Below are 71241 nucleotides of genomic sequence, written 5' to 3'. Positions count from 1 at the left end.
CATTCATCACATTCTTCTTGGCCATATCACATCACATAGCATACCCTGCAAAAACAAGTTAGACGTCCTCTAATTGTTGTTGCATGTTTTACGTGGCTGCTATGGGTTTCTAGCAAGAACGTTTCTTACCTACGCAAGACCACAACGTGATATGCCAATTGCTATTTACCCTTCATAAGGACCCTTTTCATCGAATCCGTTCCGACTAAAGTGGGAGAGACTGGCACCCGCTAGCCACCTTATGCACCAAGTGCATGTCAATCGGTGGAACCTGTCTCACGTAAGAGTACGTGTAAGGTCGGTCCGGGCCGCTTCATCCCACAATACCGTCGAAACAAGATTGGACTAGTAACGGTAAGCATATTGAACAACATCAACGCCCACAACTACTTTGTGTTCTACTCGTGCAAAGAATCTACGCAATAGAGCTAGCTCATGATGCCACTGTTGGGGAACGTAGCAGAAATTCAAAATTTTCCTACGTGTCACCAAGATCTATCTATGGAGAGACCAGCAACGAGTAGAAAGAGAGTGCATCTACATACCCTTGTAGATCGCTAAGCAGAAGCGTTCAAGTGAACGGGGTTGATGGAGTCGTACTCGTCGTGATTCAAATCACCGATGATCCTAGTGCCGAACGGACGGCACCTCCGTGTTCAACACACGTACAGCCCGGTGACGTCTCCCACGCCTTGATCCAGCAAGGAGAGAGGGAGAGGATGAGGAAGACTCCATCCAACAGCAGCACAACGGCGTGGTGGTGGTGGAGGAGCGTGGCAATCTAGCAGGGCTTCGCCAAGCACCATGGGAGAGGAGGAGTAGGGAGAGAGGTAGGGCTGTGCCAGAACTTCGTGTATAGCTCCCATGCGCCTCCCCACTATATATAGGGGTGGAGGGGCTGGTTTCTTGCCCTCCAAGTCCATTGGGGCGTTGGCCAAGGTGGGAGGAAAGAAATCTCATTATTTCCTTCCCCACCGATTGTTATCCCCCCTTTTTAGGGATCTTGATCTTATCCCTTCGGGATATGATCTTATTCCTTCTAAGGGGGGATCTTGGTGCGCCTTGACCAGGGGTGTGGGGCCTTGCCCCCACTACCCACGTCCATGTGGGTCCCCCATGCAGGTGGGCCCCACTCCGGAACCTTCTAGAACCTTCCCGGTACAATACCGAAAAATCCCGAACATTTTCCGGTGGCCAAAATAGGACTTCCCATATATAAATCTTTACCTCCGGACCATTCTGGAACTCCTCGTGACGTCCGGGATCTCATCCGGGACTCCGAACAACATTAGGTAACCACATACAAACTTCCTTTATAACCCTAGCGTCATCGAACCTTAAGTGTGTAGACCCTACGGGTTCGGGAGACATGTAGACATGGCCGAGACGTTCTCCGGTCAATAACCAACAGCGGGATCTGGATACCCATGATGGCTCCCACATGTTCCACGATGATCTCATCGGATGAACCACGATGTCAAGGACTTAATCAATCCCGTATTCAATTCCCTTTGTCTATCGGTATGTTACTTGCCCGAGATTCGATCGTCGGTATCCAATACCTTGTTCAATCTCGTTACCGGCAAGTCACTTTACTCGTTCCGTAACACATCATCCCGTGATCAACTCCTTGGTCACATTGCGCATATGATGATGTCCTACCGAGTGGGCCCAGAGATACCTCTCCGTTTACACGGAGTGACAAATCCCAGTCTCGATCCGCATAAAACAATAGATACTTTCGGAGATACCTGTAGTGCACCTTTATAGTCACCCAGTTACGTTGTGATGTTTGATACACCCAAAGCACTCCTACGGTATCCAGGAGTTACACGCTCTCATGGTCGAAGGAATAGATACTTGACATTGGCAAAGCTCTAGCAAATGAACTACACGATCTTTTGTGCTAGTCTTAGGATTGGGTCTTGTCCATCACATCATTCTCCTAATGATGTGATCCCGTTATCAACGACATCCAATGTCCATAGCCAGGAAACCATGACTATCTGTTGATCACAACGAGCTAGTCAACTAGAGGCTCACTAGGGACATATTGTGGTCTATGTATTCACACGTGTATTACGATTTCCGGATAATACAATTATAGCATGAATAAAAGACAATTATCATGAACAAGGAAATATAATAATAATACTTTTATTATTGCCTCTAGGGCATATTTCCAACAATTTAGACGTCACCTACCCGAGTTTCTGAATGAATGTTGAAGTTTTGTTTGTTGATCTGATAATATGCTAGCCTAGCATCGAACATATTAAAAAATACCACTGAAATTAATGTATTGTGTAATCATTTACATATGTTTGCCTATTCTCTTGTTAGGTGGCATCAACTAAAGCAAGGCTTGGTTTATAAAATGGATGCAAAGCAATTAACATGTTGAATTTTACATGGGAGGAGGGGGTGCACTATATCCTCCATATGACTTTATTCTCCAGTTGCTATGTATATTCCTGTTTCCTTAGGCAAGAAATGTATATTCACAGAACTCCTTAATTTGAAAACCATCATGTTGTTATATCTTGACACTTGTGCTTGTGATATAATTCTTGTGTATTCTAAAGTTAAAACACACACAGTACAAACGTCGATGTTTACAAACAGGTACACACACTCATCCTTATGAATGCATGCATGCACACTCTACCCATATGAGCACCTCCAAGATACTGAGCCAGTTGGTCTTGAGATTATCGACAAAAACATCGCCCACATGACAATCGTCACTGTTTTCAAATGTATGTGACAATGAGAGAATATTAACGTGAGGTGTTTATTGAATTCATGCTCCAGCCAACTCATCAAAAAATCTGAACTGATGAAGCGAGATGGACAATATATTTCAACTAAATGTAATGCACTATCACGTTTAGGCTTATTTAGTGCTTAGATGTGTGATCGATGTAGAACGTAGGATCTTCTATTTTAATACTGCGTTGGTGGGGTCTTGAACACAAAAGACCTCTTGGCTTGTATACCATATTGATTCATGCTTCAGCCAACTTATTCAAAAGTTTGAACTAATGAAGAGAGATGGGCAATATATTTCAACTAAATGTAATGTACTATCATCCGTTGATGGAAAGGATATGAACAATGAAAGAGAAGAGAGATGACTATGTGATAGCAAGGTCGGAGGTGAGGTCCAAGGTTTGTCAGAAAATAGGAGGCAGCTAGGGAGAATTAACATTTTTTTTATTTTTTTGCGGGAGAATGTACATGATGTCACATCTTGTTGCGATGGTGAATATGGAGGAAATGGAAAGGAACGAGATATGAAATGTTACCTTATGTCTTCCCACAATCTTGGTATATATCTAAAAGTATATATTACCTGTATATGTAGAAAAGTTGAGGGACAACATCTTCGTGGAGAAGATAAAAGATGGCCACAACTTATGCTCTTGGACTCATCTATATTTCTCTTGTGCCCGTAGCAACGCACGGGCATTCTACTAGTCAAATCATATTTTCCACTTATGGATGGCATGGTGGGTAATTTATAGCAACTTTGAGGGTATTTTTATTTTTATTGACGAACGATGAGAAGCATTCCGTGCTTTTTTATTATTAGGAAGAGATTATTCTCCTTTAACAAACAGACCTTGGCCCAGTCTTTCTTTAGCATTACACATGGTTAAGTGGAGGTGGGTCACACAAAGCCCTTTTTCTTGGCTGGGCCATAAGGATCTGGGCAGCGCTGATTCATGTTTTTGTCTCAAGAAAAAAAGCAGGAAACTCGGTTTTTTACTCCAAAAAAGATATTTATTTTAGATCCCGAAAAGATAAAATTAGAGATCAATTCTTGCAGAAAATCCATGTCGAAAGAATCTTGCAGAAAAGCCACGTAACAAAAATACTAATGGTTGGTGTACTTGTCTTCGCTGTTTTTTTATCAAAAATACTAATTCATGTATTTCTAACAAGGTTGATTCCATTTTATAAATTAACAATTGGTTATTCTATCAGCTTTATTTTTGTTGTGGTCTGTTTTTTGATGTCCTATTTTGGTCTGAATAGGCTGATTGTAGCTGTTACATTTTTATGTCTTGCCATAAAAAAAACACCTTGTCCTCCACCAGCGTGTGTGATTAAAGTTTGACACACGGCGAGAAACCCTAACCTTACCGCTCCAAGGAACTGGCAGGAATTTACGCTGGAGCTCCATCTAATCCGTCCCAATGGATGAAGTTGAGGAGGATCGGAGCTTGGAACATTGAGTCGAAGGGGCCCCGCCATCCGTCCAAACGCCACCACTACGAGACTAAAACCCTACCTATCTACTAGCGGGAGTCGAGACAACATAATTAATTCTCCTCCCCGCCACCGGCCGGTGGATCGGCAGGCGGAGCGGAGGCGAATCCGCAGGCTCGCCAACCGAGATCGAGGGGAGGAAGGCTTTTCCAAGTCACCTTGGGAGGGAGGAAAGAAAAGCCTTAGCTTGCACAAATCTCTTAATGTAAGCTCAAGAATGGGACTGTTCACAATTCACAAGGCAATCTCAATTACTCACGAAAACCGCGATCCCCGCCAATGTGTCGCCGCGTTTTGGCGACACGAGGGAAACCACACCATCTCCGCCTAGGCACCACCTCACTCTCATCTCGCCACCACCTGAGGATACTGTTGGTGAAGTGGACACGACATTCGGTAGGCTGGTGGCGGGGGATCTCGTTGTGTGGCACGGTGCCAGATCTGGGGTGCTCCATGGTGACCCGATGGTGGCTTCTTCGTCAGATGTGGGGGTTGTTCCAGGTCGTCGGTGGGGGTGTCGCTCATAGGTGGCACAGTGGTGCAGCGCCAGAGCAGCAGCGCAGTGGGCACACGACTTGCGGCTTGTGGGCTTGATCTGTGCCCATGCGAGCCTACAAGCTGGTGCTTGAGGTGTATGGTGTGGAGCTCGGTCAAGGCACCGCCAGTAGGATCTAGCGCGTGGAAGAACAATGGGGTGTGGCGGCCATAGGGCGTGCAGGTATATTGGCGCGATTGTGCCCGATCTTCCTAGTGGCGGCTCATCACAAGTTTCCTGTTGCGGTGCGAGGCATGGTGAGTTCTCATGTCAAAGGGCGCAGTATTGGGGTGTGGAGGGCGCGGTGGTGGCTGCACATCGGTGATTTTTTCTCCATGGTGTTGTGGCGGCTCGATCAGTGTGCTCTTGTGGCAGCCATGGTCTTTCGTTGCCGGCGGTCTCCGCCGGCTATGGTCAGACCCCTTCTACGGGGCTTCGTGGGGTGGCGGGGCAAAGGCTCTGGGCGAAAGCCTTGCTTCCCAATGGGGATTGGTTACTGGCGACAATGGCATGGTGGTGCTTTTTTCCTTGGGAGTTGTCGCGAAGTGCCCTCCTCTCCACTAGGTCGTGGTGGTCGTTGCTTGGGTTGCGGTGGTGGCAATTGGTGTGGCCGGACCCCTTCCCAGGTTCCGGTGGGGAGTCGTGGGTGGTTTCCCGGCGAAAGCTTTATTGATCGGGGGGTTGATGCCGGCGATGATAACGCCTACGGGCGTCGTGTTTGCTTCTTAATAGGCATCTTCGGAGATCCCGCTCACTTCTCTCTATGTAGCGGGCGAGTAGGCAGTGGAGGTTGAGTTGGCCGACCATGGCTTTGTTGTTTCCTTTTTACCTTTTTGCGCTCGTGGTCAGGTTTTTTGCTTGATTTTCCTTATAAGTCGTGCTAATTCTATTCATTTTTTTATGAAATTGCATGAACACCCTCCCCTCTTGACAAGGTTCTGTCAAAAAAATCTCAGCTGCTCGATCACAACTTCAGTTGAGTTTAGTTCAAACCTTGAGACAACGAGGACCATCTATTTGAACCAAGCAGAGAGTACAATTCAAGCATAGCTCGTCAGCTGGTCACGAACAATGCACGGATCTACGTGACTTTCCTTGCTGCCTACTACCTCTAAAACATCTTATATTTTGAGACGGAGGTAGTAGTTGGTGAATAATCAAATGGCAACGCCGTCTGCGTGCACAAGTTATTTAATTAACCAATAAATCTTGTGTGACTTGTGCTAGCTCCATTAACCTACCTACCCAGCCAAGTCATACATACGTACAACACATGCATCTTCTTATACCTGCTTAAAGAAATTCAGTAAGCAAAAACTAGTTTACCAACCTCGGCCAGGTGTTGAACCAGCTGGCAATATCACGTAGTCCCTCCGCCTTAATATACAGAGCGTCGTTTCATCTGCCAAAACAACATTTTGATCAACAATTACTTTGTTCATTCACGCTTTCCATGATACAAACTATATAATATTATCGCTGGATTTGTGTTTTCTGTTTCTTCAGACAAAGGACCGATTATCGAATTTACGGCACAACCGACGCATATCATGTCATTGTCATTGATTTTTCTCATGACTTTTAGCAGCATTTGGATGAGCCAAAAAAACGTAAATACACACCAAGTACTTCAAAATGGGAGCAATGGATACATTCTCCTCCCACCAATCACCACACCAGCCCATCTGTTGCACAGCTCACCTGACCAGTCATCACCTCCTGGCCACACGTAAGATCTTACTCAGTCCAACGTGTTCACACATTAACATATAAGACCCCACTAGTCCGATTGATTAACTACCTTTTTAATACCAAACTATTTTCTCCCATTCTCATCCCAACCATATGTACCAACCGAATTTGTTTTCATTATACTAAAGACGGCAATTAGTGTAGAATCATCAGACACAATCAGTAACCAAATCGTGAGTATTTAACCAAAAACTACCACATTTGCCGGAAACGTGACAGAAAACTACCACTCTACGTTTTTGTGCGAAAAACTACCAAATTTGGACTAAACCGTGGCAAAAAACTACCAACTCGGGAAATCGCTCGTTTCGCCCGCGCTAACCCCGTTTCTGACCGGTTGGGCCCGCGAATCAGTCGCCACGCTGGCGAACGGACGGCCGCCGTGCGTTGACGGCCGTTAACGGCCCGTCCGCTGTCGGAACGGCGCCTGTCGGTGGGCCAATAAGTGAGAGCGAGCTCAGCCGCTCATTCTCCTCCTCCTCGCTCGCTCTCACTCGTCCTCACTCCATCCTCTCCCTCTCCCTCTCCCTGGTCCTCTGACCTAGGTCAGCCTATCGCCGTCGCCGCCGCGGCCATTGCTGCCGGTCGAAGGTGAGGATGCCATCCTGGTATGACGAGGACAGCTCGGACGAGGACATCAACATGGTTTCATTGGATCAGCAGCTATTTGTAAGTGCATAATGGTGGAACAGAGTTAGGGTTAGGGTTAGTTCATCCAAATTGGAGATTCCAATTTGCTTTTGGTTTGATTCGAAGTTTCTTTTGCAGGAAACCCCTGACACTGTGGTGGAACCATCTTTCTGTGGTTCTTACACTGAATCGGAGCCGACGTGCATGATGCATCATCAGAGGCCGAAGAAGATGGTGGCTTTTGAAGGTTCTTTGACTGGCAGGCGTTTCCTGGGTTGTCCTATGCAGCAGGTATTAAATCTTGAACGCTAACTTGTTTTGCTGGTGGAGATGTGTGATGTGTTTTGCTGCTGGAGATGTGAGATGTGTGGTGCAGCATGTGGTGCAGAGATGTGTGCTGCAGCATGTGGAAGCTATATATGAAAGTAGATCTTTAGTTAACTGAATTCAATACATGACTGAACCTGATAACACCTACAAGCAGATATCTTTAGTGTATTATGAACCTGAGAATATAGTTGTTAACTGAAAAAGAACAGAGTAGGTGTTAACTGAAAAAGAACAGTGTAGGTGTTAACTGAAAAAGAACAGAGTTAAATGAATTTATATCTACTGCTAAATGTAGTTGTTAACTGAATTTATCTCTGTTGCTAAATGTAGCTGTTAACTGAATTTATCTCTGATGCTAAGTCAGGTGCATATTGATGTAAAAAAGGGTTTCAGTTAAATGAAATGACTTTATGACTTTTGGTTTCTGTACTAAGTTTGTTACTAAGTGCTTTGTGCTTAATTATAAATAATTGCTTCTGTAGGATGAAGGTGTGAACTGTGGGGTTGTGGAGTGGGTGGATGGTCCTTGGCCAGAGATTCTACAAAGGTGCCTAACCAGGATTTGGGACATGTATCATGAGCAGAACTTGGGCAGGGTGAATGACAAACAAGCCCATGAGAAAGAGGTGGCCAAGCTACAGAAGGAAATTGATTTCCTGTCAAACAACTACAACCAGTTGGTGGAAGATGTATCCAACCTATTTGACTACCAAGATGGCAAGATGTCTCATGACATGGACTATACCAGTCAGGCAATCAATGAACTAGCTGAGAAGAAGAAACAACTTGAGGATCAGGCAAAGATTGAGTTAAGTATGGAAAAGCTGAAGCTTGCCAAGGAGCAAAGGTGCATTCTTCAAAGCCAAGCAGAGATCATTCAGAACATGAGGAAGGCCATGAAGGAAGTGGAGGGGGACAGGGACCTACTTAAGCAAGAGAAGAAGAAGTTAGAGTATCTTATTGCTGATCTGCTCAATGCTGGGCATGACAGCAAAGCTAAGCTGGAGAGGATCAAGGCAATTATGAATGAGTGAAGTGGTTGGTTTGTGGGTTAAGTAATTAGTAGGCCTATATATATAGCTGGCCTTGGAATGTCATGCATGTTAGGTGTATATTTTGGGAAAGTTTCATGTGCTTTCAGAATGGTATGAGGGAGGGAGGTATTGCTATGGTTTAAGAACTACTTGGTTTTATCTATGATGTAATGACTATTATGTTAAGACCTACTATGCTAAGTACTCATGCTAAGTTAAGTAAGTAAGAATGTTTTATCTATGATGAGGTTGTTTTACTCTGCTTATATCATGTGTGATAACTGACAGTAGTGACATAGTTGGAAGTAGCAAGTAACATATATAGCAATTAGCTTAGATAGTCTGACAAATAACTTAACATAGATAGTCTGACATAGATAGATAGTAGTGCCATTCATAGTCTGACATAGATAGCAACTACTATTAGATAGTGCCTGACATAAAGATGAACTACTAGTAGATAGTGCCTAACGAAACTGAACCTAGGAACTTACTGCACTTAAGAAAGTTCAGGACTGACGAAACTGAATATTAGTGCAGCAGTTCACTCCTCCTTCTTCAGCATCTTCAGGCGGTGCGAGCGGCGCACCGCAGTCACGGCCGCCCTCTTCTTCTTGCCCGGCGCCGACTCCAGCACATCATCCTCACCGCCATCTTGTTCTTGCTTCACGACGACGCCGTCTGGGAGATCGTCCACCTCTGGCAGCACATCCACGTGGATTGGGCGGTTCCTATCCCCCTCCACGGCGTCGAGGACGGGAGCCAGCATCTGCAGTTCAGGCTCGTCGTCGGAGAGGACAACTACCTCATCCACCTCGTCGTCAGAGTCATCAGAGGGCTCGTCACTGGACTCGTCGTCAGTGGACTCGTCGTCAGAAGACTCGCCCTCAGAGTCGTCAGAGGGCCCAAGGACCCATGGATTGCGCCACTCCCAGTAGGCGTTGTTGATTGGGGCTGGGACAGCGAGGACGGCTTCGGTGACGTCGTCCGCGGCGGCCGGTGGCATGGTGGATGAGCGGTACATCCACCATCTGGCGCGCTGCCTGGGGTCGGGGGAGCGCTGCACCTCGCGCATCGCCCAGAGCAGAATGGTCGGCGCCGGGATGGTGCGGCCGGCAGGGAAGGCGCGCTGCTTTTCAGCAGCCGTCATCACCTTCACGAGGCCGCGGGCGTGGTTCCTGAGCATCGCGATACTGGGGAACCAGCGCGCGATCTCCCTGTACTGCGCCCGGATCTCCTTGTTGTTGCCGGCGAGAGCTTCGATTGCGAGCTGCCATTCCATGGCGACGGCGGTGGCGGTGGTTGTCGGCGGTGATTTCGACAGGAGAGAGGGGGAAGTGGTGTGGGCGGTGCGAGCGACGAGTGGGCGAGTGAGCAGAGGGCGTGGTGGGTGGACACGTAATAAAGTAGTAGAATCTGAAACGACTGGTTTTAATCAACGCACGCTCACCACGCTGCCGGCTGCTACGCACGCTGAAAAGAGGACGTGGCTAACAACATATAATAAGTTTGGCCGATACTAGTCAAACAAATCACCAGCACTAGCCCATTGGTATTGAACGCATAGTTACAACCAATTGGTCCTGGGTTCGAGCCCCAGGCCAGACTTTTTTTGTGCAGATTTTTTTTCGTACAATGAATTTGGCAATAAGTTCTGTACTGTAGAAATGGCAAAGTAAAACAAAAAAAATCAAAACAAATCAGTAGCACTTAGCCCATTTGTATTGGGCACAAATAAGTTCACATGTCACATTGTCCAGAAATTAGTAGCACAACACACATTTAGTAGCAGAACACAAACTTAGTAGCAGAACACAAATAAGTAGCATACACTCAATAGTTTCCACTAGCATTGAAATAGGATGCAAACTTGCTAGGAGGTTTCCTCTTCCTCTTGCCTGCCAATATCCCTAGTTCTCCAGTGGATGTTCTTGGTGCATTGAATGTTCTTGTAGATGCTGATCCTCTTGTTCTTGCAGCTCTTGTTGATGCAGATCCTGTTGCAGGTGCTGGTGAAGACCTGGCTGCTCCTGCTGAAACTGTTGATGTTGAACCTCTCTTATTTGCTTTAGGAGGTGGAGCTGATGATGCTGGCATCTGTGTAGTTTGGTGTTGAGGTGGTGGTTGTGGAGGTGGATGTGTAGCACTAGAACTAAAAATTTCTCTATTCTCCTGCATGAAAAAATTAAATCAGTTAGTAAATATACCAGAACTAAAAAAAGTAAACAAAGAATGCATCATTTTTGAATGACCTGGTGTAAGTTCTTTCTCATCTCAAGACTAGGTTTTAGAGCTTTCCCACAATTAGTATATCTGTGGCCTTGTAGACCACAATTGTTGCATGTAATTGTTCCCATCCTGCTTGTGTCCTTTGGAGCAGGCACCTCAAACTGCCCCTTTCTCCTAGCTGTCTGTTTTTTGCCTGCTTTTTCTTTGAACACTGGGGGCTCAATATCAGGAGTATGGGTGTCAGGCCAGAATTCAGGACCAGGGACAGGGTACACTATGTCTTTGTATGCTTCAATATATAGTGCTTTTTTGAAAAATCCATGCACATAGTCCTCTGGGTGCATGTGAATCTTGCTCATTGCTGCTATTGCATGACTGCATGTCACACCTGTCATGTCCCACCTCCTGCAGTCACATGAGTGAGTAGCTAGGTTCACACAGTACTGATTTTCCTTACTATTAACTTGCCAAATGTCAGGACCTGCCTTGTATGCATCACAAAATTTGGCATACTTCTTATTCTCCTCTAATTTCTCTGAATAGTTGGGTGTGATCATCCACCTGCTGTTCTCTGTTTTTTCCCTAGTCTTCTGCCTTTTGATCATCTGCTTAGTCCTAATTCCTTCAAACATAGTCCTAATTGGTTTGCCCCTAACATCAAGGATCATTTTGTTGAAAACCTCACTAAGGTTGTTCACAACAAGATCAGTTTTGCAATTGTAATCCATTGCAGACCTACACCAAGTCTCCTTTGGAATTTTTTAAGCCACTTCCAGGCATCCTCACACTCTGCTTTAAGCTCTGCCATTGCCAATTCATGGCCATGTTTGGTGAATGAGTAGCTAGCCTGATCTACTAGCTTCTTTAGTTCTGCTCCTCTGAAACCAGCTGACTGAAAATTTGCATATATGTGCCTGAGGCAGTATCTCTGAGGGGAATCAGGGAACACCTCATTTATAGCCTTAAGAAGACCCTGATTGTAAATTTATAACCATGGTCATGAACAAAAGGAAATAAAGCTACTAATAACAATATATATCTGAACTAGTGGCTAAGATAGGGTGCATACCTTTTGCCTGTCAGAAATAATGGTGTAGGTTCCAAATTTGCTACCACTTCCAATGCAACATCTTAGCTGGGTTAGGAACCATGTCCAACTATCTGAATCTTCCTTATCAACCACACCAAAGGCTATGGGGTAGATGTTGTTATTGCCATCTCTTCCTGTGGCTGCAAGTATTTGCTGTCCAATGGTTAGCTTGATGAAGCAACCATCAAGCCCTGCATCCATACCCAAATTAGCTACCATATATTTACAACAAGATATTTTGAACAAATTGCAGTTATAGATTTACCTATAAAGGGCCTGCAACCATTAAGAAATCTTTGCTTTGATGCATGCAAGCAGTAGAACATGTACTTAAATCTAGGTGTTGGGGCAGGGTTTTCTGGGTCCTCAAATGTTGTAACTACACACCTGCTACCAGGGTTTGTGTCAAGAACTGCTTGTAGGTAGTCCCTCAGTCTATAGTACTGCTCCTTCTGGTCACCTTGTACAACCTTAATAGCCTTCCTCCTTGCCCTATAGGCCACACTCTTTGATACATCAACTGAAAACTTGACTTTGCTGTTTTTAATAAGTGAATCCACAGGTGCTCTAGGATCTGCTCTAAGAGAAGGCTCAACTGCTTTGGAAAGCCACTTAGTAGTAACCTTTGTGTTCTCTGCTGATGCTGGACAAATGTGCTCCATGTTACATTTCTTAATGCAAAATGTTCTTTCATGAGCTATCCTAGAGGCACACATGTAAAATTCACATCCATGCTTTCTTTGTGAACACCAAACAATAATTCTTGTTGGAGTGTTCCTGTGGTAGTGAAAAGACCTCAAAGTCCTTATATGAAAATTTCTTAATGCTTCTCTGAACTGGTAAACACTATCAAAACACAAGTTCTTGCACAAGAGTAAATGTGAATTGGGAATTGAGGGGTCAAAATATAGCCTTTCCTTCATCTTTTTCTTACTACTCTTTGTGTTTGGCTTCTTCATGAGGTATGGTAGTTCAACATCATCTACTTCTTCATCATCACTTATGCCTGCATCACCAGCAAAACAAAACTCATCTGCTTCAGGAAACCAATCTTCAAAACGTTTTTTCTTTACCTCTTTGTGACATCTGCTAGTTGGACCAGGATTCTTCACATGTTTGACAATAGCAGTAGTTTGCAATGTTGTATCCTCTTCAGAGACACACACTATTTCCATTGGTTGAACAGCTTCAGCACTCCCATCTGAATGAACTGAATCCTCAGAACAAAATTCAGACACTTCAGTGTCTCCTTCAAAGTGGTTCAAATCTGCCTCTCTTTGAATCCTGCTCCTCTCAAGCTGAGCCTTTCTATCATCTATCTGATTCTGAAGCTCAGATTGCTCCTCAACCTTTTTCACACAACAGCTCTCTTGAGTGTTCATGTAATTCTCATTAGCCTGTGTACTAATTCCAGGTTCAACATTTCTCACAACCCTTACGTTGACTAGCTTGACATGATGAAAAAAGTCCAACATTTCATGAACACTAGCTTCATTACCTAAATACTTTACTCTGTCAGATCCAATTTCCTCCTCCTTCACATAGTACATGTAATCACTGTCCCCATACCCTTCACTAGCAATGAGTGATTGTAGAGTAAGCAAAGAAATATCTGACTCAAATATACCCCTTTTCACAGGGTTTCTTCCTTCTAAATGAAACCATATATCCCACTTCTGGTCAGCCAAACTGCACAAATAAGTGCTCATGAATTGAATTGAAATTGACTGAGCTATACAGTTTACTGACTCCAGTTTACTACACATGTCCAACTAACAGAAACAAACACATCTTACTAATTTGCAATGTTGAAGCAGCTAACCAAAAGCCCAGCAGATGATACTTGCATACCTGCGACCCATTGGCGATGACTGGGAGAGCGGTGCCTCCGGCTGCTGCGAGCCGGCCTGCATCGAGAAACTGGTGCTCCCCAACCAATTATCGACTGAGCCGCTGGCCATCGGTGGAGGCGCGGGCGAGGCAGCAGCGTCCAAACTTGTCTCGCCGCCAGCGTCGCCGCCGCCAACGTCGCCGCCGCCAGCGCCGCCGCCCTCCGGAATCAACGAGGACATGGCGGCCGCCACCTAGGTCAGAGAGAGGGAGAGGAGGGAGAGAGTGAATCGAGAGGGGAACGGATCAGATTTGACCCGCACCGCACCGACAGGCGCCGTTCCGACAGCGGACGGGCCGTTAACGGCCATCTACGCGCGGCGGGCGACCGTTAGCCAACGTGGCGCCTGATTCGCGGGCCCAACCGGTCAGATTCGGGGTTAGCGCGGGCGAAGCGAGCGATTTCACGAGTTGGTAGTTTTTTGCCACGGTTTAGTTCAAATTTGGTAGTTTTTCGCTCAAAAACGTAAAGTGGTAGTTTTTCGCCACGTTTCCGTCAATTGTGATAGTTTTTGGTTAAATACTCCCAAATCGTTGAAAAAACTGTCAGAGAGATACGGGATCTCATAAACAACATCAGCAATCGAATGATCTAACATGCAACCGTGTCTGACGGCTCAAGGCAACAAAACAAACACCTGTAGTATCTAGTACGTGCAACCACATAGTGTTCCTGAATTTAACCGATTAATTAATTAGCTTCATGACATGGCAACTATAGTTTTCTAGCTAGCTACTCCCTCCGTTCGGAATTACTTGTCTCAGAAATGGATATATCTAGAATTAAAATACATCTAGATACATCCATTTCTACGACAAGTAATTCCGAACGGAGGGAGTAATTGACAAAGGGGAAAAAGAAGAAGAAGCAGCTTTTGCCTAATGATAAAAATATACTGTTGGTGACTGACCATGTCTGATGAGTCATGACAGTGTCACTTTCCCCTACTCTTTCAGCTGTCCAGCTCCTCAACTTCTTTGTTTACAAGAAAACTAGGGCTATCATTGCTGATTATAACCTTCTTACACTATGACAACGCACAGCTTAGCTGTAAGCACATACTTGTAATCTTCTCTAGAAGAATACATAGAAATGTCCAAGTCCCATTTATTTAATGTAATAAAGAATAGTTTTCATTACTAATCGACAGATAAGTTTTTTATTAAGCGGACACCAAGAAAGAAGACGGAGACAAAGACAATTTTATGTATTTAGTGCTCATAAGAAGGTCAACCGTGTGATGTAAGCTGAAGCATGCATTTTGATCAACAATTACATTATTCAGACACGCTTTCCATGATACGAAGTATACAATATTATCGCTGGATTTGTGTTTTCTGTTTCTTGAGAAAAAGACCGATTATCGATATCAAAATTTACGGTACATACAATAGATGCATGTCAAGTCGGTGTCATGGATTTTTCTGATGATTTTTAGGTACTCTAACATGGATAGAGGCCGCGGGGTATCCGACTTTTCGAGGAAAAAAGTACTCTGACATGGAGCAATGGATTCATTCTCCTCCCACCACTCACCACGTCAGCCCATTTCTTGCACAGCTCAGCTGACCAGTCATCACCTCTTGGCCACACCTAAGATCTTACTCAGTCCGGCATGTTCACACATTAACATATAAGACCCCACTAGTCCGATTGATTAACTACCTTTTTAATACCACACTAATCTCTCCCATTCTCAACCCAACCATATATGCACCTGAATACATTGGCAGTGTCCATTGCTCCATGTTAGAGTACTTTTTTCCTCCAGTATCGGCCGGGGCCTTCGCAGACTAGCCAAAGTTCGACAGTTCGAGAGTCTTTTGAGCCGCCCCAAGGTCAGTGGGGTGATGATGGTGTTGATGCGTATGGAGACGGACATCACCGTGGTTCCTCGTCTACCGGTGGAGGCCGAGGCTATACTTGGCAGAGTGACGGGTCTGCTGAGATACCGTTCCTCGGGCCTCCTGGTGGCTTTGTCGAGGGGGCATCCGGTCCGGATCACCGCCAGAGAGGTGGCTACCGTGGACATCGGGGTGGTCGGGGCGGTGGCCGTGGGAGGTATCATCGGCAGCCTCCGCCCCCGGCTGTTGTTGACCATGCGGCTACCGCTGCTGAGACAGATAACGCTCAGTCTACTGATCTTACTAGTCAGGCGATGGAGGTGGTAACGGCCCTGGCCAATGTTGATGTTCCTGTGCCTGGGGCTGTGGGTGAGGCGTCTGACAGATCTGATTTAGAGAGGGCATCCAAGTGGGCGCGCAAGAAGGAAAGGATGCTCTGTTACCGCTGCGGTGAGAATGGCCATTTTATTGCAGAGTGCGTGGCAGAGCTGTGTGACTCGTGTGGCAAGCCAGCACATGATTCGGGAGAATGCCCGTTAGTGCGTGACCAGGCTCCATCTCTGACTATGTATGGGCTTTACTGTGCGGAGCTTTTGTTCTTCGAGTCCCCGGCCGCGAGGGAGATTCCAGAGGAGACACAGTGCTTGACTACCGGGATTGTGAAAGCAACTCAGGGCGAGGTGACTGAGGCTCAGATTATCCGGAGGCTTCATGAGTTGGCACCGGGTGACTTCCAGTGGGAGCTGGTCAGCCTCGAAGCTAATGTCTTCAAGGTGGATTTCCCTTCTGTGGAGGATTTGCAGAAACTGCTGAGCTTTGGCTTGTGTAGAGTTCCTGGTACTAAGTGTATTTTGGAGTTTCACGAGTGGACGAAGGTGGAGCCTAAAGGAAAGCCGCTTACACAGGTATGGTTGAGGTTTTCTGGGGCCCCATCTAAGCCTTTGCAGGATGTTCGAGTTGTGGCCAGTATGGGTATCATGGTGGGGAAGACAGAGAGAGTGGATATGGCTTTCACTCGGGCTCATGGAGTGGCTCAGATCTTGGTGAGTGTTCTGAATGTTGATTTCGTGCCTGATGCGGTACACTGGACATATAGGGGAGAGGTATTCCCGCTCGACATAGAGTTTGAGGACGTTGACATGTTTGCTGAGGAGGGTACTGGGGATGATGTTGATATGCACGAGAGTGACAGCGGTGCAGGAAACAAGGGGGCGCCGACCGAGTCCGACCGGGTCTCGCCCAGATGCTCAGTTGCCTGTGGAGGGGACCGTGGTTGAGCCGGCACCGTCACCTTTGGTGCCTACGACGTCGTTGCGTTTTGGGTCCTTTGCGCCTGCTTCTGCGCCTCCCAGACTTTGGAGTGATAGGGTGGAGACTGATGATGTGTTTGAACACACGCTTCCTTTGTTGGACTTTGAGGGGGTTGCAGTTCGGGAAGTGGAGCCGAAGGTCGCTCCTATTTCCCTTGCTTCACCGGTTGACGCGGTTCCGGTGATGTCTTCTACGTTCGAGGTGGGCCTTGGGGGAGGGGGGTCAGGGCAGGTGGCCTTGACTTCTCCCCTTCCTATACAGACGCCGGTGACGCCGGTCGTGTCGGGGCCAGCCAACGCTGGGAGTGGGAGCCTGAGGCAGGCGGCTTCGGCTCTTCTTCCTCGGGTCCTGGCAGTGGCACCCGGGTCTCCCGTGGCACTGGGGGAGGGGGGGCTGGGGCAGGTGACCCTAGACCTCCCTTCCTCGTCTGTGGTCAGGAGGACCGCGCCTTCTGCGACTTCGACGCCTCGCTCTGAGCCAGTGGGTGGGGCAAGAGGAGGGAGTGGGCAAGTGGCCCCAGCTGTCCCGTCTCTTATCCTACCCGCAGGGCACTTGTCCGAGGGCCTTGGGAGCCCGCAGCCGCCTCCTCTGATCACTAGAGAGGAGGTTGTTGCCTTTGGCGGGATCCCGGGCCCAGTCTCGACGGGGAGACGGATGAGTGCTCGCGTTCTGGACCTTCCGGAGGTGGATGATATGCAGCAGCGGTGCGCTATGAGGGCGGCCAAGCTTCACGATGCTGCGATATCTTCTGGTATGTCCGTTAACATATCTAATTCCTTATTGCATTTTCCTCCTGAGGAGATTATTAGTAATGCAAACCAATTAGGAGTTTCACTAGGTGTCACTGATAATGAAATCTCCAATTCGGTGAATGATATGTTAGATTTAGAGGCGGAGCGGGCCTTAGAGACTATTCGTAATCTTGCTGCGGTTAAACCCATGAATGATGAGGAGATCGATGCGTTAGGGGTTCGAGTGCTAGATAATCTGTGTGCGGATCTAGCACCTTCTAATCAGGAGTCTGAGGACGATGATGTGCCCTTAGATGTTGCAGTTGTTAGTTCCGTTCAACCCGGTTATGAGGATCGGGTGACAGAGCCCACCAAGCCAAAGCGTAAGTGGAAACGAAAGATTTATCCCGATTCTGCAGTTCGTAGGAGTGCTAGGATTCGGACTGCTAAAAAATTCCATGATGAATTATGAAAGGCATCTTTTGGAATAGCAGAGGTCTGAAGGACTTGGCTAAAAGAAGGTTTCTTGCTGAGGCTTCTCTGGAACATTGGTTAGATTTCATTGCTCTATCGGAAACCGGTAGAGAGAATTTTGCACCGCAGTTTCTATCCTCTCTTGTGGGTGGTATTGATTTCGACTGGCATTGCCTCCCGCCACGAGGTAGATCGGGCGGTATCTTACTGGGTGTGAGATGCGATTCCCTTGAAGTCCGGAGTGTAGTAATGGGCAACTTTGCGGTAAAGTTTCGAGTTAGGTCTAAAGTTGATGGGTTCAACTGGGCTTTGGTGGCGGTTTATGGTGCTGCACAACCCAAGCTTAAACCGGAGTTTCTGGCGGACCTTGTTCGGATCTGTGGGTCTGAACAGCTTTCGATTTTGGTCGGGGGTGATTTCAATATCATTAGGAGGATAGAGGAGAAAAATAATGATAACTTTGACGGTAGGTGGTCGTTTATGTTCAATACCATTATTGAAAGCTTGAATCTAAGGGGGATAGAGCTTTCTGGTAGAAAGTTTACCTGGGCTAATGCTCTGCCAAACCCGACATATGAAAAGCTTGATCGAGTTCTCGCCAGCGTGGGGTGGGAACAGAAGTTCCCTCTTGTTACGGTGCAAGCTCTCACGCGGGGAATTTCAGATCACACACCATTGTTCGTTGACTCAGGGGAGCCGAACCATATGGGAAACAAAAACACCTTCTCATTCGAGATGGCCTGGTTCGAACGCGAGGGGTTCCTAGACCTCATAGCCAGGGAATGGGCCAAGGGTGTCGGAGGAAGGATGGCGGTCGAGCGCTGGCAGAATAAAATTAGGCATTTGAGAAGTTTCTTACGGGGTTGGGCTAAGCACCTCAGTGGGGTGTATAAGATCGAGAAGGATAGGCTCATCTCTCTTGTACAGGCCCTGGACATAAAAGCCGAATCCGCGATTTTGCTGCCTCCTGAGCTCCAGGTCAAAAATGAGGCGGAGAAGAGGCTGAAAGAACTTCTCCGCGAAGAAGAATTGAAGTGGGCTTTGCGAGCTAAGGTCTGCAAAGTGGTCCAAGGGGACACGAATACTCAATTCTTTCACCTCATTGCTAATGGTAAGCACAGAAAGAAGCGAATCTTTCAGCTTGAACGGGATGAGGGTACTATTTTAGGTCAGGATAATCTCAAAACCTATATTACCGAGTATTATAGACAGTTATTTGGACCTCCGGAGGATAATTGTGTGTCCCTCGATGAGTCCAGGATTAAGGACGTGCCTCAATTGTCTGCTGCTGATAATGATATCCTGGTTGCCCCGTTCTCAGAAAAGGAGGTGTTTGATGCTATTGCACAAATGAAAAACAATAAGGCTCTCGGTCCGGATGGGTTCCCGGCCGAGTTCTATAAAAAGTGTTGGCACATTATTAAGGGGGATTTACTACCTATGTTTCATGATCTATTCTCTGGACAGCTTCAATTATTTCACTTGAATTTTGGAACTATCACATTGCTCCCTAAGAAAGCGGATGCTGTGAGAATTGAGCAGTTCGGACCGATCTGCCTCCTCAATGTTAGTTTCAAAATCTTCACCAAGGTCGGGACCAATAGGCTCACACAGATTGCGCAGTCTGTGGTGCAACAATCCCAAACTGCTTTCACACCGGACAGGAACATCCTTGAAGGGGTGGTTGTTCTTCATGAAACGCTCCATGAAATCCATTCCAAAAAATTAGATGGAGTAATTTTTAAGGTGGATTTCGAAAAAGCGTACGGTAAGGTTAAGTGGCCATTCCTCCAACAGGCATTGCGTATGAAAAGTTTTGATGAAGCCTGGCACCGACAGGTCGAATCCTTTACGCAAAAAGGGAGTGTGGGAATTAAATTGAATGACGATATAGGTCATTACTTCCAGACACATAAAGGCCTCAGACAAGGAGATCCGATGTCCCCTATCCTGTTTAATATTGTGGTGGATATGTTAGCAATTTTGATAGGAAGGGCTAAGGAGAATGGTCAAGTGGGTGGTTTGGTACCTCATCTTGTTGATGGAGGTGTATCCATCCTTCAATACGCAGATGATACAATCATCTTTATGGAGCATGATTTGGCCAAGGCGAGAAATATGAAGCTTGTGTTATGCCTTTTTGAACAATTGACCGGGTTAAAGATTAACTTTCATAAGAGCGAGTTGTTCTGCTTTGGTAGAGCCAAAGACGACCAGGATTCTTATAGGCAATTGTTTGGGTGCGAGTTGGGGAGTTTACCCTTCTCATACCTTGGTATTCCGATACACCATCGTAGGCTAACAAACAGAGAATGGAAGTGCATCGAGGATCGATTTGAGAAAAAACTGAGTTGTTGGAAGGGTAAGCTCATGTCATACGGAGGCCGTTTGATATTGATTAATTCGGTGCTCACGAGTATGCCTATGTTTCTCTTATCGTTCTTTGAGGTCCCAGTTGGTGTTAGGAAACGACTGGACTTCTATCGGTCACGTTTCTTTTGGTAGGGTGATGAACTTAAAAGAAAATACCGGCTTGCTAAATGGGACATCATCTGTAGACCGAAAGACCAAGGGGGACTTGGTATTGAAAATCTTGAAGTTAAGAACAGATGCCTTCTTAGTAAGTGGTTGTGGAAGCTTTCTTTCGGGACTGAGGCCATGTGGGCGCAGATCCTACGCAACAAGTACCTCCAGACTAAAACATTGTCCCAGGTCGCAGTCAGGCCGACTGATTTGCCTTTCTGGAAAGGACTAATGAAAGTCAAACAATCAATGTTCAATAGGACGAGATTTGTTATTGGAAATGGTACAAGTACACGTTTCTCGGAGGATACTTGGCTTGGAGACTCACCTTTAGCCATTCAATATCCGTCTTTATATCGGATTGCTCAACGACGTGAGGTGTTCGTGGTGACGGTATTTCAATCGGTCCCCCTTAATATTTAGTTTAAACGGTCGCTAGCGGGCAATCGTTGGGAAGAATGGCTCCATCTAGTTAGGAGACTGATGGAGGTTCAACTTTCTCACCAACCCGATGTATTACGCTGGAAGTTGACTAGTTCTGGAGTATTTACAGTCAAATCAATGTATATTGATGTTATTAATTCGAATGCTATTCCAACTTTCAAGTATGTTTGGGCTGTCAAAGTTCCTTTAAAAATTAAAGTGTTTATGTGGTTTGTCCATAAACAAGTTATTTTAACAAAGGACAACTTGATCAAGCGTAATTGGACAGGACCTACTAGGTGTAGTTTCTGTGATCGGGATGAGACGATTAAGCATTTATTCTTTGATTGCCCGTTGGCCAAAATTCTTTGGCGGACGGTCCATATTGCTTTTAATATTACTCCACCGACTTCGGTCAATGCATTATTTGGAACATGGATTAATGGGGTTGAGCCAGACTTAACAAGACATATTCGGGTTGGAGTTTGCGCTCTGTTGTGGACTATCTGGAATTGTAGAAATGATTTGGTTTTTAACAGAACATCACGGTTTCATTTCTTGCAGGTTATTTTCCGAGCTACAGCACTGATCCGGTCGTGGTCGCTACTCACTCCGATGGAGGCCAGGGAGCATTTGGTTACTGGATCTATCCGTTGGAAGATGGTAGCTCGGGATATCTTCAACTGGTTTGGATGGCGGTCATGTAATAGGATAGGCAATTAGTTTTCCTATCTATTTTTAGCCAGCCGGTTGTGGCACCTTTCCCTGGCTAGTTTGTGTGTCTAGCCTCTTTTCGCTCTGTGTGAGCTGCATTTATCTTTTTTCTTTCTTTAAGCTGGAGACTTTGGAACCTTGTTGGCACATTTTATTTTTTGGTTAATAAGATGGCCGTATGCATCATTCTGATGCAGAGGTCGGGGAGCCCTCCTTTCCGAAAAAAAAAGAAAAAAAATATGCACCTGAATTTTCATTATCATAATGACGACAGTTAGTGCAGAATCATCACACACAATCAGTAACCAAATCGTTGAAAAATCTGTCAGAGGGATACGGGATCTCATAAACAACATTTGCAATCGGATGATCTAACATGCTACTGTGTCTGACAGCTCAAGGCAACAAGACAAACACCTGTAGTAGTAGTATCTAGGACGTGCAACCACATTGTGTGCCTGAATTTACCCGAATAATTAATTAACTCCACGGCATGGCAACTATCATTTTCTAGCTAGCTAATCGACATTCGGCAAAGGGAAAAAAGATGAAGAAGCTTTTGATTGATGATAAATATATACTGTTGGTGACTGACCATGTCTGATGAGTCACGACAGTGTCACTTTCTCCTGCTCTTTCAGCCTTGTTTACAAGAAAACTAGGGTTATCATTGGTGATTAGCCTTCTTACACTATGACAGCGCACAGGCTTAGCTGTAACCACATACTTGTCATCTTCTCTAGGAGAGAATGCATAAAAATGTCCAGGTTCCATTTATTTGATTTAATAAAGAATAGCTTTCTTTACTAATCGACGGATCGGTTCTTTATTAAGCTGACTTATAGGAAAAAGACCGAGGCAAAGACAGTTTTATTTATTTGGTGCTCATAGGAAGGTCAATCGTGTGATGTAAACTGAAGCATGCATGGGCCTGTTCAGACTAACTCATCAACCATATCTTCAGCTGGGTTCAGACTTCATAGATGATACAGTTCGGACTCAGTTCAGTTTAACTCTGCCTTCTTCAACAAGCAAAGTGCAGTAGATTTATGTGTAACACATGCTTGAGCGATGCCACGTGAATTTCAAAAGGAAAAAAGGAAAAAGGAAAAAGAAAAAAGAAAGCAATGCTACCTCACTGACAGCATGAAAATAGTTCTTTTTTCCATGGAGTGAAAACAAATTGATGTGGTTGCTGGTTGGTGGTTGCATTCAGTTCAGCTCATGCAAGAAAAGTTTGCTAGCCTTATCCTGTTATGTACTGTACTCCATCTGAACTGAAGAGCAGGGCAGCGCATGCGACGAACAGGTGGGCCATGGTGTAGGTAGGGTGCCCATCATGCACTTGTTTCGAGGCAATCTCTATCTCACTCTCAATCACATGATAAACGATCTTCTCCTGCTACCTCTCTCTCTCATCCTCCAAAAGTCAAGAAGCCCCATCTCTTGCATTTGACAACCCACATTGATTTCATCAACATCAGTAGATGAATACCTTCTTCCCCACCACCACATATGGCTTGAGGCTGCGCCTACATCACTAGTATAAAAAAAACCTGGCTCCCCCCTGTGGGCGAGGCAGAGCAGAGCAGGACCGACTAAGAGAGAAGATCTTGAGAGCAGAGCAGAGTAGAAAAGATCTTTAGTGCTGTACTTTGTGAGGAGAGCAAAGAAGAGAGGGGAGAGAATGATGGAGGTAGCGGTGGAGAGCCCGCAGCCGGCGGCGTGGGACCAGTTCAAGGAGGAATTGGCACTGATATATCTCCCTTTGTTTTTCAGTTCCTGATATTATTACTGAGGTAAGTGCCAGATATCTGGTCACGGGAACGATGCGATCTGGTGACGGAAAGGAAGAAGCGAATGAAACTCCGAGTACAAAAGACAAGCAGCTTGAAGCACATGAAAATGGCAATGTTCAAGAAATCAACCATGGTCCAAGCAATGGCAAGTTAGAAAATGGATCACACTCGAATGGTTCGCATCAGGTCCCCAACGGTGCTGAACCTAAGACAGAGTACCTGTTTGAAATCAACAAGACTCAAATGTACCCAACTGAAGTTGACAAGGACAAACATGTCACCGAGGCTCAACCGAAGGTCGAAGAGTACGACCTTCAGAAGATTTTGGACCAGCAAGAAACTCATGACCTCTTCTGTCCCAACTACAAATCATGCATAACTCGGAGGGTGATCCTGAAGAAGAGGAAAAGGACAGTAAGGCCAGCAAACCCCCATGCACCATCAAAGAGACCGTACACTGAAGAAGTACTAGTGCCACTGCCTTCTGCTACTTTACCTGGAAGTGATGAGCAGGAGTCACCCGACGTGCTCAGATGTTTGTCATGCTTCTCCTTCTTCATTCCGGCAGGTACCGATAACATTTAGTTAGAGGCAGCCTTGGTATTCCACTTATGTTTTGGTTGTATTGCTTAAACATTTCATTTCGATCAAATGGGACTGGCTTAACTTATGTTCCTGTCACCAGGATGCAGTTTCAACATATTCCGTATTTTTGGGAGGAGGGATTTGGACCAAGTTGATGTTCTGCCTCCTCCGGCATCAGTGGACACGCCTCCTCGGTCTGAAAATTGCACAAGTTGGCTTTTGTCTTGTTTCCAGCCAGAAGATTGCCCAAACCAACCTCATCCTGCTGGTATGTTTGCAACCTATATATGTTCTCCTGACAAACTTAGAAAAATATATGTGTAGTTATCAATTATCCTGAAGTAGTTGTTCTCTTCATTAATTGCATCTTGTTTAGGACTAATTTGTCAGTGTAATGGACTAAAGTAACAAAAATGGCACGCAGGTTTCTTCCAGACAGACACACTGGAAATGATAACCGGTGAAATGCCTCCCTCAAAGCCTGACGGTGGTGCAAATCACCACCTACTTGGCCATGATGGTAGGTCTAATTAAACGTGATCAGTTTGCATTAGCTACATTTATTCATAGATGCAACGTTATAGTAGTAATTTTATTGGTTCAGATGTTCACAGAACTGCAACGACTGCCTCCGAGAATGGCTTTACAACCCATTCAGTTCACGCTTCAGGAGTGAAGGTCAATGGCCCGAATGTGACAAATGTCGCGAGGGGCGACATATCAACTACGCCGATTCCTCAAACAACAGATTCACATCATGTAGCGGTATCAGTCCCTGAAGAAGTGAATCTGGTTGCTCCTAGACCACAACAGAGGGATGACTGGGATATACCGAAAGCCATAGTATATGGAGGCTTAGTGGAGTCGGTCACCAGCCTCTCCGTTGTTTCAGCAGCAGCATCAAGTGGAGCAAAAACATGTCAGTTACTAACTCGCTTTCCACATATTTACCTGATGAATACTCTGCAAAAATAAAAATATTTACATGATGAATGCACTATTTTGACACTGATATTTATATTGTCACATCTAATGAAATTATGTTTTTCACTTGCCTGCAGTGGACATATTCATCCTGGGCATAGCCAACCTTATCGGAGGGCTTCCTGTCATTTACCACAATGTAACAAACTTCTCTCCTGACTGAATGTTCACACTGTTTTTACTGATCATTACAGAAAACTCACCCCACAAACACCAAAAACTAACATATCATTTCCCCGTCGATGACAGATCGCCGATCTGAGAGACATCCGAGACGTGGACGATGACAACGAGCAGGTCGGCCAGTACTGGCTGCAGCTCGGAAGGCGGTCGAAAGCCCAGCTCCACATGGTCCTGGCCCTGCTCTCATACATCGTGTTCGGGCTGCTTCCACCAGTCATCTACGGGTTGTCGTTCCGCGAGAGCAATGACAGGGAGAACAAGATGATGGCCGTCGCCGGCGCTTCACTCGCGTGCATCGCTCTGCTAGCGCTCGGAAAGGCGCATGTACAGACAGCACCCAGGGCATACTTCAAGACTCTCATGTACTACCTGACCATCGCCGTGAGCTCGTCGGGGCTGTCGTACGTCGCAGGTGTGCTGATCACGCGGCTCTTGGAGCACTTTGGAACCATCGAGCAAGGTGGGTTGGCTGCTCCTGCTCCTCCAGGCCTGTCGTTCGCTCATTCAGAGGGTGCACAGACATCTGCATGGGCCTCATTCTGAAGACTGATGTCTGAACTCTGAAGTTCACGGGAACACTGGTGCAAAAAACAAACAAAAGACATGTATGAGTCCAAAGAGCAAGTGCCTGAACTGAAGATATGTAGGGGGTGCACACTAGGAAATGTAGCACTAGCTAGATAACCTTGTGCCACATCTTCCAGTTGGGCTTCAGTTCGTACTAAAACATGAAGGCACACATTAAGCGAAAATTGCTTTTGGAGCTCGGCCTCCATGGAGGCTGGTTTTTGAAAAATTCAAATTTCATATTTTTACATTCCAGAAAATTCTGAAAAAATGCAGATACACATGGAGGCTTAACATACATGTGTGTAAATTTTCAGGATGAAATACATTGAAATGAATGTTGTGCAAAAAAGACAAATCCGAGGCTTTTCTAGACATGATACTGTTCATCCCAAAAGTCCATGAATTTGTTCTTTTTGCATAAATCGCATCTCAAGGTATTTCATCCTGGAATCATACACACATACACATCACATCCTTGTATACTTGTTAATTTTTTCAACTTTTTCTGAAACCTAAAATTTTGAATTTTCAAATAATTCTGCCTCTATGGAAGGCCGAGCTCCAAAATGCCATTCTCTACATTAAGACACTTGAAACATGCAATAATATAATTAGAACTGATGTCTCATTGAGCTTCATATTTATTTTCAATCATTTAATATTCCATAATGGAAATGGATCAGACGCACAAAAAAAGGAAGAAAACACACAATAAACTGACATTTAAGCCCTTCTATATCACTGCATTGTGTAAGCATACCAAGACACTATTCTCATCTAGATTTGTCCTTTTTTTATTCTCTGTGTTTAGTTTTTTTTGGTGGGGGGGAGGGGGGAGGGGGCGGATTGTAGAAACATACGCTTCCCTACGCCTCGTGCATATGGAGGAGTTGGGCGCCGTTGAAATGCAAAATCCACGTTTGGCTCACTGTCCAGCATCGGATTTGGACCTTGCATCGACGAGCTCGACATGGACTACAAGATCAACCTTCGGCCTATTTCACGTGCCTGCAAGAGGAGGACAATGCGGAACACATACACATACAGTGCTCATACGCTAGACAGATGTGGCACAAGTGCATCGTTGGGCTGAACTTGGAGGTGACTCACCCGCTTGGGCAAGATAGCCTGCTGGATTGGTGGCTACAAGCTAGAAGAAGCTTCACAGGTGCTGGCAGGAGAGGTTTCGACATACCGGTAGTCGCAGTGGCTTGGTCACTATGGAAGCAGAGAAACGCGAGGATGTTCAATCGGATAAATCAATAGAAAACCGTGGATGAGCTATACAACCACATCATGAACGAGATCAAAGACTGGAAGGAGGCCGGACTAGGTGTAGGAGTTTTAGACCGTTTTGTGAGAGAGTAGGCTTTTGAGTAGGTGTTGGTGCAGGTGTCTTGGTTCAGTTGTGTTGATGTCCGCATCATTGACGTACCCTCAAAAAAGAAATGGTATTTTTATTAAAAAAATAATTTTAATTTTAATAGATTCTAAGCACGGTTTCATGTATGCTATGGGAGCACATGATACTTCCCCGTGCACCAAAAGATCGGAGTACTTCGCCAGCCCATTTATTGTGCGGCTCAGCTGACCAGCATCAGCTCTTGCCTCTCCCTCAAAAAAGAAAAACAGCTCTTGCCTCTTCGCCGGTCCAACATGTTCACACACACATACTTATAAGATCTTGCTCAGTCTGGCAGCACATCAACATATAAGACCCTACCAGTCCAACTAGTTAAGAACATTTTTAATACCAGCAAATCTCGCTCATTCTATACACTCCAATCAAACCAAATTCGTTTTCATTCTAATAATTTAATGACATTAATCAGCGTAGAATTTGGCTACGCTATCAGCATCCTAATCGTTGACAAGCAGAGCTACCCGATCTGATAAACAACATTAGCATCCGAATGATCTAACATGCAACTGTCTCTGAACAGTTCAAAGCAGCAGGACAAACACCTGCAGTATCTAGGACGTGCAACCGCACAGTAGCTGGATTTTAACCGATTAATTAATTAACTCCACGGCATGTCAACTATCGTTTTCTATCAAGCAAACCGACAAATGAAAAGGAGTTTTTTCTTCAAATTATAATAATCATCTTATTTGGATGGCTCAGCACATGTCACTTTCTCTTGCTCTTTCAGCTGTCCAGCTCCCCATATCTTTTGTTTACAAGAAAACCAAGTTGATCATTGGTGATGAGTCGTCTTACACACGATGGCAACTCTCAGGCATAGCTGTAAACCATGTGATCTTCCCTAGAAGAATTTATACCATTGTCCAACTTCAATTTATTTAATGAAAGGTTTTTTCTTTCGATGAACCGGCGGTCGATTTTGTTTCCAAGCGGAATCGTCAAGAGAAGACCGAATCGAGAATAGTTTTATTTCTTTTTATTTAGTCCATATATACGCGTGTCGCACCAATCTTGTGATCTAAGCTACATCAGGCAGAGTTTTGTTCACATGATAGTTTTTCAACCCATCAACCATATGTAATCACTCGAGTTCAGTTCATACCTGGACCGTATAGATGATGATACAGTACAGTACAATACTCCTATTTGCAAGAAGCAAAGTGCGGGCACGTGCTCCCACCATGTCACCTCAATTTCAAAAGAAGAAAAAAGAGAAGCGGAAAAGAAATAAGCGTGCGATCTCACTGTCAGAGCTATGTCATCTCACTGACATCATGTGATGGACAGGTGGCCCAGGCTGTGTATGTATGGTGTGGTGCCCATCATGTACTTGCTTCTAGGCAACAACAATCTCTGCCTCACATGATACACGATCTTCTCCTCACTCATCATCCAAAGTCAAGACGCGATTCATTTCTACTTTGACAACAGCCATTTCATTAATATTGGATTGAGCTTTGGGTTTTTTTTTGGGGTAAAGGGATTGTATTGATTAAATAATAGTCACATTACAATCTTGTAGGATGAGGTCTAAGGCCTCCTTTGGTTCGTAGGATAGGAAAATCGTAGGAATAGGAAAGTCATAGGAAAAGTGATGACATGTATCTCAAATCCTATGAGTAGGAATAGGAAAAGAGATGCCCTTTGATTCACATCATAGAATTTCTTCCATTGAGTCTAGGCTAATGTTTATTTTTTTATGAATTGTGAAGGATAGGAAGAATTTCTCTATAGGAATAGGATTTCATTCCTACAAACCAAAGGGCTCTAAAGGAATTTTTCCTATAAAAATCCTATCCTATGAAATTTTTACAAAATTCCTCTAAAGGAGGCCAATATTGAGCTTTGGGTTGTTTGCGTGTTTCATTGGGGAGAGTGGCAAATGTTGTTGGGGTTGTGCCCACATTAATTAATTGATGGATTAATTATCATACTCACCAGTAATATGGATTAATTAATTATAACACTTGGTCAGTCAAGCGTGTTCACACGGACACCTTACACATCAAGACATAATTAATATAAAGGAGGGATTGCTGGTAAACACACATAATTAAATATGCGTTTGGGTGGGGGCCACCTTCCGGCGTAGTCGCCGGGCTGCCTCGTTTCCTATGGTCTTAGGGTCATGGAGGCCCGGTGGATTCTGGTCCTTGCCGGCGGAAGGGCTCCATTTTTAGGTGTTTTTTTGGAGTTTTGGTAGGTTTTGTGTCCTACTCAGGAAGACGAAACAACGGTGACTACATTAAGACGGTATAAGATTCTTTTCACCTAGAACCCGTCCCAATGGCGCTTCTAATGACGCTGGAGGGCGGGTGGAAGTTTGTCTCCAATGGATCTTGCGGTATTTAGTCGATGTTTTACTTCGGTGGACCTGCTTGGATCCGATCTTCGTCCGTCTATGTTTATGTGTCTATATATTGGATCATTTTGATATATGCTTCTCTTCATCGGCAGCGGTTGTTGTTTTGGACTTATGGTGTGCTGGCCCTCTAGGGGTTTAGCACGACGACTTCCTGACTGTCTACCACAGCAAGGTTTGCCCGGCTACACTGATGAAGGGGCAATGACGGCAGCGCTCCTTTGGCTCGCTTCAGTGCTTGTAGCCGTCCCTAAGTTATCTATGAATCTGGATGTATTTTGTTTACTTTTGATGTTTTTTTAGTACTTTAACAATTGATGAATAGATCAGAAGTTTTTCCCGTAAAGTAAAATACGCACCTGGATAGAATAAATGTGTTATTTACCAGCTAATGTGGCTAACTTAGCACATTGACATGTGGGATAGGGAATATTGAGATTTTAGTTTTTGAATCCCTCTTTCACTAACATCTATCTCAACGAGAGGCTACAAAGGTTCCTTTTTATAAGGTAATCGTTTGATTGATTAATTCTTCAAATGAGCATTTGATGTTCGCTCCATCGTATGAGCGAACTCTCATGCACGATTGACTGAGGAATTTTTGTAGAGGAAAGGGAAACTGGCAAAGACAGATGGAAACAAGCCACCTTGTGGGTTCGCTAAAACTATTGCTCATGGGGTGTAAAAAAATGTGTCACATTTACTCTATTCGCTCTGCGGTGGCAGCAAAGAGAAATGACACAGTTTGTATGAGGAGGTTGATCACAAAGCAAGAGAAAGACCGGGCACGAGAACAATGTGGCTAGGGAAGGCCATTCGCTCAGTTCCATGAAGAAATGACACAGTTTCCAAGATGTGACCATCTTTTTTTCCGGCAAACATGTTTTAAAAAAGCACTCCAGAACAATTCCATTTTCATGTAACAAAACATCACACATTTTACAATGCATCTAGTAATAACAAGATGTTGGTGGTTCTTTCTTTACCCAGGGGCAAACGAAGAAATAAGAAATATTTAGTCACCGAAATTGTAAAGGATTTATTACATTTTGAGCTGGCCGTAGTGCCAACATAATCTAACCATCATTTTGTATGCCATTTTAAATCACTCCAAAACAATTTCATTTTCGTTTTGATGACGATGTTAATCTAGAGTATAACGTTTGTGATTAGCGGCCAGACCGTTGACAAGATCTTAGAGGATTATCTAACATGCATGCATGCATATCTTAGTAATTTGTTTGATTAATTAATCAACTCCATGACATGGCAACCATCCCTTTCTGCCAGCTAATTAGTTGACGAGGAAGTCTTTAGCCAAATAATAATAATAATAATAATTCTCTTCGGCTTGATCAGGCATGTCTCATCAAAAGTCACTTTCTCTCACTCTTTCAGCTATCCAGATCTTCCTACACGACGACAACTCATGGGTTTAGTTGCACCGCACATCTCCATGCTAACAGCCAGGTTTAAGAACAATATATAAAAAATGTGCAAGTGTTGTTTTAATTATTTTCAAATTCAAATATTTTTATGAATGTGTTGCATATTATTTAAACAGACTCAGCAAAAGAAAACCGAGGCCATTAAGAATACATATTCAGCCAATATGTACCCGTTCTTCCAATATTCTGAAGCTGTGGCCAGCGCGGGCCTACATTTCGGATGACAATGTCAAAAATTTCTCAACCATATCTTCAGCTCTGTTCAGACCACGAGACAGCGAGGAACATACATACACGCGTAGTTTCATCAAAGAAGAAATGGGAAAAGAATATAAATGTACATTTTTTAAAAACATGACTATAAGATCTATTATAAAAGTAGCTTATCAGAAGTACAAAATACCCCACACATAATTAAAATTACATCGAGGTCTCTAGACCATCGGACTACCACTATCGCTGCCAGAACAAGCCACCAACGTACCGCCGTCACCGCACCCATACCACAATCGGCCTGACCTTGTCGATTACATTTGAGAAGTCTTCGTGCACGTGGTCCTAAGGAGGCTGACACCAAAACTCGCCGTTGATACATACGACGAGAAACTATAACCTCGACGCCTCAAGGAGCTGGCAGGAATCTACGAGGGAGCTTCGTCTAATCCATCCCGACGGATAAACTTGAGGAGGACCGAAGCCCAGAAGACTAATTCAAAGAAAAAGCGGCGACATCCGTCCGAGTGCCATGTCCGTGAGAACTAAAACTCTTATATATCTACTACCCGGAGTCGAGACACCAAAATTCACCTCCTCGCCACCAGCCGTCGGAGTGGCAAGTAGAGGGAAGGCGAATTCACAGGCTCACCAACGAAGATCGAAGGGTTGGAGGCTCTGCCCCAGTCGCCTCTGCCCCAGTCGCCTTGCGAGAGGGGAAAGAAAGTTCATGGAAGATCTGTTCTAAGAAAAATGTATGTTAGGGCATCTACAGCCTGGCGCCTTAAATCCGCCTCATAGGCCCGGACGAGCCGCCCGGTCACTATCCGCTCGCAAATTTTTGACCCGGATGGGCGCCTCAAACGCCCCGGCTGACCGGCACCCCTCATATCCAACCCAAAATGGGGCGAATATGGGGGCGTTCGGGCACGCCCACCACATCGGACTCGGCCCATGCCGGCCCACCCGACCCCACATATATTTCTTCCCATCCGCTCGCCGGACCAAACCCTCGCCACTTCACTCCATCCGCCTTCACTCCCTTCCGCCACCCAAGCTCGTCCCGGCACCGTCCGGCAGTCTTCGACATGGCGGACAGTGGATCCGAGTCCTTTACGTCAAGATCTGTCGACCCCGAGCTCATCCCACGCGGACCCGAAGAGTAGATGGCCATCCGGCTTGCGCTCCGCCGCTCCAGAGAGGAGGCCCGTGCACGTCAAACACTCAGACTCCTTCCGTCGGGAATTCATGGCATCCACCCATATGGTGCATGGATCCGGCGCTAGGGCAGCCGTCGCTGCCTCACCAGAGACGGTGCGGTCCGTCCGGCGTCTGAACGCGGTGGCGGACACGCAACCCCTCCGTTGACGTGCCGAGGCCATGGACGTACCATGGGCGTCATCCGATGCAAACATGACGCGATGTGCTCGCCGTACGCGGCAGTGGGCACGGGACGCGGTGGCAGCACTCGCCTTGGTGGACGTCGGCGAGGTGGTATCGCATTCTATGGCACCCCATACGGTGCACCAGTCCGGACGCGTCTACGGGCGTTTGAGGGGTCGGATTTGCCATGTCACTCTTATCCTCCTCATTGCATACATGAATGGCAAGGAACAAAATCAAGTAGTCAAGAACGGGAGGCACACCAAACCCAAGTGGTTGGTGGTTATTGGTTGCCCTTGCATTCATCTAAGACAACTTTAACACCACTGTACTCTAGTAGTATTATCCTGTCTGTCATGATCGCAAAAAAAAAAAGGAAATGAGATGGGTCCATGTGACCGACAAGTGGGCCCGGCTGTAGGTAGTTCCTAATCAATGCGCTTGTTCTCATCTCATCAGCAGCAATGTACTCATACTACTGTGCATCTACCTCGATCACATGATAAACCACGACCCTCCCAAAGTCAAGATACTCTCCACGGACGCGGGGCCATCTCGAGCTTGACGGCGACGCCGTCGATTGATCTCTTCAGCCGCACTAATTTAATGGCGAGAAGAAGCAGAGGCAGAATCAGCTTCTTCCCCACACGACCACACCACACATGGTCTAGAGATTGAGGGGGCTCTGCCGACGCCAGTATAAAATCCCATCCCCATTCTTGGGGCGCGAGGCAGAGTCGCGGAGGCAGGGGAGGAAGGAGACCAAGAAACAGGGGAGCTTTCTTGGCCCTAGCCTAGCATAGCCTAGGTGGAGGGAAGGAAGGGGGCAGGCGATGGAGGTGGTGGCGGAGGCCGGCGCGCACCAGCCGTGGGACCAGTTCAAGGAGGAGGTGGAGATCATGGAGGAGGAACACTGCGGCGGCGCTGATGCGGTGGAGGAGCTGCTGACCAGGGAGATCAGGAAGCGGCTGGACCACTCCCACGGCCACGGCAGCAGCAATGGCAGCGGCAACGGCGACGGCGCCCACCACGCCAATGGCGGAGAAGAAGAGGAAGAAGACGACGATGCCAGTGGGGGAGACGAGGACGACCACGCCAGTGGCGGGGGAGAGGAAGAAGCGGTGGAGGAGGAGGTCAAGGTCGAGGAGCAGCAGCAGCAGCACAAGAGTATCGTCTTCGATCCAGCCAAAGGTGAGAGCTTTGCTCTGCTTCTCCATCTGCTCTACTCTCATCCCCCTTGCTTGCAGCTCCACTGTTCGGGGTGGGTGAACTGGTCCTGTGCTTGATTAATTTCTCCTCATGGGAGGAAGAACAAGATAAAGATGAACCAAATCTTGATTAATTGATTGATAGATGGAGGCTGTTCCCCATTCCCTCTTGCCTAATTTTTAGCTGTTCCCCTTCCTTGCTGGATGGAGGCTGCAATCTGCATCATTATTTTTCAGAGGATAAACTGAAAAATTCATCCTGTTGCATTATATGCTCTGCTTCCAACTTCTTCTGTCCAATTCTGGCAAGCAAGCAATAGTCTTTTTAATGAAAAATGTGGGGACATTTCTTTTCAAAAAGTGGGGACTTCCCCTCAGCCACTGCCTGGGATGCAGTGGCTATATCATTGCTAGAAGAATCAAGCAAGAGAAAAAGGACACCAATAGCAGATGGTATGTAATGTAAGGATCAAAGGAGGGAAGGGCACAGATAATGATTGATAGCAACAGCGCCTGAAAAATCTTGGTTTGATTTGGCTACAGGATGCAACTACAGACCCCTCTCAGTCAAAATTAAATGGGAGCACATTGATCCTGAGTTCCTGACCACAACCCCAAAGTGTCGCCTTCAGGGTCAGGGGTAGATATGACTATGACTTTAGTCGGCACATAGTTGGGTACTTGGGTTAGGAACTAGATAGCTCTGTTTTCTTTGATTGAAAACCGATTTTCTCTCCTTGTGGAAGAAGTAAAACTAGCTCTGTATTGGTTTACTGAAGGATTGTGGAAGTGTCAGCACTGCGACTGGATACATGATACTCCCTCCGTTCCCAAATACTTGTCTTTCTAGGCATTTTAAATGGACTCAACATACGGATGTATGTAGACATATTTTAAAGTGTAGATTCACTCATTTTGCGCCGTATGTAGTCACTTGTTGAAATCTCTAGAAAGACAAGTATTTAGGAACGGAGGGAGTAGTTCTCAAGAATCGTACCGAATTCCATATTGTTTCTTCAGAAATGATCGTTTTCTGAATTATTGTCTACATGAGAGAACTCCTGTTGCATTTTAGACCCTACTTGCAACTTCTCTTCTGTCCATTTCTGGAAAGCAATCTGGAACCTTCTTTAAAAATAACCCATGTGTGCTGGGAAAACTAACTTTGTGATCTTGTCTCATTTCTAGTACTTTGTATGGATAAAATGTGCAAAAAATTGACTGCTGTTCCTTCTCTCTAAAAAAATAATTGACTCCTGTAGTTTCTGTTCCGTCAGTTTTACCTGGGGATAAGGATGCAGTGATTATATTGCCTTCAGTACTCTGGAGATTTTCTTGTTCTTTAGAAACCAGAAAAAAAGGACATGATACCTGACATGGAAAACACATGCTAACTTGCTAGGTAAGGACCACATGGTGGGTAGGGCACTGATGCTGATTGGTACCAACATCCCTGCCTACCCACTCTTTCTTTGATTGGGTCACTTACAGATCATTCTCATCTAAACTAGCCCTCTCCCACTCAAAACTACCTAGGAAATATTTTGCTGACCACTAAAAAAAACAATGATAGGCATGCCCTCTCAGCGCGGATAATGACAGTGACTCCTTGAGGCAAAAGTTTTTCTTACAAGTTACAAGTCATCATTGAGTTGTGTACTAGAAGCCTCTGCTTTCTTCCATTAGACTTGGACTCCAGTTCTCTCTTAATTTGTATAGTAAAATTAGCTTTCTATTGCTTCACTGAAGGGCTATGGAAGTGTCGGCTCTGCGATTGGACGTACCGCTTGGCTAGTCCTTGCGAAACTGGTATCCTGAACCATCAGGGCTATCGCCACCAGATCGAATGGAATCCCAAATCGTTAGTTCAGAAAGAACCGTTGTACGGTTCACCGAACAGAGGTCAGTGTCAAGGCCCAACAATATGGTGGTAAGAAAAAATTAGGACAGCAGTGATTAGCTTCAGTTTACCTAGCAAACTTGCCAGTCTGGCTTGCCTTCTCTGTGTCATATTTTTTCAAAGTTCTTGCTGCACAAAATAAAACAAAAAGTTGCTTCCTGTATTAGTACTGATATTGCTTTTTTTTTTCAGTCCCTGATATCATTACTGAAGTAACTGCCAGTTATCATGTCATGGGAACGATGCGATCTAGTACTGAAAAGGAAGACACAAATGGAACATTGACTCCAAAAGGCAAAGGGCTTGAAGCACATGAAAATGGAAATGCTCAAGAAATTAATCATGGTCCAAGCAACGGCAAGTTAGAGAATGGATCACACTCAAATGTTTTTCATCAGGTCCCCAACGGCGCTAAACCTAAGATAGAATACATGTTTGAAATCAACAAGACTGAAATTTATCCAACTGAAGTTCACAAGGACGGACATGTCACCGAGGCTGAACCGAAGGTCGAAGAGTATGACCTCGAGAAGATTTTGGATCAGCAAGAAACTTATGAACTGTTCTGTCCCAACTGCACCTCGTGCATAACTCGGAGGGTCATCCTGAAGAAGAGGAAAAGGACAGTAAGAACAACACCCGCCGATGAACCGTCAAAGAGACCGTATATTGAAGGACATGTGCCTCCTGTTCCTTTACCTGATAGGGTTGAGGAAGAATCGCCCGAAGTATTCAGATGCTTGTCATGCTTCTCCTTCTTCATTCCAACAGGTATCAGTAACTTTCCTAGTTCAGTTTTATTGCTTTAATATTTTGTTGCAATAGGGAGTGGCTTAACTTTTGTTCTTTTCACCAGGATGCAGTTTCAACATATTCCGTATATTTGGGAGGAGGGATGTGGACGGACAACCGGATGTTCTGCCTCCTCCTGCATCAGAGGACATGCCTCCTCACTCTGAAAATTGCACAAGCTGGCTTCTGTCTTGTTTTCAGCCAGGAGATAGCCCAAACCAACCTCATCGTGCTGGTATGTTTGTAACCTACCTATGTTCTCTGGACCAACTTAAAGGAAGAAATATGCATAGTTATTGATTGTCTTTGCAGTAGATGTTCCATTTCATCAGTTGAACAATTCAACATATTTCAGATCCAACGACGGTGCCATTGCTGTCCGGTACACAGAGCTCTGACAATACAAACACAATAACTGAATCTCAATCTAGCACATCGTATGTTTATCATAGTGAAGGCAAGGTTGTAAAACCAGAGCATTCGACAGTCAAATCACCTTCGGAGAACCAAACTGATCCTGCAGGTATGTAACGTGTGTGTGTGTGTGTGTGTGTGTGTGTTCTCCTTGACCAAGTTAAAAAATATTATACATCTCCGTTTGAAGAGCCTGCAATTGATGTTTAAATTGGGTTGAACAATTGAACATGTTGCAGATTCACCAAGGATTCCACCGTCACCTGGTATAGCGACTCCCAGTGGTACAACCACAATGACAACTGAAACCAACGAATCACATGTTCAGCATAGTCATGGCACACAGCAGTTGACAGTTGACTCATCTTCCCAACATCAGAAAACCACCACTACAGTTGAAGACAATGAAACTACCACTACAGTCACCTCAGAAAAAAACACCACATCTTCTACAACCACAACAGGAGCACCTAGCGCATCACCTCAAACATCATCCTCTACAGGTACTACCGGGAATCATATTTATATTTGCAACTTAGTGATCATCAGCCAGCAAGACCATAAAACAACAATTTTTTTATAGAAATAATGGTGAAGGCGCCACATTCGTTTGGCATCTGTACTTGCGAATTCTGAAATTTTGTTGAAACCGTGTCCGTAGCGCTGTGAAAAATGTACAAACACTAAATATGCCAATTTTTTTGCTAGTATAGTTTCATGGAGCATAGCAGCCAGCCAATATATCAGAAATCCATACACATAACTTTGTCCATATTGTAACTCCATCGTCACAGTTTATTTAGGATCAGTATGCCAAAGTATTGGACTAGATTAACAGACAATAGAAACATCACATGCAGAATATTTGAAGCAAGACGTATCCGAAGTGGTGACCGGTAAAATGCCTTCTGGTGGAGCTATCATGGATCCAACTCACCCCCAAATTAGCTACAAAGGTATGTCTGATTAAGTGATCAGCATGCGTGCATGAGCTATGTACTGTTTAATCAGAGGTGCAGCCTGACAGTAGTAACTTCATTTCCTCAGATACTCACGGAACTTCAGAGAATGGCTCATTTCCCAGCTATGCAATTCACACACCAGACTTCAAGTTCGATAGCCCCATTGCGACAAATATCACACAAGGTGAGGGGTATTTTCCTTTTAGATTTGTTATTATTCCACACTGCCTATCATCGTAACGTTACGTACTGAACAAACAAATCTCCGAGAGCAACCACCTCTGTGAAACTTGGTGCCTCTCTTGTCGGTGCCATCTTAATCTCTCTTTTGTATCTGATGACCAAGTTGTCTCCCCCTGTACCAGGTTTCATCCCAAGGGGCGATATACCAAGCTCGCCGAATCCTCAACTGGCAGATCATGTTGTGGTACCAGTTTCTGGAGATGTGAATCAGCTTGCTCCTAGACCCCAACGGAGGGATGACTGGGATATACTGAAAGCCATAGTGTATGGAGGCTTAGTGGAGTCAGTCACCAGCCTCTCAGTTGTTTCGGCAGCAGCGTCGAGCGGCGCCAAAACATGTCAGCTACTATCCTCTTGCTACCAGATGCCTGCTTGTATTAATTAATTAATGACACTATTTTTACACTGATATATTACATTGTTTCATCTAATGAAATTATGTCCTTCTCTTGCCTGCAGTGGACATATTCATCCTGGGAATAGCCAACCTCATCGGAGGACTTCCTCTCATTTTCCACAATGTAACAAATTCTCTCTCTGACTGAACTTCACACTGTTCTGTTCTTACTGATCATCAAAACGCTAACATGTCCTTAATTTCCTCGATGATAATAACAGATCGCTGATCTAAGAGACATCCGAGACGTGGACGGGGACGACGAGCAGGTCGGCCACTACTGGCTGCAGCTCGGGAGGCGGTCCAAAGCCCGGCTCCACATGGTCATGGCCCTGCTCTCGTACATGGTGTTCGGGCTGCTCCCGCCGGTCCTCTACGGGCTGTCGTTCCGCGAGAGCAACGACCGGGAGAACAAGATGATGGCCGTCGCCGGTGCTTCGCTCGCCTGCATTGCTCTGCTGGCGCTCGGAAAGGCACAGGTCCACACCAGGACCTACTTCAAGACCCTCATGTACTACCTGATGATCGCCGTGAGCTCATCGGGTCTGTCATACGTCGCCGGCGTGCTGATCACGCGGCTACTGGTGCAGTACGGAATCATTGAGCAAGGCGGCTCGGCTCGTGCTCCTCCGGGGCTGTCGTCGCCGTTCGCTTATGCTGCTGGGGCAGAGTCGTCTGCATGGGCCTCATTCTGAAAAGTCTGAAGTTCCTGGGAGCACGTCCTGGTGGTATAAAAAGGGAAGAAATGAGCGAGCTCGAGAGAAACTGCCTGCAACTGCATGAAGAAACATCTGAAGGCTGTTTGAGTTTCTGCTACCTGCTAAGCTGTTTTGCTGTAGTTTTGTTGTACATTTGAAGCTCTGATGCTTCTCATGGTGATCTTTGTCAGAATGTTTGTGAGCAAGAAGAGCAAGAAGTTCAGTGTTACATACTCTAAAAATATGCCATGTTGTAACTCACCTATTCTGGATGAAGCAAAATATGCCATGCTTTTAGGAGTTGTAATTATACTTTGGGCACATGAACTTGCACGGTGCGTACAGATTCATACATAAAGTTGATGTGGTACAGATTCGTACATAAAGTTGAAAATGACACACATCGTTCAATGAAGTATGATTTCAGAAACATTTTGATACATTTTCCGGCAAAACTAATGGGTTGGTAACTTGTTGCTACTTGCTGTTGGTTTCATTCGGAATTTCGGATGATGGACTCTACCCTTGCTGCAGGTACTTAGAAACGGGTTGATCGAGTCCTCGCTAGTTAGGGATAAACACAAGTGTCCCTTGTTGCTGTTGTGTTGGTCCGTTGTTGCGCTTTCGCTGCTGCAGCGTGAGCAGGTTGAACAAGGGACAGACAGACAGACATGGTTGCTACACTTACCAAGTGCTATAAAAAACAATAACAACTGAAGGCGAATTCAGATGTCGATACGCGAATTAATCCAAACCAAATTTACCAAGTTCAAGTTCAAGTTGATTTACTTTGGGACATCAAATTCAGTCTTTGCCCTCTCTTCTGCACCTTCTCTGAATGAAGTACGTACTACATAGACACACAGCTCACTGGCAAATACTACTACATATTAGTATGCTTACAGTTCTTTGTTTCATAAGACATACTACTAATGAATATAAGAGAGAGCAGAGTCACCTTGGTGGCCATCCGATGTGCGCCGCGATCGGTGCCGATTAGTACATTGGCTGGCTGGGGTACTCTGCTTCAGCCTTCCTTCCAATTCGTGCCCGGAGCAGAGGAGTCGAAAGTGCAGAGACCACAAATGATGCGGCAAAGGCGAACGATTCCGCCGGCGTCGGCGTCCTGTGTCAGCAGGCAGAGTTGCAGTCATGTCGGCTTGATCCGCAAGTGCTCTGTTCAGTAAACTAGCCCAGGGGTTTCAGGTTTCTCATGTTTCTGGATTCGGTTTTAGGAGGAGTTGATTACACTTTTTGGCACATGAACTTGCACGGTGGTCACTGAACCAGGATTTCAGCTACACTTTGATGTGTTTTCCGTCAAAAGTCAAAACTAATGGGTTGGTAACTTGTTACCGTGAAAGGAGAATTCAAATAGTGTTGGCGCCGCCTCCTCGCGTTGCAGCGCCGCTCTTCTTCTTCCTCTATCTCACACAACTCAACTCTCTCTTCTTTGTTGCTTTGTTCTTCTCTCAAGAACACACGAACGCATACTGTGGGAAAGAAAAACTCAGAAACCCACACATACACACACACCTCACCGTGGAGAGAGACTAGCTTTGCTTTCTACTCCCGGTGAGGCACACATACACTACAGCCCGAGGTTGTAGCCGGGGCACATCCGTCTACCGGTCCCAAACGGCAGCAGCTCGAGATCCTGCCCTATCACACCCATCTCGCTCCCCAGGAACCTCTCCGGCATGAACTCCTCCGGTGCGTCCCACAGCTCCGGGTCCCGGCCGATGGCCCACACGTTGATGAGCACACGCGCGCCCTTGGGGATGTCGTAGCCATCAATGGTGGCGTCCTCTCGGGCCATGCGCGGGATGACGAGCGGCACGATGGGGTGCATGCGCATGGATTCTTTCACGATTGCCTCAATGTAGGGCAGGTTCGGTTCTGTCCTTCTCGGTCACCCAGCGGTCACGAACAACGACGCGGTCGAGCTCCTCGGTGGCTGCATCGAAGGCTGCGGGCCTCCTCATGAACTCTGACATGGACCATTCCATGGTGACGGCGGAGCTCTCGGTGCCACAAGCGCCGTGCAGGCGGAGCAATGTCTCGGTGCACTGCAGCTCGGCCTCGTCGATCTTGTCGGATACGATGAAGAGCATAACGTTCTTGCGGTGTAAATGGGTGTGGCATTGTGTGACACCGTCTTGTGGATGACGCCGGCGACATGGCACCGGTTCAGCCCGACACGGCCGTACTGGACCTCGAGGGTGGGGTCATCTGCGTAGAGGATGTCCTGGGTCTTGTGGAAGAACCTGTCCATGTCGACCGAGGAGCCGACGATGACGGGGAAGGAGCCGAAGCGGAGGTGCATGAGCGGGCCGTACTTTCCGGAGAGCTCGTGGATGGAGCGCGCCGATGAGGTCCAAGTTGCCGATGATGGGCCAAGGTTTCAGACCTGGCGGCCACACCAAGAGGCGGCTCTGAGGAAAAGGAAGAGGGCGGCCTCCATTTTGAATGGCCAAGGAAGGGGAGCTAGTGATGGAGGAAGGGCTAGTTTTAGTCTCTCTCTCTCTCTCTCTCTTTCCTGCAGGCTTATGGGGTACATTATTTTGTGTCCTCAGATCTCAGTCAGGTCATCGCACCGAAAAACGGGAACGTCAACTTAGCAGATTTCTTAGGGTTCGGGCCACGTCAACATCGATCTACCGCATCTCTAGCTTCTTCCTGTTTTGTTTTATTAGTTTACGAAAATGATCAGATGATCTACATCTCTAGCTTCTTCCAGATTTTCTTGACGCGACGCTAGCGATACATACAACCAAAAATATTTCTTGTGTGAAAATGATTCAGATCTATTATTAAAGTTCATCTGAAGTCCAAAGCATCTCAAGCATAATACTACTTTGATATTAGCTCACTACGCATACACACTGTTTGTTGGAAATGCAGTGCAAGTGAATAATGGATATATACGTTCACTTATAGGAGGATACACGCAGGATTATTGTGCGTGTTCAGGCTTCAGTGACATCATTGCGCGCGCCGACGCAATTTCTGCAGGGATGTTTCGTATGTGACAAGCCAAGTACTCCATATTTTCCTCTCAAGTTGTTAATTTTATAAGCCTTCAGTTTTTCTAGTAGACAAATTTCCAAGCTGTGAGGAGACCACGTGACGTGTACATGTGGAGGAATGCTTCTTCCTTTTGAATACAGTACATGCGCATATACTCGCCCCTATGAACGCACACACGCATACCCTACCTCTGTGAGCATCTTCAAAAGACTGAGCCGGCATAGCATCTTGAATTTTACGAAGTCACCATAGGCACCTCGTCGTCGACAGAAACGTCCCCTCCCACTGAATGCGGTGTTGTCGAAAATCCTGAAATAAATGCGAGCACCAGAGTTTGAACCCTAGTGAACTGGGGATACCACAGTCCCTTTAACCATCTAACCATAGGTTGATTCGCGAGGAATGCTTCTTCTAACCGGATCACATACATCAGGCACTAAACAATATACGTCAACTTTCTACTCCATACGTACGTCAACTGACGTCCAGCTATCAACATGTTACAAAACTACTAGTGTGCATAACCAATGGGCAAGCACAAAATGCTAAGGGGAGTTTGGGATCTCTAACACTAACCCGCAAACTGGATACCACCGTCCGTGGACCGGGGGAACTGCCACTGACGCGGGAGCCAGACATCTAACCGTAGCACATACATTTGAGAGCGGATTTGAACAAGCCTAACGAACTCGTGCAAACCTGATGTTTTTCATATAAACCGTATTACATTTCGGATAGACTATAGCGGACTAGGCTAGCCTAGGCTACCCTAGCCTATCGCCGACCGTGGCTGAGCCCCATTCCGCAGCCATGTCTTCGCTATGTCCGGCAGCCCGACTCATCAGACAGCCATACGTGAGCCCCGGAGGTGAGGGGAAGAGTGGCTTCCGGCCTTGCGAAGCACAAATCAGGGTTGGTTTTCGAACGCTGGAATACGGTGAGGCTGGTCTCCGCCCACGCGAACTGGGCAAGTCATCGGCTGTGTGACATGGCGACGCGGTGGCGGTGGCCTTCACGGGACCCAAGTGGCGACGGCCTCCCATGGTCTACTTTTCTTTACTGTCGGCGGCTGCAGCGCATGTGCCAGCCGCCTCGTTGATCTCTAGTAGTTGGTCTCTCCCATATCCCCGTTCCAGCGATCATTCAGTACCCTCTCTGTATTAGTAAGCAGACCCATCAAGATGGCAATGGGGCCCTGAAACCCGCGTCCCCGCGGTTTTTTACCCTATTAGGGTACGGGGATGGGCACTTTTTCATCCCCGCAGGGCTGTTATCGGACAGATTATACAACCCGACACGTTTTGTGGGTTTACACCCGTTTCGATAGTCCCTGTACCCGAAACCCGACAAAACCCGGTAAAATACACATGCATTGATCTGGCCCAGCCCAAAGCCACGCAGACCGAGCGGCCAAACCCCCCCAGCGACCAGCGTGGAGGCCAAACCAACCCCTCGCTGGGTTGCTTACTCGATGTGGCCAGTATTGCTCGTTCCTCTCCTCTGCACACCCCTCACCCGAGTCTCTCTTCCCCGCACATCAAACCTAAACCTAAACCTAGGTCCCCAGCCGTCCCCTGGCTCGATCCGATCTTGCAAGAGCCGCCGACCATGATCTGCGCCGGCGAGCCTCCACCGACCACGGTCTGATCTGGAGAAGGGCCGCCGCCGCCTGGCTCAATTCGATCTTGCAAGAGTTGCTGACCACGATCTGCGCCAGTCTTCAAGACATTCAAGAGGGAATGCAGGTGGAGTACAAGTACTTGCACATTTCATATACCAATCTGCATATTTTTCATGTTTAACTATAGCTTGAGTAAATTTTGATCTTCTCTAGGACTTGGCACTTTGATTTGGCATTGAATGCTTTGAAGATAGTCTTTTGGAGGCTTGGAGATGTGAAAGATGGCATGATGATGCCCACTTTAAAGTGATTTGTGAACTATGCAGTGGCGGAGCTTAGTTCAACTTTGAGGGGGCCATGGTCCCCCAGCCCAAGACAAAACAATGAAGAAAAAATACTATGCATGGCTAGATTTGGAAAAAATCAATTCTTTTCCCTCTCAGTTGTTTATATTTTCGCTTTGCCCCCCCCCCCCCTCCCAGATTACTGTCAAGCTCCGCCACTGGAATTATGAATTACATTTCAGAACTTATGTATTGGACCATTTCGTCTCATTTGTGCTTGTGATCTGTGAACCATGAATTCTATTTCAGAACTTGTGTAATTGGACATCTTGTTGAACTGAAATATGCTACTGTTTATGGCTGAAATATGCTACTGTTCGTGCTGAAATATGCTCCTTGTAGCTGATGTTATTGCTCTCTTTTGCTCAAGTTATGCTGCTGAAATATGCTCCTTTTAGTTGCTGAACCATGTACTATTGTATTATGTTGACATTTGCTGAAGTTACACTGCTGAAATATGCTCCTTTTGCTGCTGAAATTCTATTCTATTTTGCTGCTATGTTTGCTTTAATATGCTGATTTCCCCGTGGGTTTAGAAAACCCAATGGGTTTAGAAAACCCAATGAGTTTAGAGGACGGGCAGAAAGCTAGCCCCACTCACGGTGACGGGGACGGGGACGGGGACGGGCTTGTGATTTTTTTGTGGGGATGGGTTTGGGAAAGCAAAACCCGGTGGGTTTCATCCCCGTTGCCATCTTGAGACCCACACCTTACTTTTGGAAGGGAATAGAATGGAACAATGGATCAAAGAAAGGGGGCGAGTTTGCACCCACCTTCTCTTATGGAGTAGCGGTCAGAATGACAAATTAGCCTGGTCAGAACAGGCTTGCTTGACGCCTTTCTCTCTCGCTATCTTGCTTGGATAGTTCAGGTTTTCCTTCCCCATCACCAATCTATCATTGCCAGGCCAACTTCTAAGTGTGGCTTCGTTTCCACAATCTTAAACCATGCTAGAGCTCCGCTAATAGCACACTATAACGTTCTAAGCTATTCTTGCTAAATTAATTAGTGTAGAATGTCTCGCTAATAGCACACTATAACGCGATATAGCATGTTAATCGCCTATTTTAAGGGCCACACTATTTTGTCATGGCACACTATTTTTTTTTTCAATTGGCTAGTACCCCTGCATTATCTTCTGGCGAACCATGTCTGCTACTAACTAGACTTGTATAAAGATGTTCGTAAGATCCAAATTTCTTTGGAAAAAACAGATAAGAAGCATAAATATCAGCTGACTGTTTGTCAAGAACATAAGAGCTCACACGAACAACATGCAGATGATGATGTGTATAAGTTACAACAGGCAATATGCCTAAGTGGATTCAAGACATTTCCCCAATATACTTCACAAACTCAGTGCAAGCGAAAGCCAGGACAGCAAATTCTGCGCCACCAGATTATCTGCTCTTTAATTATAGCACCTGAACCGACCTGTGCTAGTACTCCTAGTAGCGAGAAGCAGAATGAATTATCTCATCTGGTTGTTATTTCTGCCTCGGTGCTTTCGTTGCCATAGGAACCAGAATCCGCTAATTGCACGTCAATTGTAGGATTGCTCGGATGATTGCTAACTACGCCAATCATCGAAACATACTCCAGATCAGCAGCTGCACCCCTAAATTTTGTGAATATCTCTCTAAGGCCTGGCATATAATCGATGTTGATTAATGCCGTATTATGTGCATATGTTTCCCACTGTTGGCCCAGTGGGGGGATGGCATCGAAAACTAGCTTGAGCTTCCAGAGACTAGGCATTGCATCCGCCTCAAAATTTACCCAAGCTATACCCCGCATGAACGTAAGCTTGAAGTACTTGAGAACTGAGAAACCGGCCTTGTCAAAGATGATCGTATCATCAGGTGGCGTCTCCACATACAGCGACAGGGCAGTGAGGGCCGGCAATCCTCTGAGAATATCAGCACAATGTGCTGGCAGTCCCTTCACAACAATCTTCAAAATGCATAAGTTGCCATGTTTTCCAACCCACGAAGGTACCTGTGAGAATATGCAGCTGCTGTGCGGCGAGAATTCAAATCTCTGGAGAAGAGGAGGAGGTTCCATGCAATCCCATGAAATGTATGTTTTTGAAGCCGGCGTATTTTTAACCGATGAGGCCTGAGCCACTGCTACAGTTTTCAGGTTGCGATGACCTCCGATTAAAGAACCCAGAGCTTCCATGTTTTTTGCCACATGCTGGAAAGTAGACAGTGAAGAAAAGGTAAGATGGAGCTCCTGCAGGTGGTTTAGCTTGCCAAGGCTCATTAGACTGGGGGACCTTGTTCTGTCTATCCAATCCAGCAGATCTCTCTCGACAGGAAGACTCATGTGCAAGTGCAGCAAGCGTGGAAAATTCACATCCCATGGAACAGGAGCAAATCTTGCATCGGTAATATCCAATGTACCCAGGCACTGTAGTACATGGTTCGGCAGTTTGATGCAGACATCGCTTGCAATCTTCAAATATCTCAGCTGAAACATTTCTGAAATCCCAGTGAGGTCTGCCATATCATTATCACGGCAGCCTTGACCACTTAGTTGAAGGTTTAGGACACGAACAAGCTTGAACTCTGTAAGACAAGGCATAGACTCAAGTAATCCAGAAAATCTAACTGACCGAACTAGTGATTTTCGGATGTTTGCTGGTGTCTTGGCATATCTCGCATCACCGAATATGAGCGAGAGTCGACGGGCCTTATGAGAAAGTGACACATTCTTTTGACATCTGTAGTCTATTGGCATGATGAAATTTTCTTCTGCAGACTTGTGCGCAATAAGATCGTGTACCATGTCATGCACTTGACAGGACAACACCTCATTGTAGTAGTTGACACATGTCGGCTGGATGAAGCTTCTACCAATAAGCTGATAGAAATAGCTTTCTGCAACTTTTTCAATGTCTTGCCCTTCTGTTGTACAGATCAGACCTTCAGCCACCCATTGCTTAACCAAATCACCCTTTAAGAATGTGTAGCCCTCTGGATACATATTAAGGTAGAGCAGGCATGTCTTCAAATAACGAGGAAGATTATTGTAGCTCAGATTCAGTGCTTGTCTAGTTCTTTCAGAAGTAGGCACTGCAGAGAAACAAGAGATTACCGAGTGATGGATGTATGTGAAGAAATCATTTGACATGACAGGCTGGCTTAGTAGAAGACTAGCTATGCTGATTGTGGCTAGTGGCAAACCATCACATATTTCAGCAATTTCATCACATACTTGTTTCAGTTCATCAGGACACTCACTTTCAGAGCCAAAGAGTCTGTTAAAAAATAGCTTTCTTGAGTGATCATCATCCAGAGGTTTCATTTCAAAGACATGCCCTGACTGATAGCAGCTACATGCTACTGCAACGTCTTCGATCTGTGTAGTTGTTACTATTGTGCTGCCTCGACTACCCTCGGGAAAAGCATGACTAATAATATCCCATACTGATGTTTCCCATAGATCGTCAATAATAATCAGATACCTGCAGCATGCCAGAATTGAGGTTGCATATTAATCAGGGTTTTATGGCAACATTTTGTATGAAGAAAAACAGTAGTACCTTTTGTTTTGTAGATATATCTTGATATTATCAATGAGGTCAGTCTCCTTAAAATCCTGTGGGGGGTCCGGATGCTGGAGTTGCGAGAGAATGTCACGGAAAATCCTCTTCATATCGGGTTTCTTAGACACCCGAATGAAAGCTCGACAATGGTATTGCTTCCCAATTCTGCTGTACAACACTTTGGCAAGTGTAGTTTTACCGAGACATGACGGTCCAAGAACAGCTACCACCTTGAGCTGCTGGTGCTGCTGCTGCTCTTGATCCTCCCCAACGTCAGCCACCAGTGAGTTAATAAACTCACTCATCCAACTATCGACTACAATGTGTGCCGCTTCTTCATCATACCGCACTGAAACTGGAACCGTAGGTCCAATGGGCACAAACCACCGCTTCAGTGTGCTGCAAGAATGGAGACTGTATCTCTGGTGCCGTTCAATCGCCTCCTGAACATACATCCTGAATTCTGATAGCGTTTCCGCAATACTAACAAGCTGAGTCTTGGTAGTCTTGGCATGACTGAAGAATTTGAGGAAGAATCTGAATTTGAGGCCGGATCTGAATGTCTTGATGTTGTTGGGAACAAGGGAGGGATGCTCAGGCTGCGCAAATATTAAGCTGTCAATATAATCCTCCATGTCATAAGACAGGTTGCGCGCCTCATTCATCCAGCAATTGGCCGCCATAGGAGGGTCGTCCACCTCTGACAATTGATCAAGGTAGGAGTCCATCTTTTCAACGTCATCTTTGAGGAGGCGCATCACCTCCATGAGCCTCTTGACCCTCTTGGAGTTGGAGCATCCTTGTATAAGAGGAGCTTGCAGCAGCATATCCAGCTTCCCAACAAGGGGTCTCATGGCGCCCAGTGAAGCACTGATTGGGGACCTAATCTCTGTGCCTCGGATCGAAACATCTAAACACACACAAACAAAGGTAGAATTAATTAACAAATAATGCATGTTACAGCAAAAAATAATAATGAGCGACATCAGCCGTGGTCGAGAGACATCATTGACCATCCTTAGATCAAGTAAAGACTCCATACTAGAAGGGGAGAGGTTAGAAGATGTGTCCTCATTTTCATGGAAATAGTTGCCCAAATCGCGTTACAGATTAGAGAGGAAAACATAGTTTGCAGGATCTCGGGCTCACCTCTTCTGGTAGAAGGACCTGGATCGGAGAAGACATTGTTGGGCACTTGAGGAGATTCCTCGGCCTCCTCCGCATCATCAATAGGTGGAGACCGTACCTGCTGCTCAAGGAGAGGTACGATCTGCCCCTCCTCCTTGAACTCTCGCAGCATCAATCAATCAGGAACCTGCAGCCCCCTCTTCTCACCGCTAGCTCGTGATCCCTCTTCCACCCTGCATCAGATTAGCGCATGTGAGAGGCAGAGGGACAGAGTCCTGGGGAACTGAGTTGTAGTTAGGAGGTAATATTCTTGTGCTGAATAAACTATTCAAGTGACAAGTGATACCAAAGCTGGTAGATCGGTGTTTTTTTTGTTAGCGTGGAGAAGTCTGACAGTGTGCTACAGAAAGTTTTGGTTATAGGCCTATTCAGGAGCTGCTCTGAGATGATAATGGGGATGTAGATATAGTTGTGTTAAGTGCTTAGCTTCTGTAAGTAGACCTAATTAGTTGTTTTCCCTGGTAGAAGTAGACCCAAATCTATGTTTTGTAGTGCTTTCAAAACAGTGGGCCACTTATTCTTTTTGTTCCCTGTTTCTAAATGTTTGTGTAGTGTCCCTAATAGCACACTGAACATCCGGTATTTCTAAATGTTTGTGCGGTTCAATTTCTGATGTTTTCTACAGATGTTTGAAATTTGATGGCTGTTGGAGTACCATCTCCTCGCGGGGCCAGTCCCCTCGTCTTTAGCGGGGCCAACACCTCTATGATTTTTCTTATCCTAGTCTTTCCGGTCCCCTCGTCTTCATCTCCTTATTTTTTCCTGTCTTCCTCCTATGAGGAGCACTGGCTGCATCAAAGGATCACACATAGCATGGCATTTCTTGCATTTGGAAAGCGCGGGGACAAATTACATTAGAAGAAGTCTCGAAATGAACAGGTAGAGAGAAGAGGGAACACTCTACAAGCATGTGAATGTATGTAATTTAAAGAGGTCAAATGGTTGAATCAACCTAGTGTATAAATGATCCAGATATAAGTTTTTGTGTCACAGTTTGTCTACACCAAATGTCAGTTTTTCTTATATCAAGCCGTGTCAGGGAAGGAGGGAAGGAAGAAATTGAAAGCACTCTTTGCTACGTAATGTTTTTTTCCTCTCCTGTCACTCTAGAAATGAAATGTTCCAGCTGGTTCAGCTTGCTATGTAACCAAGGCTGAGATGCCACATTGGGAGTGCAGAAAAATAGCATCGGATGCGGCTGGCTTACAGTATTGTGCTTCCCGGGGGCTCATAGTAATACGAAAGCACTAAGAGCATGATCAATCTTCATGCACTAAAAGCATCACGAAACACAATGTGGTGCCCAGCCACCAGGTGCTTGAATTGTTAAGCTTATCTCCCGTCTTTCCACCTCCTCGATCCAGTTAGAAGCTGACAGAGTATTAGTTTAATTAACATGACAGTTTGGTGCACAGTTGATCCGCACTGCCTGCCAGACAGCCAGTTTGAAACAAAAGCTACCATATTAGTTGGATTAATCAATTCATGAACCTTTCATGCCTTGTCTCCTCGTCGATCCAAGCAGCTGGCTGTGCATTAGTTCACTTCTACTTTGCATTCACTAGAGGCAGACACTGGATGGACTATTTTTTTTTTCTTTTCGAAATGGCTACACTGGATGAACTACTGGACTCACATAAGTCTTATACATGCTACACATACCAAAACAACATTTTCACCGCAATCTTCAAAAAGAAAAAGAAAATCATGCGCCCACAGATCAGGACTGAAGGAGGATCATAGAAAGGGAGCTTGAAGGAGAAATAATATTGAGAGAAGGAAGAAGAGGGGGTAACCAGAAAACTGAACAACAGGCGACCCCCAGGGCTTACAGACGCCATGCAAACTTAGAGTGATGCATAACCGTCGGATGCAAACACCGCTCCTCGTGTCGGCAAACAATAGTGACAGCGGAGTATATCTTGAGGAGTAGGTGGACCAAGAAGTGAGAAATGTAACGTGAGCGATTATGTCGCTCTCGGTGTTTCTAAAAGTGTAGAATTTGATCAATATTGCAACATTTTTAGTATTGAAATGGATGCCCGAAAGTAACTAATTGTAACGCAGTACGTGTTTATGGACAAAAACTGAAAACATAATGCACTCCAAAATACTACAAGTATGACAAAATTTAAACAACATATTTTAAGCAAGCAAAGACTGAGATGGGACCTTGGGAATAGATTCAGATGCGGCTTAGAGTACTGTGTCGTGGTTAATTAACCTCTACATACTAACTAAAGCAGTACAACAGTCCTGAATCTCCATACATTAACAAGACAAAGATGGCTCCACTGCATGCATGGTTCCGTGGGTGTTCAAGTATTTTAAGCAAGCATCGGGAAGCACACTCCGTCGTACCCGGTGCCTGCTTTGCGCATTGTTAAGCTTATCGCCCGGTTTACAAAGCAGAGGACGGTGACTGACAGTATCGTGCGAGGTGTGGGTCGACTTTGCATTGACTCAAAAAGGGTAGTGTTACCGTTTGGATGTACTGGTACTCAGTTATATTTTCACACCACACCTACCAAAACAACGTGTACATGAATTTAGTTTTTTTTTAAGAACACATGAATTTAGCTCTGTCCGTGAGTTTGAAAGGCCTGTATTCTGAAGTTTATTTTTACTTACTATTGTAAAGAAAACATATATAAAACCCATTTAAAGTGAATAAATAGGGAGAAATAAAAAGTAAAATTGTCCTATTCCTCAATGAACATGTTCATATTAAAAAAATACTAGTCTCATATTTCTAAATGTTCATGTTTACAAAAAATAGAATAAAATGAACATGCTTGGCTACAATCATGTATATATTGCGACAATATGGTGATATGCCTGAAACATGTTGTCCTATGTTAAGATAGGTGTTCATGTGTTGAGATAAAAATGTTGTCCTATACTCCGATGTACTTTGAAAAAATGTTCACATTTAAAAAAAAATCATATTTACAATAAAAATAATTCAAATTTACAGAAAATTTTAGTGGTTTCCAAAAAGGGTTAATTTGCCACTGATTTATGTTCATGCACTTTGTAGGAAATTCACATATTTCCCAAAGAAAATGAAAAAACAAAACCTAGAAATGGAAAAGGAGAAAGGGGAAAACAAATAAACACAAAGAAAAAGAAACCCGGAAGAAAAATTAAATGGGGAAAAAGGCAGATGGGCCAACGCATATGCGTGCTCAGAAGCATGCAACGCCTATTCATCATGGCAGAAGCTGGAAATACAAGGGGGCCTCTGTCACACATTTAGTCACTGCAGCTGCAATGTAAGGATCTCAGTGGCATGATGATCCAGTCCTTGCCATTTCTTATGGAGATCGCTCTCCATTATGGATTAAGCGACCAAAAAATAGGACTGGAAAGAAGCAGTAAAGAAGCACCCAAAAGGCCAAGGTTTTCAAGCTCTTGTTTGTCACCAAAGAAATGATAACCATTTATACTACCAGGAAGTGAGCCCGCGGAGATATGTGTGGAATGCGGAAAAGTGAACTTGCGGAGAATTTTATTGTATATTAAGAAAATGCAGAGAACTTTGAGAGCCCCACAAGACCGATAGGACGTTATTTTGAAGGCCCAAGAGTCATAAGCAAGCTTGTATGTGCATCTTATCCTACTTTGGTTATTTCTTGGGGTGTGAGCTACATATATATAAACTCTCTCTTCACACAGGCATATGGCATTTTTTATTCTTTATTGCGCAGTACCAGTTGATATTTCTGAAATGGGAAGTGAGCTTGCTGCGGAAATCCCTATGGCACCAGCTAGTACTGATAATACGATGCTGCCAGTGAATCATGAAGCTTTTGCTAATGCACAAGAATACAAGGTAATTAAGTGTTGTATGTGCATCTCATTTCTAAATTTCCACTTTGGTTAATTCTTGGGGTACGTTAAGTTGTATATATACTCTCTCTTTCAAGATGGCAAGGGCGGTGGTTGTAAAAATTCATGTGGCGCTGCCTACTACTGATAATACGACGTTGTCGGTGAACCATGACGCCTTTGCTAGTGCACAACAAGAATATGGTCCAATCACCAACATTGAATGTATTTAAAGAAAAGGTCGAAGGGGTGGTGGTTTGAAAGGATCGGCAAATGGATAGAAGTAATTTCACAAGCTAATAACTGTCTTATATTTCCTGCAGACAAAAATTGTCTTATATTCTTCCAAAGCTCTCTTATTAGCGTAATTAGTAGAACTGAGGTGAAGTTAGGAGGTAATATTCTTGAGGTGAATAAATCTATTCAAGTGATAAGTGATATGGTAGTTGGTAGATGAGTGATTTTTTCGGTCTAGCACGGAGAAGCCTGACAATGCGCTACTGAAGTTTTTGGTTATAAGGCTAATCAGGAGCTTCTCTGAGATGATAATGGGGATGTAGATAGTTGTGTTAAGTGTTCAGCTTCTGTAAGTAGACCTACTTAGTTATGTTTCCCCTGTTAGAAGTGGAGCACTTATTCCTTTTGCACCCTGTTTCTGAATATTTGTCGAGTGTAACTAAGTAGTACACACCGAACATTCAGGTTGTTTCCTGTTTCTTTCAACCGTTTGTGTGGTTCAGTTTCTGAAGATTACTAGAGATGTTGGAAATTTGATGGTCGTTGTACTTGCTTTAGTTTGGACCATCAGGAACCTGTTTTCATCAGTTTCCAATGATGAATTGGATCCTCGGCTGGTGCTGGGAATACGAAACAGACTCCTGTATGGTCCTAGATTTTGATTTTTCGGAATTTCACAGAACTTCTACCATGGCCCTTCATTCAGTTACAGGATGGTCTATTCGTATGCTCTTGACAATCCTATACGGCCCTAGATTTTGCAGAGTTTTTCTTTTTCTTTTACTCCTACTATGCCCGTGGTCTGAAGTCTGAACTAAGAATTTGCAGAGCAAGTGGATGTCTGTAAGAAAAATTAAAATGCAGACTCCTCTGCTCCAGCAACCCAATCTTCCTCCTGAGCAGGGAGTGCTATGACCTATGAGTACATCACGCTAAAAATTAAATGCCTGAACTATGCCGCTGTGCGCTGCTATCGTTTTGTGGGAGCATGGAGTGCTCGGCATCAGACTACCGCTAACAAGGAGCAAGCATCAGGAACCCTAGCTAGCTAGGTACAGATCCAAATCGAACACTTACAGATCAAGCCGCGGTGAGTGCCTCCACCCGAGCTAAGGGACAGGATGCCGCTGGCGCCGGCTACGGCTGAGGATGACCTCCGCGCCACAGGCCGCCGGCAGAAACACCGCCTCTCCGCCTCTCCGCCATTTTTCTCGCACGCCTCCTCTGCTCCGGAGAAACACACCAGGCCGCCGTTCGGGTGAGGGGTGACTGAATGCTCCAGTAAATCTATTTTGACGGAGGAAAAAAAAGAGTTTCCCGCTTTATCTTTCGCTAATAATAAGGCACAGATTGACTCCATGGGTCACCGTCACAATCATAGTTTTAAATAGCCGGCTATAGCCCCGCTATAGCTGTTTGAGGGTGTTGCCGCTAAATGATTTCATGTACAATTTGCCGCTATAGCTGGAATCGCTGCTAAATGCCATAGTCCGCTATTTAAAACATTGGTCACAATATGCTTCTTCGTGTTAAATAGTATCGCCTCGCTTTTTTACATCCTATTTCACTAATTTAAATATCTGAGCAATCTGAAATCATCAAGCCACCTCAAGTGTCAAGAGAAGGAATTAACGAGCGAGAGAAAACCGATAAAATAAAGAAGGGAGAAAAGCACGGGCGCCCTGTGGGAAAGAGAACTGATTTAATAGGAACGGAAAATAAAGATTGGATCTGACGTGATCAGACGAGGAAAAAGGAAAAAAGGCTCGAAGGGAAGGGCCGACGGCGGGGACGAGCAGGGACGGACATCTCGGTGGCGGGACATGGAGGAGCCCGGGCTGAAGCTGCCGCGGAAGCATCCTCGCGTCGTGGCTCCACCAGCTGCTGCTCTACGCTAATTAAAGTTGCAACGCCGCTCCTCTCTGCACTTGCACGGTGCTGCTTGCCCACATCTTTGCATTTTTTGGTACATCCATATTGGCGACCATGATCCACGCAGGAAACTGCTCGTCAATCGGCACTGCCATGTGGGAGGTCTGCGACGATGCCTTCTGCTACAACGCTGGCGAGAACATAATCCTCCTAAAGAATACAAGCTTAGGGTGCGACTCAGAGTAGTCACGGTCCAGTCCCGGTCCGAGCCGTCATTTGGACCGGCCGCCAGCGGTCCGGACCGGACCGTTTGGGAGTCAGCTCGTTCAAGCCCGAGAGGACCGAATGGACCGACCAGCGATGTTGCCTGGCAGACTATTTTTTGCTGCATTTAGGTCCTATTTAGCTGCCGTTTATGTAGTTGCAGATAGCTGTTGATCGCACAAGAGAAAAAGGGAGAGGATTTCACGCGAGAGAAGAACAAGTCTGACCAATGTTGTTTTTGTGCTACGCACTGAAAACTGCAGCTTTTCTCTGCTTTTCTGTTATTAGTAGCAAGCTCAAATAGCTGCCAATAACAAGCAAAACGCCCACGTCTCAAGCTGGCTTACTGGTCGTGCCATCCCACGACGCAGAGCTGAGATCGAGCAACTACTGCGCTCGCACAAACTATTGTGATCATGCCATCCCATGACCTGGTCCTGCGAGCGAAACTAGCTAACCATCTAACTGAATCTACTGACAGACTAGCTAACTGAACTACTGACCGTACTGACAAAACTGAATTTTTACGAAACTGAATTTTTACAAACTGATAGCGAGCCGCCGGCATATGTGGACACGCTCATCGCCCTCGGGTCCTGGAAGACCACTACGGTAGCAGTTGAAGGCGGCAACGTTGGCTCGCCGACGGAGAAATCATGGGCTTGTGCGCCGAGTTCGTCGGTGCACGAACTGAAACAGTGGCCTTGGAGCTGCAGTACATCATGGCGAACCTGGTGAAACGCCCACACATGCAAGAGGCCGTCCAGTTCATCCTGGTGGCGCCGGCGAGGCGTTCGCCTACCTGGGCTAGCTGGTGGCCAGTGTGCGTGCTGCGCTCAAACGACAGCCATGGCCATGGTCGAGAACTCCAGATCTGCGGTGGTGCAAGCACAATAGCGATGGCGAGTGGCAGCAAGAGGCTATGGTGCATGGGGAGGGGAGGAAGGAAGAATAAAGGAAGCTCGGGGACACGATGGTTCACCCGGGGGCTGCCGGTGGCCACGACGATGAGGAATGGCGGCGACGGTGACTACGTTTTCTCGGTCCGCTTGATCGGCTTGGTTAAAGCCCGGACCGGACCGAAGCTTTGTCGGGCCTGATTATTGAGCTCAGACCGACTAATTTTTTGAGCGGACTAGGCCCGAGCTGGCTAGGACCGAGCGGGCCACGAGCCGATCCGAAAGACCGCTCGTGTCGTCCACCCTGAGGCGCGACATCAGATGCTCACAACTTTCAGGCCGTCTACTTAATTGTCCCTTCTATTTTCCACGTGTGGTCAGTGTTAATTAAGATCTATGTTAGTACATAACTCTTGTTGAGGCACGTTCTGACAACTACTTGTCCCTCCAAATTTCCTCAGTTAATAAATATATGAATAATATTATAATTATTGGTGTTATAATATTATTGGTTCAGAGTCAACTATACATTTACAACCTATAAATGCCTTAAGTAAGTGATAATTGATAAACAAATTTATGCTTCGTAGATCCATCCATCTCTGGTAACTATGCAACTATGCATCACTATAATTTGTTTTTCGTAACCCAACAATTTTTTTTTCATAATTTCCAAACTTTTTTTAACAATGGTCATTTTTATCTCGGATATACCTATTTTCATATATTTCTGATTCTTAAAAACACAAAATGAATCACAAAAGGTTAAGTTTCATATTTAAAATTATTAGCAATGACCTCTCTTTTACGTTACTAGAAAAAAAAGCACGTGCGTTGCAACGGGATAAAAAGTATTCCTACATCATCCTGTTAAAAGGAAGAGCCTCAGTCATGGTTAATGATAATGCATGTTTCGAGGCGGAAGCCCCAATATTCAGGTAGGAAGATTAACCATGACTGAGGCTCTTCCTTTTAACAGGATAATGTAGGAATATTTTTTCTCCCATTGCAACGCACGGGCTTTTTTCCTAGTATATATAATAAATCAATCAACACCACAAACATCTGAGCAAGCCGATACAAACACATGCCACCACAAACAACACACACACCCATGACGAGATTCAGAGGTGCTGGGCACCCGACACACCACCTCAACAACAACCAAGCTAACTAAGACCACTTGACGTCGATGAAGACATCCACGGAGCGCAAGTCACCGTGAAGAAGTGAAGCCGGACATGGACTAAGCATGGGCTCCTCGACCGTGCCTCCAACAAGGGCACGAACCATGGTGCCGTCACTGCCGGATCGTGAAGATCAAGTTTCCACCCAGAGTAGCATGGAGAGGAGGAGAGGCCGCGGCAGGGCCTTCAGGAAGGAAACCACGCCCGCGGATGACGCCACCATCGGCCAGGCAACAATGAGGCAAGTAATGAACTCCGTCACTCACATCCCTCCTCCATGCTCCACCGAACACCAACAACCATGCCACCCACGTGGCCAAGATTGCCCGCCCGCACCCAAGACACGCTCTCCGCCCACAAGCAACATGTCTCCCGCCGCCAGGGCCGCCGACCTACAACCAGACACCCCCTTGCCCGCTAAAGGCTGCGTCTTTGGCACACTTGGCAGCCCACGAACGACAGAGCCGCCAGTAGTCGCTCTGCCCCTAACGACGCCAGATCAACCCAGCCGCACTTCGGCGAGGAAGTAGGGAGAGCAGACGCATCCACGACCGACACACCCCCGTGCCGGCGACGGGTGGCCCAACCACGTCGGCACCTCCCATCCCTCCGCCAACCTTCCTACCCGACACACACCTTTTCTCGCCTCACCACGGCAGCTGGAGCAGAGCGGCGCGAAGCCACCAAGAACCACATGCCCATTGACGGGGGACACCAAACCGACCGAAAACCACCAGCCAGAAACGCTCACCGGAGGGTGTTCCCGCACCGCCCGCCATCATCTGGAAGCCGCAACCAGAGGGTCCGGACCAAAACCAGACCAGCACGCCCCACCAGCGCCGCCGCCCGCACCACCGCACCTGCACCGCCACACCTACACCGCCACACCTGCACCGCCACCTCCACCATCCAGGATGTCCACGACAGAGATGGCCTGATGTAGGGTAGAACCCTAATCGGCCGATCTTTCACGAAAGGAGCGGATCCCGCGATGAACATGAAGAACACGAGGGGGGAAAGAGGGAAAACACAAGGGGAAACACAAGAGAATCACTAAACCAACACAAGAAAGTCACACATGTGCTAGATCCTCGGATACATAAGAGTTCACATGGTACACGATCAACTAGGGACCATACAACGGTAGCCGGTCTTCTCCGTGAGGAGGTCTTGATGTTCTTCTCCGCGAGGAGGTCTTGAATCCAAAGGGATCTTCTCCGAAGAGGCAGCGGTCTCTCTCAAGGAGTAGATCCGATGTGGATGAGCAATGCTCTATCTCTCAAATGAGCTAAACCAATGCTAAACCTAACTAGGAGGTGGTGGAGGAGTATATATAGTCTAGATACACGAAGGGGTAAGTGAGGGGTACATGGGCTTCAGCCCGCAACACTGGACACAGCCAGGGGCCGGACGTCCGGTGGCTCGCGAGGGTCCGGTTGTCTGGTACTTGTCGGACGTCCGGCGTTTTGGCTCGGATGAGGTGTCGGTCGGTCGTCCGGACGCTAGAGTGTGTCGGACGTCCGGGACTTGTCGGACGTCCGCTCATTTTGGCTCGGGTGCGGGATCGCCGGTCGTCCGGTCCGGGCCGGTCGCCCGGTGGGTCTTCAGGCGTCGGACGGCCGGTCCCGATCGGTCGTCCGGTGGCTGGAGCTTCTTCTGTGTCCCTTCTTCTTGATCCTCGCGCTTGGTGTCCTCGCCTTCTTGTCCATGGGCTTCCTCTTGGTTCCTAGTCATGCATATCACACATGTTTGAGGTAGTAGCCATGTCTCACGTATGGAAAGTGATGGTTCGAAGAGGAGCGAGTTCACCTTGTGTCCAATGGTGCCTAGTTGAGGTCTCGTCTTATGTTCTCTTGGGTCTTGGAGAGTAGTCAGAGTGTACATGGGGATGAATGTGGGATGCTCCGCATCATCTCCCCTCCCCCTTGGGAAAGATCCGACCTCGAATCGTGATCCTCATCACCATGGAAACGGTAGTCGTGGACGGACTTGTAGTTGGACGGAGTGGAAGATGTTGCGCAATCCAAGTACTCCAAGGTGTCGCCGGAGTGGTATACATGCAAAAAGAGCAAACACAAACGACACTCGGAACTACAATGGTTAGAGCACACAAAGTGTCCATCATGTAAGAATGAGTTTGTGCAACAAGATTTATCATGACAAGGTGCATGAAGCTTATCCAAAAGAGATGGAATGGTATGAAAAGCATTCATGGGAGCAAAAGCATTCATTTCGCACACAAATGTGTTATAAATATGATCAATGCAACCACGGTGCAAAATGATGTCATAGAGAGACGGTTTATCAATAATATGAATATGGCAATTGATGCTCAAGATGAGTACGTGATCATGCAATTGATGATGGGCAATATGATCATGATGTATTAATATGCCATCAAGGTATATCATAACAAATTTGCTAAGGAAATGCACAAGCTCATATATCATGGATGACATGGGAATACAAGATGCAACAAGGCAATCATAATATGAGTCAATCCATGCATAAGATGAAAATTTGTCATGTGTATAATATGTCCAATGAGCATGACATGTGTGAGCACAATCAACAAATATGGAGTTGTTGGTGTACCAATGCTCGATGTCGTGGCATGAGTGGAGGTTCGAAGGTGCTTCCAATAAGTCCGAGCGCTCCTCATTTTGAAGGTCAATAGAGCCAATCTCCAATGTCGCTCCTCCGTTCATGATATGTATCATGTAGACAACAAGAAGGAAACAACAATGAGAGAGTGACCCATGCAATATGCATATTTGAGGATGGCTCAAAGGGAAGGAGTTCACCTTTAGGAGATTCTCGCAAATGTTGGTTTTGCACATCGTGTATGCCTTCACATGACCAAATTGTATCATGACGGTATCGCCTTGTGAATCCTTCAACATGAAGAACATGACAAACACTCGGAAAAACAAATGAGGTTAGCGGAGATGCAAAACCTAGCATTCGTGTGGTAAAATACCCAACGAGTGAATGCATCATGCTCATCATAAGAAAGGACAAGGGAGCATTTCATAGTATGGAGGCATATGATGCGAGAACAACCAAATACAATAGGCTCAATCAAGCAAGCATGCATCACAAGTAAAGTATCCAAGTCTCCACGATCAATAAGCATAGATGCAACAATTGGAGGCAAGCGACAATGAACAAAATATATCATATGAGAGGCATGAACATATACGTCATCAACCCAAGAAAGCAAGTAAGAGTGGAACATGGGTGATGCGACAAAGCAAACGATCATATGAATCAAGGCAAGCAAGCTAGTAGTGTGAAGATGCAACGTACTAGAAGGAATCATGTCAAGTATGTCATGTGTGCAAATGGTAGTCATGAATAATGCACAATACATATCACAAGCATGAAGGCAAGATATGAGCAAAATAACATCAATAGCATGAGGCACATGATAAACATGGCAATAGTAACAAGGATCTCCACCAAGCATGCAAATACACATAGGAGTAGCATAATAGTGAATCATGGGTAGATGCAAGGAAGGGTCACAATTGCATGGCAAAGGCATAGAAGCAAGCATAGCATGCAAAGTGAACACGATAAAATGAGCATGAAGCGACAAGCGGTGTATAGCCCATAGCCGTGTGAGAGCTAAGTGAGAGAGATGCGCGTAGTCGTTGCGCGAAGAGAGCGGTGGGAAGGATAGTTCATGGGATCCCAAGTCATCTTTGCTCTCAAGAGCTCGTTTCGTCAACTCTTGGGATTGAGAGCTTGACGATGTTGGGGAACGTAGCAGAATTTTAAAATTTTCTACGCATCACCAAGATCAATCTATGGAGTCATCTAGCAACGAGGGAGAGGGGAGTGCATTTACATACCCTTGTAGATCGCGAGCGGAAGCGTTCAAGAGAATGGGGTTGATAGAGTTGTACTCGTCGTGATCCAAATCACCGATGGCCGAGCGCCGAACGGACGGCACCTCTGCGTTCAACACACGTACGGTTGGGAAGACGTCTCCTCCTTCTTGATCCAGCAAGGGGAAGGAGAGGTTGATGGAGATCCAGCAGCACGACGGCGTGGCGGTGGAAGCAGCGGTGATCTCGGCAGGGCTTCGCCAAGCTCCAACGAGAGAGAGAGAGGTGTTACGAGGGAGAGGGAGGCGCCAAGGCTTGGGTGTGGCTGCCCTCCCTCCCCCCACTATATATAGGACCCCTAGGGGGGGCGCCGGCCCTAGGAGATCCAATCTCCAAGGGGGGGCGGCCATGGGAGGGGGGGGCTTGCCCCCCAAGTCAGGTGGGGCACCCCCACCCCTAGGGTTTCCAACCCTAGGCGCAGGGGGAGGCCCATGGGGGGCGCACTAGCCCACCAGGGGCTGGTTCCCTTCCCACTTCAGCCCATGGGGACCTCCGGGATAGGTGGCCCCACCCGGTGGACCCCTGGGACCCTTCCGGTGGTCCCGGTACAATACCGATTACCCCCGAAACTTTCCCGATGGCCGAAACTGGACTTCCTATATATAAATCTTCACCCCCGGACCACTTAGGAACTCCCCGTGACGTCCGGGATCTCATCCGGGACTCCGAACAACTTTAGGGTTACCGCATACTAACATCTCTACAACCCTAGCGTCACCGAACCTTAAGTGTGTAGACCCTACGGGTTCGGGAGACATGCACACATGACCGAGACGACTCTCCGGTCAATTACCAACGGCGGGATCTAGATACCCATGTTGGCTCCCACATGTTCCACGATGATCTCATCGGATGAACCACGATGTCGAGGATTCAATCAATCCCGTATTCAATTCCCTTTGTCAATCGGTACGTTACTTGCCCGAGATTCGATCGTCGGTATCCCAATACCTCGTTCAATCTCGTTACCGGCAAGTCACTTTACTCGTACCGTAATGCATGATCCCGTGACCAAATACTTGGTCACATTGAGCTCATTGTGATGATGCATTACCGAGTGGGCCCAGAGATACCTCTCCGTCGTACGGAGTGACAAATCCCAGTCTCGATCCGTGTCAACCCAACAGATACTTTTGGGGATACCTGTAGTATACCTTTATAGTCACCCAGTTACGTTGTGACATTTGGTACACCCAAAGCACTCCTACGGCATCTGGGAGTTACACGATCTCATGGTCTAAGGAAATGATACTTGACATTGGAAAAGCTCTAGCAAATGAACTACACGATCTTGTGCTATGCTTAGGATTGGGTCTTGTCCATCACATCATTCTCCTAATGATGTGATCCCGTTATCAATGACATCCAATGTCCATAGTCAGGAAACCATGACTATCTGTTGATCAACGAGCTAGTTAACTAGAGGCTCACTAGGGACATGTTATGGTCTATGTATTCACACATGTATTATGATTTCCGAATAACACAATTATAGCATGAATAACAGACAATTATCATGAACAAGGAAATATAATAATAATCATTTTATTATTGCCTCTAGGGCATATTTCCAATAGACGAGTATACATGAGTACCTACACAAAACAAAGACAAAGGGAAAATTGTGTGTGCGTGGTAGATGTACACATCATCCATCATGATGCACACGTGCTTGTGTTGGTTAGCACAAAATATCCAATGCTCAAATAAATGAGATGCATGATATAGAAACATGTCATCCATCATGATAGGTTTGTTGCTATATATAGCATAATGGAGACTTAACTTGTGTAATGCATCACAAGAAATATGTAGAGCATTGTTATTCATGGAATGCATACGATGCAAGCAATCATGGCAAACATGCAAAGTTTGGAATGCATCAAAATCTCCTAATATGTATGAGGAAACTATGGGGGTCTCCTCATGAGAATTGATGGGAACATCACATGGAGAATATTGACTGTTGGGGAACGCAGTAATTTCAAAAAATTTCCTATGCACACGCAAGATCATGGTGATGCATAGCAACGAGAGGGGAGAGTGTTGTCTATGTACCTACGCAGACCGACTGCGGAAGCGTTGACGCAACGTAGAGGAAGTAGTCGTACGTCTTCCCGATCCGACCGATCCAAGCACCTTTACTCTGGCACCTCCGAGTTCTTAGCACACGTACAACTCGATGACGATCCCCGGGCTCCGATCCAGCAAAGCATCGGGGAGGAGTTCCGTCAGCACGACGGCGTGGTGACGATCTTGATGTTCTACTGTCGCAGGGCTTTGCCTAAGCACCGCTACAATATGATCGAGTTGGAATATGGTGGCAGGGGGCACCGCACACGGCTAAGGAACGATCTCAAGGATCAACTTGTGTGTCTAGAGGTGCCCCCCTGCCCCCGTATATAAAGGATCCAAGGGGAAGGGGGCGGCCGGCCAGGAGGAGGGCGCAGGAGGAGTCCTACTCCTACCGGGAGTAGGACTCCCCCCCCCAATCCTAGTTGGAATAGGATTCCCCGAGGGGGAAAGAGAGAGAGGGGGGCCGGCCACCTCTCCTTGTCCTAATAGGACTAGGGGAGGGGGGAGGCGCGCGGCCCACCTTGGGCTGCCCCTTTCTCCTTTCCACTAAAGCCCACTAAGGCCCATACAGCTCCCGGGGGGTTCCGGTAACCTCCCGGTACTCCGGTAAAATACCGATTTCACCCGGAACACTTCCGATATCCAAACATAGGCTTCCAATATATCAATCTTTATGTCTCGACCATTTCGAGACTCCTCGTCATGTCCGTGATCACATCCGGGACTCCGAAATAACTTCGGTACATCAAAATGCATAAACTCATAATAACTGTCATCGTAACGTTAAGCGTGCGGACCCTACGGTTCGAGAATAATGCAGACATGACTGAGACACATCTCCGGTCAATAACCAATAGCGGGACCTGGATGCCCATATTGGCTCCTACATATTCTACGAAGATCTTTATCGGTCAGACCGCATAACAACATACGTTGTTCCCTTTGTCATCGGTATGTTACTTGCCCGAGATTCGATCGTCGGTATCCAATACCTAGTTCAATCTCGTTACCGGCAAGTCTCTTTACTCGTTCCGTAATACATCATCTCGCAACTAACTCATTGGCTGCAATGCTTGCAAGGCTTATGTGATGTGCATTACCGAGAGGGCCCAGAGATACCTCTCCGACAATCGGAGTGACAAATCCTAATCTCGAAATACGCCAACCCAACATCTACCTTTGGAGACACCTGTAGAGCTCCTTTATAATCACCCAGTTACGTTGTGACGTTTGGTAGCACACAAAGTGTTCCTCCGGTAAACGGGAGTTGCATAATCTCATAGTCATAGGAACATGTATAAGTCATGAAGAAAGCAATAGCAACATACTAAACGATCGGGTGCTAAGCTAATGAAATGGGTCATGTCAATCAGATCATTCAACTAATGATGTGACCTCGTTAATCAAATAACAACACCTTGTTCATGGTTAGGAAACATAACCATCTTTGATTAACGAGCTAGTCAAGTAGAGGCATACTAGTGACACTAAGTTTGTCTATGTATTCACACATGTATTATGTTTCCGGTTAATACAATTCTAGCATGAATAATAAACATTTATCATGATATAAGGAAATAAATAATAACTTTATTATTGCCTCTAGGGCATATTTCCTTCAGTCTCCCACTTGCACTAGAGTCAATAATCTAGATTACACAGTAATGATTCTAACACCCATGGAGCCTTGGTGCTGATCATGTTTTGCTCGTGGAAGAGGCTTAGTCAACGGGTCTGCAACATTCAGATCCGTATGTATCTTGCAAATCTCTATGTCTCCCACCTGGACTAGATCCCGGATGGAATTGAAGCGTCTCTTGATGTGCTTGGTCCTCTTGTGAAATCTGGATTCCTTTGCCAAGGCAATTGCACCAGTATTGTCACAAAAGATTTTCATTGGACCCGATGCACTAGGTATGACACCTAGATCGGATATGAACTCCTTCATCCAGACTCCTTCGTTTGCTGCTTCCGAAGCAGCTATGTACTCCGCTTCACATGTAGATCCCGCTACGACGCTTTGTTTAGAACTGCACCAACTGACAGCTCCACCGTTTAATGTAAACACGTATCCGGTTTGCGATTTAGAATCGTCCGGATCAGTGTCAAAGCTTGCATCAACGTAACCTTTTACGGTGAGCTCTTTGTCACCTCCATATACGAGAAACATATCCTTAGTCCTTTTCAGGTATTTCAGGATGTTCTTGACCGCTGTCCAGTGATCCACTCCTGGATTACTTTGGTACCTCCCTGCTAAACTTATAGCAAGGCACACATCAGGTCTGGTACACAGCATTGCATACATGATAGAGCCTATGGCTGAAGCATAGGGAACATCTTTCATTTTCTCTCTATCTTCTGCAGTGGTCGGGCATTGAGTCTTACTCAACTTCACACCTTGTAACACAGGCAAGAACCCTTTCTTTGCTTGATCCATTTTGAACTTCTTCAAAACTTTGTCAAGGTATGTGCTTTGTGAAAGTCCAATTAAGCGTCTTGATCTATCTCTATAGATCTTAATGCCTAATATGTAAGCAGCTTCACCGAGGTCTTTCATTGAAAAACTTTTATTCAAGTATCCCTTTATGCTATCCAGAAATTCTATATCATTTCCAATCAGTAATATGTCATCCACATATAATATCAGAAATGCTACAGAGCTCCCACTCACTTTCTTGTAAATACAGGCTTCTCCAAAAGTCTGTATAAAACCAAATGCTTTGATCACACTATCAAAGCGTTTATTCCAACTCCGAGAGGCTTGCACCAGTCCATAAATGGATCGCTGGAGCTTGCACACTTTGTTAGCTCCCTTTGGATCGACAAAACCTTCTGGTTGCATCATATACAACTCTTCTTCCAGAAATCCATTCAGGAATGCAGTTTTGACATCCATCTGCCAAATTTCATAATCATAAAATGCGGCAATTGCTAACATGATTCGGACAGACTTAAGCATCGCTACGGGTGAGAAGGTCTCATCGTAGTCAATCCCTTGAACTTGTCGAAAACCTTTTGCGACAAGTCGAGCTTTGTAGACAGTAACATTACCATCAGCGTCAGTCTTCTTCTTGAAGATCCATTTATTCTCAATTGCTTGCCGATCATCGGGCAAGTCAACCAAAGTCCATACTTTGTTCTCATACATGGATCCCATCTCAGATTTCATGGCTTCAAGCCACTTTGCGGAATCTGGGCTCACCATCGCTTCTTCATAGTTCGTAGGTTCATCATGATCTAGCAGCATGATTTCCAGAACAGGATTACCGTACCACTCTGGTGCGGATCTCGCTCTGGTTGATCTACGAGGTTCAGTAGTATCTTGTCCTGAAGTTTCATGATCATCATCATTAGCTTCCTCACTAATTGGTATAGGTGTCGCAGAAACAGTTTTCTGTGATGTACTACTTTCCAATAAGGGAGCAGGTACAGTTACCTCGTCAAGTTCTACTTTCCTCCCACTCACTTCTTTCGAGAGAAACTCCTTCTCTAGAAAGGATCCATTCTTAGCAACGAATGTCTTGCCTTCGGATCTGTGATAGAAGGTGTACCCAACAGTCTCCTTTGGGTATCCTATGAAGACACATTTCTCCGATTTGGGTTCGAGCTTATCAGGTTGAAGCTTTTTCACATAAGCATCGCAGCCCCAAACTTTAAGAAACGACAACTTTGGTTTCTTGCCAAACCACAGTTCATAAGGCGTCGTCTCAACGGATTTTGATGGTGCCCTATTTAACGTGAATGCGGCCGTCTCTAAAGCATAACCCCAAAACGATAGCGGTAAATCAGTAAGAGACATCATAGATCGCACCATATCTAGTAAAGTACGATTACGACGTTCGGAAACACCATTGCGCTGTGGTGTTCCGGGTGGCGTGAGTTGCGAAACTATTCCACAATTTTTCAAATGTACACCAAACTCGTAACTCAAATATTCTCCTCCACGATCAGATCGTAGAAACTTTATTTTCTTGTTACGATGATTTTCAACTTCACTCTGAAATTCTTTGAACTTTTCAAATGTTTCAGACTTATGTTTCATTAAGTAGATATACCCATATCTGCTTAAGTCATCTGTGAAGGTGAGAAAATAACGATATCCGCCACGAGCCTCAATATTCATCGGACCACATACATCTGTATGTATGATCTCCAACAAATCTGTTGCTCTCTCCATAGTACCGGAGAACGGTGTTTTAGTCATCTTGCCCATGAGGCACGGTTCGCAAGTACCAAGTGATTCATAATCAAGTGGTTCCAAAAGTCCATCAGTATGGAGTTTCTTCATGCGCTTTATACCGATATGACCTAAACGGCAGTGCCACAAATAAGTTGCACTGTCATTATCAACTCTGCATCTTTTGGCTTCAACATTATGAATATGTGTGTTACTACTATCGAGATTCATCAAAAATAGACCACTCTCAAAGGTGCATGACCATAAAAGATATTACTCATATAAATAGAACAACCATTATTCTCTGATTTAAATGAATAACCGTCTCGCATCAAACAAGATCCAGATATAATGTTCATGCTCAACGCTGGCACCAAATAACAATTATTTAGGTCTAATATTAATCCCGAAGGTAGATGTAGAGGTAGCGTGCCGACCGCGATCACATCGACTTTGGAACCGTTTCCCACGCGCATCGTCACCTCGTCCTTCGCCAGTGTTCGCTTAATCCGTAGTCCCTGTTTCGAGTTGCAAATATTAGCAACAGAACCAGTATCAAATACCCAGGTGCTACTGCGAGCTCTAGTAAGGTACACATCAATAACATGTATATCACATATACCTTTGTTCACCTTGCCATCCTTCTTATCCGCCAAATACTTGGGGCAGTTCCGCTTCCAGTGACCAGTCTGCTTGCAGTAGAAGCACTCAGTTTCAGGCTTAGGTCCAGACTTGGGTTTCTTCTCCTGAGCAGCAACTTGCTTGCTGTTCTTCTTGAAGTTCTCCTTCTTCTTCCCTTTGCCCTTTTTCTTGAAACTAGTGGTCTTGTTAACCATCAACACTTGATGCTCCTTCTTGATTTCTACCTCCGCAGCTTTCAGCATTGCGAAGAGCTCGGGAATAGTCTTGTTCATCCCTTGCATATTATAGTTCATCACGAAGCTCTTGTAGCTTGGTGGCAGTGATTGGAGAATTCTGTCAATGACGCAATCATCTGGAAGATTAACTCCCATCTGAATCAAGTGATTATTATACCCAGACATTTTGAGTATATGCTCACTGACAGAACTGTTCTCCTCCATCTTGCAGCTATAGAACTTATTGGAGACTTCATATCTCTCAATCCGGGCATTTGCTTGAAATATTAACTTCAACTCCTGGAACATCTCATATGCTCCATGACGTTCAAAACGTCGTTGAAGTCCCGATTCTAAGCCGTAAAGCATGGCACACTGAACTATCGAGTAGTCATCAGCTTTGCTCTGCCAGACGTTCATAACATCTGGTGTTGCTCCAGCAGCAGGCCTGGCACCCAGCGGTGCTTCCAGGACGTAATTCTTCTGAGCAGCAATGAGGATAATCCTCAAGTTACGGACCCAGTCCGTGTAATTGCTACCATCATCTTTCAACTTTGCTTTCTCAAGGAACGCATTAAAATTCAACGGAACAACAGCACGAGCCATCTATCTACAATCAACATAAACAAGCAAGATACTATCAGGTACTAAGTTCATGATAAGTTTAAGTTCAATTAATCAAATTACTTAAGAACTCCCACTTAGATAGACATCCCTCTAATCCTCTAAGTGATCACGTGATCCAAATCAACTAAACCATAACCGATCATCACGTGAGATGGAGTAGTTTTCAATGGTGAACATCGTTATGTTGATCATATCTACTATATGATTCACGCTCGACCTTTCGGTCTCTGTGTTCCGAGGCCATATCTGCATATGCTAGGCTCGTCAAGTTTAACCTGAGTATTCTGCGTGTGCAAAACTGGCTTGCACCCGTTGTAGATGGACGTAGAGCTTATCACACCCGATCATCACGTGGTGTCTGGGCACGACGAACTTTGGCAACGGTGCATACTCAGGGAGAACACTTCTTGATAATTTAGTGAGAGATCATCTTATAATGCTACCGTCAATCAAAGCAAGATAAGATGCATAAAAAGATAAACATCACATGCAATCAATATAAGTGATATGATATGGCCATCATCATCTTGTGCTTGTGATCTCCATCTCCGGAGCACCGTCATGATCACCATCGTCACCGGCGCGACACCTTGATCTCCATCGTAGCATCGTTGTCGTCTCGCCAATCTTATGCTTCCACGACTATCGCTACCGCTTAGTGATAAAGTAAAGCATTACATCGCGATTGCATTGCATACAATAAAGCGACAACCATATGGCTCCTGCCAGTTGCCGATAACTCGGTTACAAAACATGATCATCTCATACAATAAAATTCATCATCATGCCTTGACCATATCACATCACAACATGCCCTGCAAAAACAAGTTAGACGTCCTCTACTTTGTTGTTGCAAGTTTTACGTGGCTGCTACGGGCTTAAGCAAGAACCAATCTCACCTACGCATCAAAACCACAACGATAGTTTGTCAAATAGACTCCGTTTTAACCTTCGCAAGGACCGGGCGTAGCCACACTTGGTTCAACTAAAGTTGGAGAGACTGTCGCCCGCAAGCCACCTATGTGCAAAGCACGTCGGGAGAACCGGTCTCGCATAAGCGTACGCGTAATGTCGGTCCGGGTCGTCTCGTCCAACAATACCGCCGAACCAAAGTATGACATGCTGGTAGGCAGTATGACTTATATCGCCCACAACTCACTTGTGTTCTACTCGTGCATATAACATCAAACCATAAAACCTAGGCTCGGATGCCACTGTTGGGGAACGCAGTAATTTCAAAAAATTCCTACGCACACGCAAGATCATGGTGATGCATAGCAACGAGAGGGGAGAGTGTTGTCTACGTACCTACGCAGACCGACTGCGGAAGCGTTGACGCAACGTAGAGGAAGTAGTCGTACGTCTTCCCGATCCGACCGATCCAAGCACCGTTACTCCGGCACCTCCGAGTTCTTAGCACACGTACAGCTCGATGACGATCCCCGGGCTCCGATCCAGCAAAGCGTCGGGGAGGAGTTCCGTCAGCACGACGGCGTGGTGACGATCTTGATGTTCTACTGTCGCAGGGCTTCGCCTAAGCACCGCTACAATATGATCGAGGTGGAATATGGTGGCAGGGGGCACCGCACACGGCTAAGGAACGATCTCAAGGATCAACTTGTGTGTCTAGAGGTGCCCCCCTGCCCCCGTATATAAAGGATCCAAGGGGAGGGGGCGGCCGGCCAGGAGGAGGGCGCAGGAGGAGTCCTACTCCTACCGGGAGTAGGACTCCCCCCCCCCAATCCTAGTTGGAATAGGATTCCCCGAGGGGGAAAGAGAGAGAGGGGGGCCGGCCACCTCTCCTTGTCCTAATAGGACTAGGGGAGGGGGGAGGCGCGCGGCCCACCTTGGGCTGCCCCTTTCTCCTTTCCACTAAAGCCCACTAAGGCCCATATAGCTCCCGGGGGGTTCCGGTAACCTCCCGGTACTCCGGTAAAATCCCGATTTCACCCGGAACACTTCCGATATCCAAACATAGGCTTCCAATATATCAATCTTTATGTCTCGACCATTTCGAGACTCCTCGTCATGTCCGTGATCACATCCGGGACTCCTAACTAACTTCGGTACATCAAAATGCATAAACTCATAATAACTGTCATCGTAACGTTAAGCGTGCGGACCCTACGGTTCGAGAATAATGCAGACATGACTGAGACACATCTCCGGTCAATAACCAATAGCGGGACCTGGATGCCCATATTGGCTCCTACATATTCTACGAAGATCTTTATC

At 45.9% G+C, this 71241-nt stretch overlaps 4 protein-coding genes across 5 annotated transcripts; 3 read left to right on the top strand and 1 right to left on the bottom strand.

The window, feature by feature from the left end:
- Positions 1-7391: 7391 nt before the first annotated feature.
- Positions 7392-8775, top strand: LOC123152144 (uncharacterized). The gene is made up of 2 exons (XM_044571768.1): positions 7392-7483; positions 8005-8775. Exons 1-2 carry the CDS (start codon positions 7397-7399, stop codon positions 8554-8556), a joined length of 639 nt encoding a protein of 212 aa, XP_044427703.1. The 5' UTR covers positions 7392-7396; the 3' UTR covers positions 8557-8775.
- An 8329-nt stretch (positions 8776-17104) lies between these two features.
- On the top strand, positions 17105-25960 carry LOC123152796 (uncharacterized). Its single transcript, XM_044572237.1, has 7 exons — positions 17105-18035; positions 23566-24153; positions 24271-24438; positions 24595-24690; positions 24775-25089; positions 25232-25293; positions 25404-25960. The coding sequence occupies exons 1-7, from the start codon at positions 17105-17107 to the stop codon at positions 25878-25880; spliced, it is 2637 nt and encodes an 878-aa protein (XP_044428172.1). The 3' UTR covers positions 25881-25960.
- Positions 25961-33221: 7261 nt separating this feature from the next.
- LOC123147992 (membrane protein of ER body-like protein) lies at positions 33222-39660 on the top strand. Its single transcript, XM_044567337.1, has 10 exons — positions 33222-33930; positions 36040-36618; positions 36704-36874; positions 36995-37162; positions 37293-37556; positions 37914-38009; positions 38101-38199; positions 38381-38596; positions 38718-38779; positions 38877-39660. Exons 1-10 carry the CDS (start codon positions 33573-33575, stop codon positions 39348-39350), a joined length of 2487 nt encoding a protein of 828 aa, XP_044423272.1. The 5' UTR covers positions 33222-33572; the 3' UTR covers positions 39351-39660.
- A 5888-nt stretch (positions 39661-45548) lies between these two features.
- Positions 45549-54443, bottom strand: LOC123149994 (disease resistance protein RGA5). 2 transcript variants are annotated; one of them, XM_044569789.1, is made up of 5 exons: positions 54232-54443; positions 49048-49259; positions 47896-48808; positions 47594-47817; positions 45549-47425 (listed from the first exon to the last, which is right to left on the bottom strand). In XM_044569789.1, the coding sequence occupies exons 2-5, from the start codon at positions 49196-49198 to the stop codon at positions 45825-45827; spliced, it is 2889 nt and encodes a 962-aa protein (XP_044425724.1). In that variant the 5' UTR covers positions 49199-49259; positions 54232-54443; the 3' UTR covers positions 45549-45824. The 2 variants fall into 2 exon arrangements, with proteins under 2 accessions (XP_044425724.1, XP_044425723.1); XM_044569788.1 differs by having other exon boundaries at positions 45549-47817.
- Between the last annotated feature and the right edge of the window lie 16798 nt (positions 54444-71241).

Source organism: Triticum aestivum, chromosome 7A, assembly GCF_018294505.1.
Source record: "Triticum aestivum cultivar Chinese Spring chromosome 7A, IWGSC CS RefSeq v2.1, whole genome shotgun sequence".
NCBI classification, from domain to species: domain Eukaryota; kingdom Viridiplantae; phylum Streptophyta; class Magnoliopsida; order Poales; family Poaceae; genus Triticum; species Triticum aestivum.
This window is presented reverse-complemented; position numbering and strand designations above follow the sequence as displayed.

What these genes read in the sequence shown, in the direction of transcription:
- LOC123152144 (XM_044571768.1), top strand. Translation starts at nt 7,397, where the DNA reads ATGATGCATCATCAGAGGCCGAAGAAGATGGTGGCTTTTGAAGGTTCT. An exon ending in TGGGTTGTCCTATGCAGCAG is followed by an intron (nt 7,484 to 8,004) that starts GTATTAAATCTT and finishes TTGCTTCTGTAG; the next exon opens with GATGAAGGTGTGAACTGTGG.
- LOC123152796 (XM_044572237.1), top strand. Translation starts at nt 17,105, where the DNA reads ATGTCTTCTACGTTCGAGGTGGGCCTTGGGGGAGGGGGGTCAGGGCAG. An exon ending in CCACCTACTTGGCCATGATG is followed by an intron (nt 24,691 to 24,774) that starts GTAGGTCTAATT and finishes TTATTGGTTCAG; the next exon opens with ATGTTCACAGAACTGCAACG. An exon ending in ATCAAGTGGAGCAAAAACAT is followed by an intron (nt 25,090 to 25,231) that starts GTCAGTTACTAA and finishes ACTTGCCTGCAG; the next exon opens with TGGACATATTCATCCTGGGC.
- LOC123147992 (XM_044567337.1), top strand. Translation starts at nt 33,573, where the DNA reads ATGGAGGTGGTGGCGGAGGCCGGCGCGCACCAGCCGTGGGACCAGTTC. An exon ending in CCCCCAAATTAGCTACAAAG is followed by an intron (nt 38,010 to 38,100) that starts GTATGTCTGATT and finishes TCATTTCCTCAG; the next exon opens with ATACTCACGGAACTTCAGAG. An exon ending in TGCGACAAATATCACACAAG is followed by an intron (nt 38,200 to 38,380) that starts GTGAGGGGTATT and finishes CCCCTGTACCAG; the next exon opens with GTTTCATCCCAAGGGGCGAT.
- LOC123149994 (XM_044569788.1), bottom strand. Translation starts at nt 49,198, where the DNA reads ATGCTGCGAGAGTTCAAGGAGGAGGGGCAGATCGTACCTCTCCTTGAG. An exon ending in AGGTCCTTCTACCAGAAGAG is followed by an intron (nt 48,809 to 49,047) that starts GTGAGCCCGAGA and finishes GTGTGTGTTTAG; the next exon opens with ATGTTTCGATCCGAGGCACA. An exon ending in ATATATCTACAAAACAAAAG is followed by an intron (nt 47,818 to 47,895) that starts GTACTACTGTTT and finishes GGCATGCTGCAG; the next exon opens with GTATCTGATTATTATTGACG.